Here is a 72089-nt window from a genome sequence, read left to right as displayed (position 1 = left end):
TTCTCCTAGCCGCAGACTTCCTTCGGGTAACCGAGTCATTCATGGATGCCCTGAGTAGTTGTGTTAATAAGGAAAACTGGGGAGCTATCTTGGCGATCGCAGTCACCTTTGAGTCGAAGAGACTAGAAGATGCTGTCTACAAGTTCGTGGAGACCAATCACAGTCAGATCCCGAAAACCAAAACTTACAAGCGGCTAAAAGGGAGACACAAAAAACTGCAACAGATCCTTCAGTCTTGCGGACACGGTAGGAGCGATCATGGGGCTGAAAGCGTAATCAAACATTACACAATGGAATTGTGCAGAAATCAACAAATAAGTGCGGAAGCGATATGCTTCCTCTGCTAGAATTCAGTTCCCATGAAATCACCAGCTCATTGCTGAACAAAGCCTGACTCATTATCTACCAGCTAACATGATTGTACCAATCAGGCTGCCTAGCGAACGCGTTAACGGTAATGCGTCAGATTCCCGGGGAAAATGCTCCTATTTATCGTACTCCCTGATTGCCGTCCATATAGAACAGGATTATGCTTAAAACATTTCAAGGTGAATATTGTTCACTACTTAGAAAATTATATTGATTCTTAACATAAAAACACACATCGACAGGCAATTATCGATATATGTTTTCCTTGAATAATAGAGCATATCATCAGGTTAACTGTTCCCCTACGACAAAACTTCATCACCTCGTTGAAATAACTGCTGATTTACAAGTTACGCGGTAGCTTACAAGTGCAGGTCACATTGCTGAACCGATCGACGACTCAACACTTCTGCGAAAAGGAGTTGTAAAATGTTGAGAACTGTAAAACCATCTACACCGTAAACGACTATTAAAGCTTGCCATTATGGCGGCAAGGCCAAGCGCAAAGAGCTAGCAGTGTATGGTTTCTGTCACTGTACTCGATAGGTTTACTGTCTGAGGTCACACGGCTATAGATGCAATAACCTTGACCGTTATAATTCACAAACATAGAATTCAGGACAAGAACGTGAAACGTACATAAATGAATTACATACATACATACATACATACATACATACATACATACATACATACATACATACATACATATATGCGTCAACAGCTTCGCGGGTCTTTTATGAAAGGGAAAATTCATGCTGTTTTACTAACAATTAAAGTCTTTAGCATCTGTACGCACAGTGGCCGTGAAATGCACACTCCCAAAGTTCAAGTCCAGGTCATCAGTCGACGTTGAAGTGCTATCTAAGGCAACATGGGAAGGCACTGACATATAACAGGCACTAGTCGCCGGGCAGTGATTATTTATTACAGGAATCAAGTGGCAATAGTTGTCCTCGGTCAAAATACATTTAGCTTATAGACAGAGAGAAATCAATACAATGAATCAGATATCGAACTATTGTTGGTGTCGATCATCAATAGATCCCTACACGTCCACGATAGAAATAGAATATTTAGTTGTTGCGGCTTGCACAATTTACGAGGTCATACTGTCGTACCAACATAATAGTATTTGACCTTGCAGCCCTTCGCTTTGACGTACATCTTGTCTATCGGAATAAATATCCAATAAATATCCACTGCATACAGACGCAAGGCAACAAAAAGAAGACTCTAGAAAGTGGGTATGAATATGTAAGGCTTTTATAGAAATGAATAAATAAATAAATAAATATGTGAGTCTATTCATATGAAATATAACTGTCATGGTTACACTATACTTGATAGCGTGAAAACTAATGAAAAAAGACATTTTCTACTCCACTCCTGAAAAATATGCTTTTGACCGTGACTGTGTAATTCAAATGACTGTGACGTTTACGAAAATCAAATGGCCCTCTGTTCTAAGTGAGTAAGGACCCTATCGACCAAAGAGCCATCCTAAGAAGTGGATTTCCTCCTCACCTACCGTCAATAGATATAACTACAGTATAAGTTTTAAAACAATGTAAAAAACTCTCATGTATATTTAGGTGCGGCCACTGAAATTCTCCGTCGATATATAGATATCACTGTGCTAAATTAAAGTATGAGATGTTTAAGCAATAAAGCACACCCAGCGATGGTATACCACGAGATTTTGACCAGTTCACGACATATATTCACGAGCGATAACGAGTGCACATATGAAGTGAATTGGTCAAAATCGAGTGGTATACAGTCGCTGGGTGTGATTTATTGCTATTATATCATAACAGTGTATTGAAATTCTGGCGTGGAATGTCATAAACGGATTTTTGCTTAAGCTGAGAACTTGCGCGTATGCTAGCCGTGGTATATCGCTTATATACCATGGTTCTTTTCGCGTCTCGAACAATCAGATCGCTGTATTTGCGTCATCAATATACTGGTATGATATAATTTGATATCTAAGACTCGTTATGATTGCGACACACGTTGCTGTTGTATTACCCCTATTTGTAACAATCAACCCTATTTGTAACAAAATTTAATTTTCAAAAAAACTTTGCCGTATATGTTGAAATATTAATAAAATATGCATATTTGTATGTTTGAGGGCAATTTTCTTTTTTTTCCTTGTCAAAACTCATTTTTCCGAAACTGCTTTTGTTACAAATTGGGTTGATTGTTACAAATAGGGGTGACATGTGTCAACCCTATTTGTAACAATCAACCCTATTTGTAACAAAACCTAAATTTCAAAGAAACTTGGCCGTATTTGATGAAATCTTGATGACATATACATATTAGTATGTTCGGGGACAATTTTCTTTGTTTTCCTTGTTGAAACTCATTTTTCCGAAAATGCTCGTGAGATTAAATTTCGTTGTGCAGGTTCCTAGGGATAAGAGCCCTACTCGTAAGATGTAATCAAGTCGTGCAGATACATGCCAAAGGTTTGTTTTGGGGCAATTTTCACCATTTTCGGTCAAAAATGTTAAAAATCTTGTTTTCTGACCGAAATCATACTAAACCTATATGGGGTTAACTTTTGTTACAAATTGGGTTGATTGTTACAAATAGGGTTGACGTGTCAACCCTATTTGTAACAATCAACCCTATTTGTAACAAAATTTAACCAACTTCAAACTAAACCTAATTTTCTACAAAACTTGGCCGTATTTGATGAAATCTTGATGAAATGTACATATTAGTATGTTTTGGGGCAATTTTTATTTTTTCCTTGTCGAAACTCATTTTTTCCGAAAATGCTCGTTAGATTAACTTTCGTTGTGCAGGTTGCCTAGTATAAGAGGCCTACTCGTAAGATATAATCGAGTTGTGCAGATAGATTTGTTTCGGGGCAATTTTCCCCAATTTCGGTCGAAAATGTTAATAATCTTATTTTCTGACCGAAATCATACTAAACTTATATGGGTTAACTTTTGTTACAAATTGGGTTGATTGTTACAAATAGGGTTGACGTGTCAACCCTATTTGTAACAATCAACCCTATTTGTAACAAAATTTAACCAACTTGAAACAAAACCTAATTTTCAAAAAAACTTGGCCGTATTTGATGAAATCTTGATGACATATACATATTAGTATGTTTTGGGGCAATTTTTATTTTTTCCTTGTCGAAACTCATTTTTTCCGAAAATGCTCGTTAGATTAACTTTCGTTGTGCAGGTTGCCTAGTATAAGAGGCCTACTCGTAAGATATAATCGAGTTGTGCAGATAGGTTTGTTTCGGGGCAATTTTCCCCAATTTCGGTCGAAAATGTTAAAAATCTTGTTTTCTGACCGAAATCATACTAAACCTATATGGGGTTAACTTTTGTTACAAATTGGGTTGATTGTTACAAATAGGGTTGACGTGTCAACCCTATTTGTAACAACCAACCCTATTTGTAACAATCAACCCTATTTGTAACAAAATTTAACCAACTTGAAACAAAACCTAATTTTCAAAAAAACTTGGCCGTATTTGATGAAATCTTGATGAAATATACATATTAGTATGTTCTGGGGCAATTTCCTTGATTTTTTCCTTGTCAAAACTCATTTTTTCTTAAACTACTCATTAGATAAAATTTCGGCGTGCAGGTTTCTAGGGATAAAAGGCCTCCATCTAAGAGGTAATCATGTTTTTCAGATACATGCCAAAATTTGGTGGGGGCATCAGTCACTAATTTTGGTCTAAAATGCAAAACAAATCTTCTTTTCTGACAGAAGTCATACTAACCCTATTTGTATCAAAAGTTAACGCTATTTGTAACACTTAAACATAAATTTTGCTCTTCCAATAACATGGTTTCAAAATAGGGCAGTTAGGTCGGCTGGTTTTCTTTTCCCCATATTTTTTTTTAAATATGCACTTTTCAGGGGTTCAGGGCGATCTAACACTTACCACAACATTTCCAGAAAAAGCGTATCATACATATCAAAGGACTAATTACATAAAAGACGTCGACGTCCCAAGCAAAAATCAAATATCAGGTGACGAACACGTGATTTTACGGGGGTTTTCTGTCTTTTTGTTTCTTCCGTGTTTACGTTGCTAAAAAGTTTAGGGTCGCAGTCTAAAAAATAGGGTAGGTCGGGTTATCGGAACAGGACAACTTATTTCTTTTGCCTATCCTATCCTATCCATCTGCAGGCCACCGAGACTTTGGTCGGCCTCTGTAAAGGATGCGTCATAGTAACTTAAATCATCATCAAACTTTAAATTTTAAAAACTTTCAATAACGTCGCCCTCGAGTTCTATATTTTTTTCCTCCTTCAGTCGTATTTTTCTCTGTATTACTCCACTAATAATGCCGTACAGCAATGACAATGCCGTAAAATCGATAATTTTTTCAAGCTTCAGCAGCCGAAAACCATATGGAATTAAGGCAGAAAGGACCCATCATGTAGTTACTCATAACCCAAGCCAGGCACAGATAGGTGAGACACTACACATACGGTGTCCAAAGTTAGAGAGTGGAGTCGTTTATGTTCCAGATACCTTCGATCTGGTATTTGACCTTATAGTATCGGTCACCCAAATAACCGAGTAGTTCAGAATATCATAAAAATATAATCAAGTGCATTGTTTTAGAATTCGAGGGACAGATACTTCTCGATCTTAGTAATCATAATGTTATTGAATGTTATCGTGATCCCTATGAACATAAAAAGTAGAGATGAAACGTGATTCTGAAGAGTATTCAGAATGAAAATCTCCGAATCTAAGAAGTGGTGCGGCCGATGCAGATAATAACATCGTTTATGATAGTCTACCTTTTGAGGTTTATGATACGAAATATGCCATGCACTTGACTCATCCCTTCATCAAAGGTCATAGGGTTACTTATCCATCAGCGCTCGGCAGCAACATCGAGTGGGAAATTACCCTTGTGTCTCTGTCTCCTAGTTAATTGTCAGTGAAAATCTCCCTTCAGCAGGTTATACAAAGTGACGAATATTCAATTTGAATATTAAAATGGTTGTAGACTTCATGACACTACTGACACTGGAAATGCATTCAACATTTGAATTTACAGTTGAGAAATACCTAAAAAAACAACATTTTCCGACGTTGAAATACTTCAGGGCTAAAAGCAAAACTAAGAAATCATTCTTGATATTAAAACAAATGCAAAACCAACTGGAACGTTCCAATGCCTGCTCAGAGGATCAACCAAAACCACCCTTTAAGGGACCCATCGAAGGCAAAATTCTTAGATACTCGCCTACATGCAATACCCAATCGATTTCAAGAAAAAATGTAGCATTCTTCACAAGCAAATTAATAGACAGAGAATGCACGGCAACATAAACCAAACAGAAACCATACTCAAAACTGTAAATAGAAAAAACAAACAAACAAACATTCACAACATAAAATGACTTGATCTTCACAACAACATTTAGGCTCAACACATATCAAAACAAAGGATAAAAAGAAAGCCCGTCAAAATATTTGGAAGAACTTGATAAGTGGGAAGCAATAAAAACCCTTTTGCCGAAACAACCAACAAGAGCCTACAATAAACAACAAGTGTATAAATTAAAGCAGCGGCATTGAGGGTTCAAATGAATCCAAACAAATGCCAAGGCCGTATCTGTGATGAATTATCTGAAAATTAGGTAAAACGTCACCACAAGGAACCTTCATACAAAATGTCAAAGCAATAGGACGAGTAGAATCTAAGAAGAAGATTTTTGACCTGTTTTTTTTAGCAAAAATGGCGAAATTGCCAAAAAAGAGTCGTGCATAGATCAGCACAATTCAATACGTCTTGAAGGAATTATCTCCAGAAACCTGTATACCAAATTTCAAAACAAACCACCTCGCAATTTTAGAAAACATATTTTTTTGAAAAACGACATGTTTCCCCAAAAAATAGACCTAAATACGCATATTTCATCAAGATTTCATCAAATACGGCCAAGTTTTTTGAAAATTAGGTTTTTTGTCTCAAGCTGTCAGAAAAGAAGATTTGTTTTGCATTTTAGACCAAAATTAGTGACTGATGCCCCCACCAAATTTTGGCATGTATCTGAAAAACATGATTACCTCTTAGATGGAGGCCTTTTATCCCTAGAAACCTGCACGCCGAAATTTTATCTAATGAGTAGTTTAAGAAAAAATGAGTTTTGACAAGGAAAAAACAAGGAAAATTGCCCCGAACATACTAATATGTATATTTCATCAAGATTTCATCAAATACGGCCAAGTTTTTTTGAAAATTAGGTTTTGTTTCAAGTTGGTTAAATTTTGTTACAAATAGGGTTGATTGTTACAAATAGGGTTGATTGTTACAAATAGGGTTGACACGTCAACCCTATTTGTAATAATCAACCCAATTTGTAACAAAAGTTAACCCCATATAGGTTTAGTATGATTTCGGTCAGAAAACAAGATTTTTAACATTTTCGACCGAAAATGGTGAAAATTGCCCCGAAAAAGCCTTTGGCATGTATCTGCACAACTCGATTATATCTTACGAGTAGGCCTCTTATACTAGGCAACCTGCACAACGAAAGTTAATCAAACGAGCATTTTCGGAAAAAATAAGTTTCGACAAGTAAAAAATAAAAATTGCCCCAAAACATACTTATATGTATATTTCATCAAGATTTCATCAAATACGGCCAAGTTTTGTAGAAAATTAGGTTTTTTGTCTCAAGTTGGTTAAATTTTGTTACAAATAGGCTTGATTGTTACAAATGGGGTTGATTGTTACAAATAGGGTTGACAGGGCAACCCTAATTGTAACAATCAACCCAATTTGTAACAAAAGTTATCCCCATATAGGTTTAGTATGATTTCGGTCAGAAAATAAGATTTTTAACATTTTCGACCGAAATTGGGGAAAATTGCCCCGAAACAAACCTATCTGCACAACTCGATTATATCTTACGAGTAGGCCTCTTATACTAGGCAACCTGCACAACGAAAGTTAATTTAACGAGCATTTTCGGAAAAAATGAGTTTCGACAAGGAAAAAATAAAAATTGCCCAAAACATACTAATATGTACATTTCATCAAGATTTCATCAAATACGGCCAAGTTTTGTAGAAAATTAGGTTTAGTTTCAAGTTGGTTAAATTTTGTTACAAATAGGGTTGATTGTTACAAATAGGGTTGACACGTCAACCCTATTTGTAACAATCAACCCAATTTGTAACAAAAGTTAACCCATATAGGTTTAGTATGATTTCGGTCAGAAAACAAGATTTTTAACATTTTTGACCGAAAATGGTGAAAATTGCCCCAAAACAAACCTTTGGCATGTATCTGCACGACTTGATTATATCTTACGAGTAGGGCTCTTATCCCTAGGAACCTGCACAACGAAATTTAATCTCACGAGCATTTTCGGAAAAATGAGTTTCAACAAGGAAAACAAAGAAAATTGCCCCCGAACATACTAATATGTATATTTCATCAAGATTTCATCAAATACGGCCAAGTTTCTTTGAAATTTAGGTTTTGTTACAAATAGGGTTGATTGTTACAAATAGGGTTGACATATGTCACCCCTATTTGTAACAATCAACCCAATTTGTAACAAAAGCAGTTTCGGAAAAATGAGTTTTGACAAGGAAAAAAAAAGAAAATTGCCCTCAAACATACAAATATGCATATTTTATTAATATTTCAACATATACGGCAAAGTTTTTTTGAAAATTAAATTTTGTTACAAATAGGGTTGATTGTTACAAATAGGGGTAATACAGCTGTTACCATCGGCCTTGAAGGTCGCCCCCTTAAGGCATTTGTAAAGAAGAGTACAAGGTCTTCTAGACTTGCTCGAAGTCTATGGGAGAATAAATATCAAACAAACAACTGTGGGAGTGTAAATATCAAAACAATAAGTCGAAGAACATACACTGGCATGTAGATCGGGGTGAACGCGATGGCTTACAGTAACTGCTGCGCCCAAGAAAAGCAAAGCGACTGAGTCCAGTATAAATCTCTCCTTCTTTCTGATTCCTTTTAATATTTTTGTCATTTCTTTATCCTTTGCATTTGTTTTCATGTTTTTTTTTTTTCCTTGGCAGATCGATGAAGAACGCCAGAATATACACATTACGTTTCTTTTAATTAAATACTACGTGTATATGCTATTTAATGATTGTGGACGAAATTTGAATTTTGATGGGAAATAAATGGCTGTTTATCACTGCTCTCCTGCCTGGAATCGATAATATACCACCCTCTATGTTTCCCCTCTCTTAAAGTGTATGTATTTTCCTCTCATGGGAATCTCCCCGCTTCTCCTGTCACTGCAAAACAAAAACCTTTGATGCCTTCTATCAACGAATAGTCCATCTCTTTACCTTATTTTCCACCCTTCGCGATCAGCAAACTTACTAAATTAAATAAAGGTTCCAAGACAAGAAATTGGCCATTTTAATCTAACAATTCTCTGCTGGTTAATAAGCTTATAACCCCCGTAAATTATATATTTTCTGAAAGCCTAGATATAGGGGAAAGTTTTGGTACCCACTGTGTTACCTTTGTATGCACAACTATCACGTGACAGGTAATTTGCATAACCTTTCAAAAATCGGGTTGCTATGTTTTTTCTCCATTCTTCGAAATATCTAACTCAAACTTTCTTGAATGCAAGCTGTCACAACGCTCTAACAAAGTGTGTCTCAGATTTTTTATATCTTGCTTAGTTTTTATTTGAGTACAATTTTAAAGAAATCAACTAGGGTTAAATTCACCGCTGTGGAAGTTTTTCTGGCATAAAAATTGTTTATGAAGATTTAAAAGGATTCTGAGACACCTCTTGGAAGATCCTTAGGACAGCTTGCACTCACACAAATTTCAGCCACATATGTCAAAGCATTGAAACAAAACATAGGGAATCCCGATTTTTGAAAGGTTACGCAAATTACCTGTCACATTATATTTATGTAAATGATGGTGACACTCCGGTAACCAAAATGTTCCCCTATATCTAGGCTTTCCGAAAATATATAATTTACGGGGGTTCTGAGCCTATTGACTGCTAGAAAATTGTTATCTTAGAAAGGTCAATTTCTTGTCTTGGAACCTTAAGAACCGAATCAGAAATCTATGTCCGTTTTTCGTTTAAAGATGATGGTTTATATTTTTTTTTAAATTTTGGAGGATTCAGTTACAGTTTTTATCAGAGGCTTAACTCACAAACATGACCATACATTGAGATGTATATTATCTCTGATATACATTGGGTCTGGGATTCCTTCAAATACCCGTCATAATATTTAATATGTGTATTAAGCTTGGGTTTTTTCTGCAAGCAATGTAATTAATTTTAGTTTTCGACTTAGCGTAAAAATCTTTTATAAGCTGTAAACTCTATCTGGCCTGTTATTAGAGATGGGTCATGGCTGTCGCGCGAATCTGCTGAAGTTCCACTTTACCATAAACATATTACGATGCAAGAAGTGTAAGTTTTCTTATCACTGACCATTGAGTGTACATATAAATTTTATAATTTTTCAGTAAAACGACCTCAATTTTTTTTTTCAAGATGCTTTGGTACTGGAATTCCCTTGGACAACTTTTGAAACCAGATGATGATGGTTCATGCTTAATTTTCAATTTTTTTTGTAATAGCTTTCCCCCTAGCGGTAGTCAAATATTCTTATCAGGATCTTTAAATTCAGGTAAGGACTTGTTTTAAATTCATTCCTTGTGTAAAACATAGGACCATCCCGTAAACTAATACTAGAGTGTTAATATTTAGGTCATCTCCGAAGTTGATCACCTTTTTTGAATTTCTTTTTAAAGTTAAGAACAGTCTAAAAGTATACACGCATTCAGTGCTCGAAATTCAATACACGAAAGCATTGACAAAATTTACGACCTTCATATAATCAGTTCAATATTTGATTAAACAACCAACTAATCATTAATAATGAGAAATCTATATTTACGTTCCTGTTTTTTTTTTTGGGTTCACAAAAAATGTTTTATTTATACACATCACATTTTTTTCAAAAAGACATGGGCAAGAAGCAAACTACCTTTTCCTGTCCTCTATAAAATGTGGCATTCTAGATATTGCTCATTTAGCACGGCTCTTTGGTCATAGATCAGGGTTGAAGTGGGTCATATCAGGTCGAGGCGTTATCTCCCTCAGATGTGTGTTAACCCTTTGAGCGCCAAAGTCTATTTTTGTCCCTACATAAAATAACCCCCTGTCATTTTTTCTCAGATTCTTACCAAAATTTTGAGAAAAAACTGTAGCAAATGAAATTTGATGTCCATTTGGTCCAAAACAATAAAAAAAATACGGGAAAAAAAATCATAAAAATTGGTAAATATCTGCACTTAAATTTTTGCTGAAGAAAATTACAGCTCTCAATAGGTTAAGACCTGTAAGGTGTTCCGGATTTCAAAGGTGTCCGTCGGCTGAATGTTCAGTAAGATAGAGGGTTAAACTCAAGTATCAGACAGACAATACCTAACGTAAAATGGACGCTTTTGTAGTCACATAGACATTATCGAAGTAATTTTAGCTGCAATTATGAAATATATACAAGATTAGGGCTGAGGACAGAATTAACAATTGAGAGAGGTTGTGTATGTAAAAAAAAATAGCTAGTCTATAGAATCGTCATTTTGAAGTCATGCTAATCGCTGCTGTATACACGGATGGATATGATAAACAGGAATAGTGTTCGAGGTAGAATTATCAGACGGGGGGGGGGGATTTCGTATTTAAAAATATACCTACCATATAACGAGATGTATCGAAGTCATGCACAGTATTGGAGTCATAGTATTTGCTGATATTTGACACTTCAAAAAGCACAAAATCATAGCTTGGAAAATAACTAACTAGGTTACTGGATTTAGTTTTTTTCAAAACATAAATTGCCTATAGATGAATGTTTGTCAGTTGATAAGTACAACATCGGCGTTATAAATATTAAGGTTCTACAATAAAGCAGTTTGCTTCAATTAGACAAAAGTAGTTAGAGCAATGAAGGATACCAGTGTAATCATCAGAATTATACTGTGACACTTTTGAGGTCATAGGGTCACTTTTTGAGTCAAAGATATTTTTCAATTCAATATATGTAATATAAAGTCGTAGACGTGTACAATAATGCTATTCATAACTTACACTTTACAGATCATCTGGCACATATTTTAAGTTAAATACATTCAATCAATTATGCATTAGCAGTTTAATATAGCAGAGGGCGCATATAATCATCAGAATTTTCCTGGGAATATTTTCAAGCCATTTGAACACTTTTACGTGTACTTTGAAATACGATACCAAAACAGTGGAAGTGTACCATAATCTTACAAGTAACTAACATTTGTCAGGTCGCCTAGCACATTTTCGAAGACAAACAAATCTCTCCAATTAAGTATTGGTAGTTGGATATAGCAGTGGAATCATATTAAAAGCAACATTATCTGGGGAAACTTTTTAGGTCGGGAGGGACACTTTTGAGTCAAAGATATTTGTCTTTATTCAAAAGTAAATGTTGGACATAGCCAAGGAAGTGTAATACAGTCCCATTACTGACTTATACAGGTCACCTGGCACATTTTTGAAGTCAAACACATTCCTTCAATTATGTATAAGTAGTTTAAAATAGCATAGGGAGCGTATAATCATCAGAATTTTCCGGGGACACCTTTTAGGTCAGGTGACACTTTTGGAGTAAATATTTATTGTACACTTCCACAATAAATATTTACTTAATTCAATACTAAATGTTTGACAACGCGAACGGACAAAGTGTCCAATAGTCACATTAGTAACTGATTCTTCAAGGGTCACTTGGCACATCTTTGAAGTCAAGCAAATGCTTACAAATACGTATACGTATACGTATAACCATGGAAATAATCCAGGAACACTTTTAATATCATTCAGACACTTTTGAAGTCATACTTATTAACTTCAAATAAATACTGAATACTGCACAAAGCCATGGAAGTGTACCATAATTATATCTGTAGCTGACACTTTGCAGATCACTTGACATATTTTTGTATGTCAAACACATTTATTTCACTATGTTAAAGTAGGTATATAGCAGAAGCATATTATCGTCTAAACTATTTGGGCTCTCCATCAATCATTCAAACATCCATCAATGTTGCATTTGTTTAAATTCACAGTATCCAGCTTTGAAATGTACCTCAAAAATATGATAAAATCCGCTGATATGTCATGCCTACAAACTTCTGGTATGACTTAATTTCAGTTAAACATTTCTACCTTAGACGTCTGATCAAGTTTACTCGATTCACTTTCGACATATAGATTTGGTATATAACCTTATAACATATATTCATTTACTATGTAATTGTGATAAATATGAAATATCACACAAATCAAACTTAGAGCACAAACAAATCTAAGTATAACCAATGTATACCAGAATTTTAACCAAACGCAGCCATTGAATTTTGACATAAGCCTTAAAGGTATGATTAATAAATAGCAGAGATCTGTTGCAATTTGTACACTAATCATTAACATATCCTAATTCCAGAAGTCCATTTAATATGCAAATAAGCCAATAATTAGAATGTCGTACTGATTATAACTTACAAAATTTGTAGACCTACTAATATTTATGGAATGGCAGAGTCTGGTCATAATCGATGAACTCAGTAGTGATGTAGAGCCAAATTACAGAAATTCATGCTAGTATGCAAATGAGATATTGATAAGAATTTATGTTCATAAACTTTAAAACAGAAGTAGACCTATGTATGGTCAATACGTGGCAGAGGTCCATTGGAAACCGATGGTCTCAGTATTGATATATAGTCTAATTACAAAAATATATTCAATATGCAAATTAGGTGACAATTTGAATGTCTTGCTTATAATACTTACATTATAAGTCGACCTTATCATGATCAATATTTCCCTCGTCATATTCGTTGCACTTAGTATTGTGTACAGCCGAATCTTAGAAATTCATTAAATATGAAAAAAGGCTAATGTAGGACACATCACATATTCAGCCACGGTCTGTCCATCCAGCTAAGTACGACCACAGAACAGTTTGAGTGCCTGCATAGTTACATTCAGTTTGGGGGAGTAATTCTTCAGATGACGACATAGCCTATACACAAATAAATTAATTATGCAAGTGACTATTAATTATGCAGACCACATCAACAAAAAATTATATCAAATCTAGATCTTCCAATGATGATGCCATGTATCAAATTGCATAACCTCTGTTTTTAAGCAGTGACTTCAACAAAATATTTCTATAGACGGACGCGTACGGGTGGGCACACATACAAGGACAGATCTAGGCATTGTGGCGACTTTGGACAATGTTTAGGTCTCCAGCCCAAGCTGTCCAAAAACAGGGGCGTACACAACGATTTCGGATTTTAGAGGTCATTCCTCCGACCCTCAGGCCGTAAATAATGAAAGCTACCTTGCTACAATGTTGCCTCCGTGTGTACACTCCTGCAGCTTGGCGTGGTCGGATATTTGCCGAAATTAGTACTGTTTTTATTGTCATCTAAAATCCTTCTAGACTGTGTTTAATCCTCTGCTTCGAAGATGGTAAACCATATCAATCCAAGTTTGCTAAAACGGGTACAACACGGTATACACCGCGCTCACGGCTGCATTGACGCCGATCCCATCATCGGCAAGATCTTGTACTGCGCATGCGTACGATCCCGTGGTGATTTCATTAAGCCCTCTTAGCCAGTGAAAAAATGACGCGCAGTTTGGCCTGTTTTCGCAAGATAAAATGCATTGGCAATTAAAAATACTTGAAAGGCACATAAATACAGATACATAGAGTATAACAGTGACTGCCCTCACTCTTTTTCAGTGTCATAAACCTAGATAAGTTTAAAATTGATGGGTCGACGTAAGAATTGATTGGACGACGTGTTCGACACAGATTTTTTTTTGTCAATTTGATAGACATCAAATAAAAATATACATCAAGTTGAAAAATACTTCTTTGTCAGTTACAGAGATAAATTGATTTGTCACATGAAATAAAAAGCAGCAACCCATGTCTTTGGCTGATATACGTTCCTTCCATGAAATCAACATGAACCGCAAGGTTGTACTCTGAAGGTGCAATCTAGCAGCGGCACTCAGGTTGCACCTCTTCAGCTGCGATGTTGAAAACTAAGCAAAGTGGCAAAGATCAATCCTTTGTAAAGAAAGGTGCGCCTTTGAAGCTAATGTGGCGATGGACGAGACACCATGTCTGATGGATCATCCTACAGACAGCCCCGCCTAACAGATTGTATACAAGTCTACTTTAATTTACCATCTGAGTGCGTTCTTTTACGATCGCTAATGTATGTCTCTAAACGTATTTTATGAGCCTGTTTCAAAAGGAAGAGTAAAAGTGTAAAAATTCCTTTGCTTGCCAAAACTTCACTAGTCTTTGATCAAATTAATGTAAATCGTACTTGTCGACTAGACAATTGTTATTTCATGAATAGAGGCTATTTGAACAGACGAGGAAAGTCATGAGTCCAATACATACATACATACATACATACATACATACATACATACATACATACATACATACATACATACACACACATGTATATATGTATGTATGTATGTATGTATATATATATATATATATATATATATATATATATATATATATATATATATATATATATATATATATATATATATATATCAGTATATAGATGTACCCGTGAGACGTGCTCGATGCGAAAAGCAGAACGTTATATATAATAATATAAATTACATCACGTACAAAGTAATGATATATGTTACCTTGGTTTCACATCCTGATATCTTCAGGCAGAACAAGAAGCATTTATAGCTCTTCCATCTCATTCATTTATATAGTTTCGAAGTACCTTTCTATTTCTAGGTGGTGTTAAAATTTGATAAATAATACTTGTTTTGGTTGTGATATTTTGGAAACCAACCCCGAGCATTTGTTTAACAGTGTAGATTTGTCAGCATTGATAATATGTAGTTTTTTCTGATATACAAAGACAACATCGCTTGTTTATTTTAGAGTAACTTGATGCTTTGTCAAACTTGTGGTATTTATAAAGCTCTGCTTTTCGAATTGGGCACTGTAATTTTCAAAGAGGAAAACTTCGATATTACGGACTCCGAATTTGAATTGTTGATTGACGTCTCATGGTCCTTTATTGACAAAGCATCGAGTAATATGTTACAAAGAATCGAGTTAGGCAAGCGATATTATCTTGTTTATCAAAAAGGCTGCACAATATCAATGCTGACAAGTCTGTGCTGTTAAAAAAAAAACGCTCCGAGTTGATTTCAAAATGTCACCACCCTAACAATATCATTTATCAAATTCTAACACAACCTAATACTGTACTAGTACTGACAATTAATTTTGTATATTCCATGAATTAACTAAACATATTTTAAATTTATCTTACATGCCAGAATTAATATTATGTAGCATGGAATTAATTTTATCTGCTATCAAGAATTAAGTTACTATTGTCTTGTATGTAATTTAATCTGTTACAATTAATTTTATATATTGGAATTAATTATGTGTAGTCTCAAACTTATGATCATCGAAATAATTTTCCATTTACTATTTGATTTAACGTGCTGAAATAATTTTATGTGGTCTACAATAAATTTTACTAGTACCTCGAATTAATTTTACATGGTGGCAGAAAATATTTTTGCATGGTCGTAGAATTTGAAGGCTGTTCTCACAGTCCTTTGCGCACACTTCTTATTCAATATGGCGGCGGATACGAACGCTTTCTCTCATAGAGAGAGAAAAGTGAGCTTTGCGTAAGTTTACAAGCGCAGCTGAGCACATCGTGAACCTCATTGCCAGTACCATTAAAGTTAATTTGAGAATACATTAACACATTAACATTAATGTAAGATAATTTTGAGCAGAACGGACCTGCATATGGGTCAATATTTATGGTTTACCGACTCTTAATGTTTAACGACCCTGCAAAACAGGCCCATGAAAACTACTCTTTCTGCTTAAGGTAGACCGCGCCTCTCGGACAGATATTCTGACTGACTGTCAAACTTTTAAAATTCTTTTCTGATCTACCACATGTTGGGGTTCAATTTGAATCCCCTTTGCGTGAAAGAAAAACTTTCATCGTCTAAATTTTTTAAAAATCAAAAATTTTATTTTTCTCCATAGAGTTAACACACGAATGAGGGCCATTTAGAATTTCAAATTTTCGGTAAATTTTCTTGGGTATTTTGTTTCTGTAGTTCAAAACTTTGCACGGTAACCACCCCGATTTTTATTCTTGAATTTGAAAGTGAGTTGTTAAAAGATTGCTTGGGGAAAATGTGAGCAAAATATTAAGTCTTTAACTTTCAAGGCGCATGCTACCTTAACGTTTATTTAACGTCAAGCTTATTTTGACGTTCTCATGTAAAACACTGGCGGTAAGCCTTAACCGGTCTATGCCATAGGTAACATAAATTAACATAACAATGCCTTGCTGTGTGGGGATTATCTCAGGCGACAAGATATAGTAGCTGGCTGGAGAATGGTGATAATAGGACCTGTCTGCATAATTACACGCTAAATATATTAAGCCCAACATCAATTTTATTCCAGTAGCCTAGACCAGTTAAAGGCTAAAGCTTCGCCATGGACGTCAGACACTTTATTATATGTTGTCCAATATCATGACTTCCTCGCTGCATTTCATTTGCATGAGAAGTGTTGCATGACTGAACAAAGCAACTCGTTTATAATAATTATCGAATAAAAATAAATTCCTAAATTATTTTTTGTCAGATGAAAATGTGAAATTTCAAGAAAGAGAATACCCCTGAAATGTGAATTTATCTATACAAAATCATTGGTAACGGAAAACTACTAACACTTCGATAGTCCCATTGTGATTGGAGAAAACATTAATTGTATTAAAATATTGAAAAAGATGAAAACCAGTGCAGAGTAAAGTACATTTTCATCATGACCACTTACATATATTTGCCAGTATTAGAATTTGGTGTGACGCGTTAACGGGTAAAAAATTATGGAAGAGACACGACTATGAAAACCCCTCAAGACATTCTTTGCTTACTGAAAGAAACGAAAGACGCACAAGAGCGTCCAAATCGAGATATCGGATCGTACACGAGGGGGAAACATTAATTTTGGCGTCTACTTTTCCATTTTTTTATATAATGGAAGAGAAATCATATATGAAGAGCTATATATCATTTAAAGCTAGGTTTTACGGTCTTCTCATGCGTCTATTGTTCTGCGCAATTTATTTATGCGTTCGCGGTTTGTTAGTTGTTAGTTTGTTTGCTTGTATATTTGATTTTCATTTGTTTCGCCTTCTTTATGTGTTTAAATAAACAATTTAGGTTTTACGGTCTTCTCATGCGTCTATTGTTCTGCGCAATTTATTTATGCGTTCGCTGTTTGTTGGTTGTTAGTTTGTTTGCTTGTATATTTGATTTTCGTTTGTTTCGCTTTCTGCATATCATTAATTTAACAATTTAATTCATAAGCGGTCTAAGCCAACTTGGCTTTGGCCCATGTTATTTTTCCTTGCGTTCAGCCTATCTTTCTGTTCATTCTCTTCTTCTTCTGGGCGTATTTATACTTTATTGATTGCGATGCAATAACTATACGTGTAATTATGGAAATGAATGAATGAACGGATGAAAAAATAGGAATAGAGATTCTTACCCAATTATAAGTAAACATACAGAGTGTGTCCTCCGTCCAACTTATTTTATTTCCCAATCTCACTTTGTTGCATTCGGTTAAGCAAAGCTTGTTATTTCTTTCTTAAATGAACAGAAAATATAATTTAAATTAAATTACAGGCCAATTGTCCTTCTGGTGTGGTTCCCCGTCTCTCTGGACCAGAGAAAAAAGATCACACGCCCTTCCCAAATTTTCACAAAATTGAAGTACACATTTAAAGGATGCCACTAGCGCCTAAGTCGTATCCCTCCGAACAAAGTACTTATTTCATTCATCGCTACATCCGTCAATTGAAGAATTATAACATTAGCGAGCATAGTATGTATTTACGCTAAAATCTGTCAGAGATTATTATATTCTCCGATGTGCAGCCAAGAAACATAATGTGATTTATTTGCATGCGTGTTCAAAATTTATATTATCGAGAAGCTATAGTATTTTGACTGATAAATAAAACAACTAATCGCAATGTTGCATACAAGACACTATACGCAAAAACGTCCCACGTTCAAAAACGCTGCGCACTGATTAAGTTTCGCTGTAATTTCTCTTCCTTGCCTCGCCTTCTCTACACTCTCTACACGTCAATACGTAACGAGAAATGAGTCTGTAAAAGTTTGAACCACGGATCTTGCAATGTATTAACATGTACGCATGGACATGATCATGGTTCATAGCGCATTGTGCCCTAGGCTTGAAAAGTGTAATTTTATTTCACGTCAGGACAATGCGTAAAACTAATAGATGGAAATAAAAATACGGAAGATCACCCTCCCTTCCTATCTCCATGGTTTCTATGAAAGGGTGTGGCTAACTCGTTTCAAGTGCGAGGGGTTGCTTATTCTGACCCTAAGTGTAAAAGTGAAAAAATTCTTTCACCGCACTCGCTTCGATAAAGTCAACGTTTACATCACCAATACCTCTAAAAGGATAGTAAAAACCCAGGCCTTGGCAGTGTCTATAGTGTGCAACCTTAAACACACCTATACACTTCCGCGCTAGCCAGCATTGGGCTCATGAGTGTAGCCTTGATCATGACCAGGTTTTGTCGTTAAAAGGAAAAAACACGTTGGCCTTCTGTGAAGAAAATTACTGAAGGTGTGAAGTTTGGCAATACTTTTGGCATGCCATGGCAGTTTTTCCAAATAAAATGGCCATTGAATCCAAAATTATATACAAGGTCGACATGGAGGTTTGTTCGACCACCATATACATTCATGAAAACACGTTAAAGGGAGGCAACATTCCCAAGTCAAAGGCGACAGTGTGAGTCGGGGTGTGCGTGAGTATTACACACAAAGTCTGTTACTCTTGAAACAATATTTGTTTTACAATTTTCACCAAAGTCTTTAAAATGTCAAGTGTCACAAACATTTTATTTGTGCCGGATAATGCCAAGATTGCTAAAACTTCAAGATTACATTCTCAGGTTGGTAGGAAACTCAACTAATGTCACAGTTTGACCCCTCACCCTAGTTAAATATCCGTCGATGACCCGAGCAGTGAATCTAGACCCGTCCAGTGTTTAATGCAATCTAAGTAGGAGGTAAAAAGACGGATAGTCAATTTGAAAGTTGACACGTGACCATTAGTCTACAAAAAAGTTTTATTCTCTTAACGTAGAATATGGAATAGAATTCTTGCGCCAAGCTCGTCTTTAAGATGCTTCTTTAGTCATTAAATTTATTCTGCCTTGCATTCTCAAAATTCAAACATTTACTTTTCCACGGTTCAGCTAACTCTTAGTATCATTGATTTCTTTCATTACGCTGAGTTGTGACCGGGACCTTGAAAAAGCTTTTATAACCTCACACAAAAGCCCACACGCTGGGTGCGGGCTTGTTATAGGATTAGGGCAGCTATTCATGGGGAGATTGGGTTTCCTGTCTAATCAATGTTTCGTACCGTTAGGGTGTTGTAATTGCAGCTCTCAGAATCTAAAGTGACGGAACATTTCGGAGACATAAGGGTTTTTTTCTGGATAGTGTTCAAGAGTATTTTATTCTCTTTAGCCAGCTTTCTTTCTATCTTTTTGGGGGGACGATAATGCAAAAAATGGCTAGCTGTACAATATTGTGTTGTGATTGGACAATTTATGAAAACTGCAGAAAGAGGATTTGCATCAGGGACAGTCTCGTATTATCGCCGATATAAGCATTAACATTTGATTCAAGCATTCGTTCTAGTATTTGATATAATCGATAGCCTTTACTTTCATTCTTACTTTGACGATTGTGAGACTGAGAAAAACTGTAAACTCTGACCAGGCCAGAGTTGTTCCATTCCTTAAATCTGCATGTCACTCTAGAACCCTGGGTACTTAAAATGTAAACTTTTCGTACTCTCTTAATCAGTGTAACGCACACAAAACGTTGCAATTTTGTGATATCGTAGAGCCTGTTTGGGACCCACGAACCAACCTGTGATCATTCCTACCGTACCGGCAATTTCATTCGTGTCTCTTTCACCGTGCGGGTATTTGGCCAAATTGATGAACGACTCAATTCAGCTTGTACGGCGTTTCGAGTAGCTATTATATCATGTACAAAGGCTACCAAAAAGCACCCTGGTTCTATTCAGTTATTTCGACTTGTTTGTCAAAATTTATCCAACCAATTGTATAGCCCGCATCATTTGTTTGCGATTCATTTGAGTCGACATCTTCTTCAGCTTGCAAAATTTATGACAGATTTAACACACTGTGTCAATATTTGTAGCACATCCATAGCGATTTAAAACTGTATGAGTTGAATTCTCAATATTTTAGATAAATGCGCCATATTACTGACATGACGTAAGTTAAGCAGACCAAAATCTCATCAAACCAGTCGTCAAAAATCATAATCATTATCATAGTCTTTATTTCTTATAATACGCATGACATATTTAAATATCTCAATGCACTTTACATTAAAAAGCGAAAAAATAACAGCCCCCCCCCCCATTTTAATAAAAGTATTAGATCTTTCGATTTTCCATACAGACACCAAGAGCGCAGGGATTAAACTAGAGGACGTTGCGGTCAAGGGACTTTGTTGAAAAGGTTGATCGGTAAAAATGACTTCTTTTTTCATTGTGTAATGCTATAAAAGAAATGGGTCAAAGCTTTTTTATGGTGATCAATCATCCTCTTTCGTATGTAAATAAGAATCTAATAACCAACATCTCTTCTCTGCATCGGGTGTGGCCAGTAGTACCGGCAACTTTGTTAGTCAGTGGTGTTTACTCAGCCTTAAGGACACTGCACATGCTTCGTAGACCAAACGAAGTCGAGCGGACCTAACGATGTATAGAGGCTACTTTCTCCCGAATCGTTGACTTTGATGACGCGTACATACAGAGCATTGCGTTCGCCATTGGAAAAGTGTCTTAGAAATGTTAAACCCATCCCGTCGTCAAAAGAAGTTAATAGTGGTAAGTGGGATTTATATAGTGCAGTAAACCAAAGTGCAGGGCAGAAACGCCACCAGGAGGAACAAGGTCGTATAGTCCTGATATGAGACAGAAATGATTGTGAAATGTATCTCGTTTTTTAAAGATGGACATTCTCCACGTCTTTCATTTACTGTCAGTCTACGTAAGTAACATTTATAGAGAGAAAGCAAGTGATAGTTTTTTTACTTCGAATATACTCGAATCAGGCTTCAATCAGCCATTGTCGTTTTCTACGCCCCCTGCATACCTCAGGTGAGATTTGTGTAAGGGTTTGTGACACGCGCGCTAGGTAAACTGTACCTCACTTAGAGTGCAACGAAAGCTCTCTTTCCGAAGTTGAAAATACTGTTGAGACGTCTATATTTTTATCTTGTAAGGAAACATACAAGGTAGCATCGATCTTTGTCCACAAGCGCTGAAGTATACAAAGTACGGCAAGGTGTAAAATTTAGAAAACATTCCCTCGCGACTATAGATGTGTTCTCATCGTAACATACCCATATGTTGCCTAATAGATTTTGACAGCGTGCCTAGACTCATGACCCAGAGAAGGATACTGTGTTCAACACTCGTATGCCACGTTCGAAGGTTTAATATCGACAAATTACTGTAATAATTGTTCATATATCTCAGAAACTTGTTGTCGTTTATAATGCGAGACCATACTAAAATTCGGCCCACTTTCAAGTAATGATCTAAAATATATAAGTTTTAGAATACGTCCCTCGCACAATGTATGTTAAGCAAAATAATGTGTCTCCGTAAATCCGATCAATCCGCCGACCCTAGACATTTTCTTGCGCACTGTCAAAATTTCTTGAGTAAATTATTTAACATTTACCGTATTTTATGGGTCTCAGCTAACAAGAGAATAAAAATGAAATCATTCCCCGACCTACACACCCTAATTTTCAGAGGCATGCTACAAAAACACATTTTTTTAGCCTCGGGAGTACTTGACTCTGGTCAAGGTAAATGTCTTTAAGAAACCTCGAATGCCATTAACTGTGTTTTTGTTCTTTTTGTTGTCAATCGCCTTGAATTACTCTGTGTGTCGAAAAAACCTTGTATTTACTTCAACGTCATGAACCGGCCTCTGGGAAAAGTCTCTTTTTGTAGAAGTTGCGAAATAATTAAGAATGCGGATATCACGAAATATCCATTAGCTTAATGACTCGGAGACAACCTAGGCGTTTTCACGCCCTAACGATTCGGAAAAAAGTAACGTATGTGGAATTTGATACTCAAAGTATGACCTGCTCTTGTGATGAATCGTTAGAATTAAGGTACGATGAGCCGCAGTTTCGATACCGTTTCTTGTTCTACTCCCTCAATGTTCGTGCCGAAATGCCCTGTGTTCAGCTCGTAAAAACAGGCTCATCGATGTCCAATGCCATGGTTGTCTGTTTCTATTTCTATTTATCGATGATATTTAATTGCAATATGTATCGATAAAGTCGTGCTTGAACGTTCAATAATTAGTTTCAATATACTATTACAGTAGGAAAAGCTAATAAGGAGTGTTATTTTTATACGTCAATGCATAAAAATTATCAAACGTTAAGCCTATTTGACTTCTATAAAGTTGGTCACTGAGTCAAAGGGACTGTTCTATTGAGATTTTTATTTCAATTGTAATGTCTCATGCAATGTATGCAATTCTGTCTGTCCAGTTGGTTCTGAGGGAATTAATTTGTCAGTTCATAGAACTTGAATGGTTATCGTATCCGAATCATCTGTCTGTCATCAATATTGGTGTAAAATGTTTACAAAGTATTGCACAGCATGTGTAATGCGGTCGCACGCACGAGGCATTTTGAACTGTCTGAAATTCTCGATCAGTGCGGTGGGATTTCGGGAAGCAAATTTAAAGTAGCTAAGCTTACATAAGTCTATTGACTTGGTCGGTATTACACTTTCCCGTTTGATGTTGACAGTCTTTCCCACTTAGTGCGAGACCCGAAGAACATGGCTACTCCCAACAGTGACTGGTGATTATCTACCGTCTTGCATACGGTTGCTAGTACAACGTTCATAACTATGGATATTGACGATGTTGTGCATCGAGACTCAGATTTGAGAAAGACAACACATACATTAAGACCATAACTTAACGAATATATTATTGATTATCGCGAAAATTGTATTGACGTCTTTTCAGGAAAGTATATTTAAATCTGAGATAAGCTATTTTGACTTTCATGAAGTTACTTGATTTTATTTCTCCATCGAGACAGTGTTTTCTCAGATGATTCCCAGAAAGGTCCTGTCCTTCCAAAGTTTATATTTTGTTAATGCTAACTTTACGCTTAATATACTTTATATATTTTTGTATCTCATAAAAAGACGTACGTATACTAGAATTGGTTTACATGTGACAGAATTTGAACTTATAATGCCTGCATCATTACCTTTATTTCATGACTGTGTATACAGCTAGACTGCCGACAGCCGCGTGTGTTGTGCTTGGTCAGTGTAGTTATAGCGGAGAAGCAACAGATAGAACCGTTCGGCGAAATCCCTACTCATTAGTGTATCCAAGAATACAGGAGAATATAAGAAGAATGAGGAGAATACCCGATTGCAAATTCACTCTAATAGCGACAGCTTTGGCGCAGGCGTGCAAATACTGCTCTGAAATGCCACCGAAATCAATAGCCCTGTGACAGAAGCTTTTACGGATACATACTTAGAATACATCAATCAATAGGCCTATGGTTTTCTGGCCTTCCATACAGCTACATAGTTGCCAGGCTAGGAGCTTTTGCATTATCTGACCCAAACTCTGTGTGGGACAGTATTAAACGTCACAGAGGCGCCGCCATGGCACAACTCACCACTTCACCCAACGTAAGACATGTCTCAAGCCTCGTTGCACTTATTATGGTAATGGGAGAGGGGAGAGAAATGCGGGTATGTTTGCAGCAAACCTGAGCTACCTCGCTTTATCTCACCCATTTGTATCAGGTCGCTGTATGTGTTCTGTTTGCATTTACTATTGTTTTGGAGGTCACTTGATGAGGCGTGTCGTCCACGCATTGAATGCTTTCAAGGAATAATCTTCATTTTGGGCGAGTGGAAGAAGTGATTTCAACACGTTGAAAAGGAAACTGTCAGTCACGCGACTTGTAAACAAATACCAATTAAAGTTGTATTCTTGTCGCCAGCAATATTCCATAATTTAATGAAGATCTTCAAACTCGAGTCGACAAAATTAATGAAAACAAACAGTTGACCGCCCTATCGGACACTGTACTAAACTGTTTCGATAAATTTTTCACATATCAAAGGATATGTGAATATTGTTTTGAGGTCAACAGAAAATTTCAGACATGAGATATACCACAGAATTCACAGAAAGTGCCTTCGGGGCATCACGAAAAAAAACCAAAATTGCACGTATCTAATCGACCAAAACTAAATTTCTGCCGTTGTATTTTAGCCCCTTGCATAACTTCACGATGTTTCATATGAGGAGAGGGACTTTTTAAATCTTCACCACTTATCTGAGCAAAGAGTCTAAACTCAAATACCGTACTTTGATGTACATTAGGGGACATTTCCATCTTAAAAAATAATGCATATTCAATGCACATTCACCCCTTGAAATAGGGGTTTCAAGGGGTATGGTGCTCCTAATTAAAAGTGTTTGCCATCTCGTAAGCTGTTTGCAATATGTGATTAGAGATAGCGATTAAGTGGGTGTACAGGGAAGACATCTCTGCCTTACACACTTCTCTCATACAGATAATCGTTTGCCTTGAATTTCTTTGAACATTGTACCCTAATTTTCACAGAATAGGACCTATAAATATACTACAGGCCATATGTTAGTTCAAATTAATAAAAGTAGGAACAAATTCCGATGTCCTGAAATGATAATACTGTTGTCAAGGTTTACACGAGGCGGAGTTTGTGCCACTTCACTGTACAATACCTTGGCATAAAGTAGCACCGGCCAAGCTTTTGGTATCTGAAGTTGTTGACTAAGCGTTATGTAATGTCTGATTATATCTGATATAACTACTTTAGATTGCATATTATCAGTGCAGAAAGAGCCCAAAAAGTGCATTGTTTTTAGATGCAAGCGTCCCGTCATGATTCTTTACGTCCCCACAAAGCAGAGAATGTGGCACTCACAATTACAGCAATAAAGAAGGAGGTACATATTTTGGGTAAAATCTCAATTGTGGTCTTGCGTAACAGAGATTGATTTAAAGTAAAACATATATCATTTAAAACTAAAGTTTATGTGCGGTAAAAGCGTCATTTATTTTTTCATTTTAAACTCATTCTTAAAAAGGAGAAATCTAAAAACAGACATTGAACGAATTATTAAAAGCAAATCAAAATACATGTAACTCTAATTTTAGTACTGGTGCAGCAAATTATCGTTGCATGGTACACGTATTTCTAAAGCTTTAAGGTTAAACTTTCACACAAATTTTCATAATTTGAGCTCAGAAGAAGACAATTGTGTCTTGAATATACGTTTAATGAAAATTGATTGATCTGATGTGTGACAATGCATATCTCATGTCTGAAAATGCACCACTAATTTAGTTTGGTCATACGACACGCTAATTTGTGTATGTAACTCAAAAGGATTATATGCTGAATCATAGTCGGGCTACTGTATAGCCGACAGGGACGAATACATGAACGTCCACAACCGTCCTACCTTGAGAGTATTTGGGCTTCTTTTGATTAAAGATCTTCAGATGAGGTTAAAAACACCAAATGTGCGTTAAATCGCTGCGCCTACATCAAATTATTTTGTACATTTGTCTATTGCTCTATCTGTCCCGAGCATGATTGCCGACGATGGTACTGCTTTGCCATAGCCCCTCAGTCGATGACTGATTCTTTTAGTATGGAATCAATTGTGCACACCTAAATAACGACTGTCCGCTTGTATTAACCCCTATTGCTATTGTATTGCTTGGGCTAACTTAACATATTATAATGAGGTTACCAGATGTGAACTGAATGTGCTCACGTGATTTACAACATGTTCATTAATAGTACTACGCTTCACAGAACAATCAAATATCTGTTATATCACTATATGTAGCAGGTTTCATCCATTTTTGCACAGTAATCTCATAGTTAAATCACTAATTACAAAACTTTATTTATTATGCAAATCAGCTGTTTATTAAATTGACACTGCTCAATGCTTCATGGGGCAATTAGATATCTATCAGGTCAACAATGTCGCACGTTTCATCAATCTAATGCCGTTATTTTTGAGTAATATTATAATTACAAAGTTCATTAAATATGCAAATGAACCCTTAATTAACTTGATAATGCTCCATGTTTCAAAACACAATTAGATGTTTATCAGATGAATATCGGTAGCAGGTTCCATCAAATTTTGTGCCGTTTATTAACTTGACACTGCCCAATGTTTTTCAGTACAATTAGATATTTATAAGATTAATATCCGTACCAAGTTTCACCAAATTTAGTGTCGTAATTTCAGTTTTATACCAAATTACAAAGTCCATTTAATTATAACTGAACCCTTAATTAACTTCACATTACTACATGCATTTTTACAACACAGTCAGATATCTGCCGGATCAGTATCTGCAGCTGATTTTGTGAAATTTGGTGACTTTTTATGGAGTTATATTACTCAATACAAAACTTCATAAACTATGCAAATGAGCTATTTATTAACTTGACACTGCCCAATGCTTCTAAGTACAATTAGATATGTATATATATGATCAATATTTGTTGCATGTATCATCAATTTTGGCGAAGGAATTTCAGAGTTATGTTACTAATTACAAACTCCATTAAATATGCAAATGATTAGATAATTGACATGACACTTGTAGTATCATCATGATGTTCTGAGATTGTCATCTGTGAAAGGCTTCATGAAATTTTGTGCAGTATTTATTGATATATGTCGACACTGTCATTACTGTCCCATAGGGAAACCATTTATATGTAAAAGATGATGTATCATTACTTCATTGATATGTTAGCCAAACTAACCAAAATCTAATCAGTTCTTGCACATAGCGTATGTTACCTATCTACCAAATCTGACTTGAATCTGTTCAGGTGTTTTTGAGTTATCATGTAAACAGACAGACAGACCGACAGACCGACTGACAGACAGACAGACAAATAGACACACACACACACACGGACAGACAGACAGACATCGCTATGACATTAGCTCATGTGTGTGAACACATGAGCTAATAAACGGTGCACTCGAGCATTGTATTGTGGATATAAGACCTCCGGGGGAAAATTAGCATGTGCTGAATAATGCGTCACGCTATTGTGCAGCCACTCCAACAGGGGCGAACATATATACGCCCATAATTGTTCTACCGTGAGAATGTTTGGGGCTCTTGTGAGACAAAGCATCTCCAACACGTGTGAGAAATCTGATCCAAGGTCCTTTGGGTGTGTGAGATATTATTATTCTCACGTCCCTAGCAGTAGTATACAGGGAGTGTGAGAACACCGATGAGATCGATTTGATCTAACACAGTGGCGCGCGAGCGATATGTTTTCGTTCGACGAATGCTTATCGGTCCTTTTCTGTCCTTGCATCCGAGCCGCGCGTATTGTTTGAATAATTGCATACAATATAAAATTAAATAATCGCATACGATTACCAGGCGCCAAATGTAAAAAAAATTAATTTACACAATCAAGCTTTTTAGAGCTAGAAAAGATGGAAAATGTATATATAGAGAGAAATTATATATATATATATATATATATATATATATATATATATATATATATATATATATATATATATATACGCATATAGGGTATGCATTTATACATGTAGAATACATACATACATACATGCATAAATACGTACATACATACATACATACATACATACATACATACATACATACGTATGTGCACACATACATTCGCAAAAACATGCATAAACACACACACTATACATACATATATAAAACAAACACAGATACATACATGCATACATACATACATACATACATTACATAAATACATAGAGCCTGGACTTGGATAAATTTACAATCAGCCTCGCTTTCGACATACAGTTGAAAACGAGGTTGAATGTAATTTTTTTCAACTGTGAGCTTGTCTCGAAAATATTTACATTCAGCCTCGCTTTCGACATACAGTTGAAAACGAGGTTGAATGTACATTTTTTCAACTGTGAGCTTGTCTCGAAAATATTTACATTCAGCCTCGCTTTCGACATACAGTTGAAAACGAGGTTGAATGTACATTTTTTCAACTGTAAGCGTATGTCTCGAAAATATTTACATTCAACCTCGTTTTCACTTTGCATACATACAGCTGTAAAATTTTATATACACGTAATACCAACTGCAAAACTTTATATACAGTCTCGTTAACGTTTTCACATAGATGGGACTCGGAAATTTATTTTCACATAGATGGGACTCGGAAATTTACACGCTGGGAAGTTTTATACATAGACTCGGTGGGAAAATTTTTACATACAGCTAGCTGGGAAGTTTTATACACAGACTCGGTGCGAAAATTTTACATACAGCTAGCTGGGAAGTTTATACACAGACTCGGTGGGAAAATTTTACATACAGCCAGCTGGGAAGTTTTATACACAGACTCGGTGCGAAAATTTTACATACAGCTAGCTGGGAAGTTTTATACACAGACTCGGTTGGAAATTTTACATACAGCCAGCTAGGAAGTTTTATACACAGACTTGGCGGAAAATTTTACATACAGCTAGCTGGGAAGTTTTATACACAGACTCCGTGGGAAACTTTTACATACAGACTCGTCTTGGATTGAGTGTAATACCTGGTGATCATAAAGCGTGATTGAACTCTGCCCGGTATCGTACGCGGCTAGACCCTGGCAAGACGAAAGCCAATACACGCATAGTGCTGGCGCTTGTGCTATTCACGTGCATTTGAACTTTCCGGTTTATTTTGATCTAGTAAGGTAGCCACAACAATGATCGTGGTATTGCTATCAGGTGAGATCACCACTGATCTGGGCTGCTCGCAGCCTAGCCCTGTGTACATGTCTGTGAGTTCCCGGCGTTATACGGCCTGGAACACACAGAGACCTGTACGCAGGGCTACTCGTCAACCATACAACGGCGTCAACCATACAAAGATCGTTCACTGAGACCGCTGAAGTCCGTCAGCTGTGCAACGAACTTTCGCGGTCTACACAGTTACGAGAATAAAGACAAAAATTTAACACTGAAATCTTGGTGCAATAAACCCATGCACAATGATGGATGAAGATAATTTGAGTAAAAAGACAGCAATGCTTGGTCTTGGACTTTCTTCGGGCTCGGGGCATTTGACACTGACAGAAGGAGCATGGGGCATGGAGCTAAGGGACTAGTCATTGCTTCAGCCAGAGGGGCGGTGGATTCATTGGGTCACCCTGTTTTTGACTTTGGTGATGGGGGGCACCATATTTTTGAAATGCCCAATAGGGGGTCAGTGTGTTTTTCAAGTTCAACGAGGGCTCATAATTGCATAAAATGCATTGTGCCAGCCTCAATTTCAGCATTGAGTTGCATTTTAGGGCGCCCTTCGGGCACGTTACTTTAACAATAATAAGACATATTTTTAGACCCCTGTCCTAGTGCAAACTTTATATATTTGACATATATATATTTGAGATATCTGTATGTTAAAATTTTTAGGCGCGCCCTTGGGCGCATTTCTGTAAAATATCAAACATATTTTTCAGCATGCCCTTCATATGAAAAGCATGGCAAGTTCCTGATACTTTCTGTTTTCTCTATAAGAAGCAAGATGCACTATAATTTCAATCACATTTTCCTTACAATAGTTTCTGGACATCTGCTTATGCATAAAGAGAGTTGGAATACATACAACGCATTCAAATACTGTACTCAAACTTTAGAATTGACACTTTTAAGTTCATATCTTACAACTGACATGACACCAATTTCATTAAAACACAGAATGACTGATTGTTGAAAATATACTCCCGAAATTACATATATATATATATATATATATATATATATATATATATATATATATATATATATATATATATACTGAATTATTCAATTTATATTCCACCTTTTGTTAACCTTTGTTTCACACTGGGGGGGTCACCCTGTTTTCGAAAGTTGGAAGGGGGGTTCAGCCACTTTTTGACGTCGGCAAAAAATAATCCACCGCCCCCTAGGCCAAAGACACTGACCAGTCCCTAATACAACGGTTGTGTATACGAGAATTAGAAATGATCAGACACTCAAAACACCAGTATAAAATCAGCGACGCTCAACCGACAGAGTATATGAGATTCATTGAAGACGGCATGGAGGTCGCAAGAGATCTCTTTCTACCTTCATGCCATGTTCAATGAATCTCATATACTCTATCGGCTGAGTGTCGCTGATTGACTGGTGAATTGGAATGTCTGATCGTTTCTAATTCTCGTAAACACAACCAAGCACCATGCTCTGTGTACTGCCATTCTCCTTGCGTCGAATGCCCCGAGGAAAGTCCAAGAATTGCTGTCTTGTTGCACAAATTTGCCTTCATCCGTCATAGTGCATGGGTTTATTGCACCAAAATTTCCGAATTAAATTTTTGTCTTTATTCTCTTAACTCTGTAGACCGCGAAAGTAGGTTGCACAGCCGACTGCAGTGACCTGCAGTGAACGAGCACTGTGTGTTCGACGTCTTGCTGCGAATCCGTAGCCTCTACCACTCGGGTAGCTTGGCCAGCAGAACACGTCAAGGAGTGGCAGGGCTCGTTTTCGCAGCAAGTCGACGTCTAGCGCATGTCCTTTCTTCTACCACGGTCCCGTGGAGGGACTGTGCTTCTACGAACAGCCAAGATCAGTGGTGATCTCTCGTGATAGCAAAACCACGGTCATTGTTGTCGCTAGCACAAAATAAACCGGAAAGTTCAAATGCACTTGAATAGCATAAGCGCTAGCACTATGCTAGCTCTTCATGGCAGGGCTGTGTGTTACCGGCGTTATATACGGCCTCCCATGGTGGCTCTTGTGGTGGGAGGCCGTATAACGCCGGTAACACACAGCCCTGCCATGCAGAGCTAGCACTATGTATGTATCAGCTTTAGTCTTGCCAGGATCTAGCTGCAAAAAAGGCAGCCCACAGCCGGCCGGGCTAATGTGTTGCTGTGAAGCAGCAGCCGCTACAGACCAGCGCTGCAAAGGAAACAGGTCAGAAAAGCCAGCCCACGCGCACGGCATATGGGCTACAATAATTGCACCTAGCCTGGATCATTCTTAGCTCCATGGCCCTGCGTACGATACTGTGTTTTCCCAGCGCGGCGCGAGAGGCCTACCGCCTCCCGTCCAGCACCTTCAACGCCGGGAACGCACAGCATCGTTTTGCGGTTGTATTAGTCAGCCAGAACAAGTTCATATATATAATTTTGCGGCTGTATCAGTAAGTTAGAGCGAGGTCCTATGTGTATAAAATTTTGCAGCTCTATCAGTAAGTCAGGACGAGGTTCTATGTGTATAAAATTTTGCAGCTCTATCAGTAAGTCAGGACGAGGTTCTATGTATATAAAATTTTGCAGCTCTATCAGTAAGTCAGGACGAGGTTCTATGTATATAAAATTTTGCAGCTCTATCAGTAAGTCAGGACGAGGTTCTATGTATATAAAATTTTGCAGCTATCAGTAAGTCAGGACGAGGTCCTATGTGTATAAAATTTTGCAGCTCTATCAGTAAGTCAGGACGAGGTTCTATGTATATAAAATTTTGCAGCTCTATCAGTAAGTCAGGACGAGGTTCTATGTATATAAAATTTTGCAGCTCTATCAGTAAGTCAGGACGAGGTTCTATGTATATAAAATTTTGCAGCTCTATTAGTAAGTCAGGACGAGGTTCTATGTATATAAAATTTTGCAGCTTTATCAGTAAGTCAGGACGAGGTTCTATGTATGTAAAATTTTGCAGCTCTATCAGTAAGTCAGAACGAGGTTCTACGTATATAAAATTTTGCAGCTTTATCAGTAAGTCAGAACGAGGTTCTATGTATATAAAATTTTGCAGCTCTATCAGTAAGTCAGAACGAGGTTCTATGTATGTAAAATTTTGCAGCTGTATCAGTAAGTCAGAACGAGGTCCAGCTGTATCAGTAAGTCAGAACGAGGTTCTATGTATATAAATGTTTTCGCGTCGAGGCTCGACCCCTGTCCAGGCTCTATAGTCTGTGTATGTATGTATGTATGTATGTATGTATGTATGTATGTATGTATGTATGTATGTATGTATGTATGTATGTATGTATGTATGTATGTATGTATGTATGTATGTATGTATGTATGTATGTATGTATGTATGTATGTATGTATGTATGTATATGTATGTATGTATGTATGTATTCTACATGTATGAATGAATACGCTATATGCGTGCGCGTATTTTTTACTATGTATATGTATGCATACGCAAACGTGTGGGGCAATGTATCTGTATGTACGTATGTGTATACACACGCACACATATATATATATATATATATATATATATATATATATATATATATATATATATATATATATAATTCCTCTCTATATATACATTTTCCTTCTTTTCTATCTCTAAAAAAAGCTTGATTGTGTAAATTAATTTTTTTACATTTGGCGCCTGGTATACGATAAAACCAGAGCTATTTAGTGGACTGACGACACACAACGCAGTGAATTGAATAGTGCATTCCATGTTGGTGACAAATATAGATAAAGATTGACATATAAGCACTATGCAATTTGGTTATTATGACTATTACATCGCCACGTTATCAATCCCAAGTGCTGCCAGAGCAGTGAGAAGAAACGTTTCAATAGTATAAACATGTTTCTTATGCATTATATGTGACTGGATGTGGACTATGTTTCTCGATATGGGGAATGATATTAATCAAGGAAAGCTGTTGATCACAACTTTGTTTTCAACATTAAAGTACGATAACTGCAATTTTCTCAATTATTGAAGTCAGGAAAAAAATTCCACATGCCAATGGGCTTGGACAGAATAATTCACACAAGTTGCGGAATTTCTGAAATTCCTCAACTCTTGCGACACATTTTTTTATTTCAGTCCATTACAGTGTTGGATTCTATCAATCCCCTGCCTACATATATTACAGATGTTTTCCTCCAGTTTACCTTTGAGAAAACAAGACAACGTATTTAGCGAAGCAATCTGAAACATTACTAGTCTTTCGTTTTAAGAGGCACTCAAGTAGGTCTTGGAACCGTGACGATTCATATGAATAAAGATAAAAAAAAGTTTAAGAATGACTGGCTTCTTTCTTTGTCGGTATCATGAACCTAAATAAGTTTAGGATCTATCGGTCGACGTGTTCGACACAGATTTCTTCTATAAATTTGTTAGACATCAAATTAAGCTAGACATCAAATTAAAATATACTTCTTTGTCAATAACAGAGATAAATTATAATGTAAGAAATATATAAGGTAGCAACCCTGTTCCCTTGGGAGATATTCATTCTTTTTATGATATCAACACTATCCGCAAAATTCTAGTATTGAATTAGTGGCGAACCCCCAACGGTTGAACTAATTGGATTACCTTACTGTACTTACGCCGAACGACGGCAAAGAAACATACACTTAGAAGAAACAATGCACTTCCTCTGCCATGATGTTCTGAAGTTGGCAAAGTGGCAAAGATTCAATACTCTCTCTTTTGTGAAGAAGGGATTTAACGCTAATGTGGCGATGGAAGGGCCATCATGGTTAATGGGTCGTGATATGGGTAGCCCCGCCTAACAGATTGTTTATGAGTCTACTTTACCATCTGAGTGCGTTCTTTTACAATAATTGCAAATGTATCTCTCTAAACATATTTTATGAGCCTGTTTCAAATGGAAGAGAAGGAGTGTATAAATGTCTTTGCTTGCTGAAATGACCTTTAGTCTTTCATTAAAATAAAGTAAATCGTACTTGTCGACTAGACATTTGTTACTTTATGAATGGAGGCTACTGACACAGATAAATATATATAAACAATAATTCAAATTACTTCAAGTACAAAGTAATAATATCTGCTACTTAAGGTCCATGCATCCTGCAATGTTTAGACAGAAGTGAAAGGATTCTTAGCTCTACAATCTAATATGTTTGGGACGTACCATTCTATTTGTAGGCGATGTTAAAATTTGATAAATCAGATTTATTTTGGTGGCTACATTTTGAAACCAACTCAGAGCATGTGTTTGACAGCGTAGGTTTGTCAGGCTGAAAACTCAAGCTGATAAGGTGGAGCTTGTTTGTAATATATAAAGATTACATCGCTTGCTTATGTTAGAGATACTCTATTCTTTGTCAAACTTGTATTATTATTTATAACGCTCTTCTTTTCGCATCGAGCAATGTAATTTTCCTCAAGGGCATTGCATTCTTCTATACCGCATTCGCTACACTCGCTACACTTCGATACCTAATGAAAAATGAGTTTGTAAAACGTTCACACCTCAGGTCTTGAAGTGTATGGTTCATAGCGCATTTTTCCCTTGTACTGTGTAGTTTACAGTTAACATCAGAACAATGAGTAAACTTTCGAAACAAGCAGGCGGAACATTATCTTTCGTTCCTATTCCATGGTTTCTATAAAAGTGTGTGGCTAACTCGTTCAAAGGGCGATGAGAGGAGTTTCCTTTGCCGGCCCTTAGTGTAAAACTGAAAGACAATTCCGGCACAGCACGCTGAGATCTGACTAGGAAAGATTGACACAGTGTTGGAATACTCGCTCTGATAAAATTAATATTTACATCACTGATACCTCCGAAAAGGGTGGTAAAAACCTAGGCTTTGCCACAGTGCCTATAGTGTACAATCGTCACCACACCTGTACACTTCCACGATAGCCAGCAGTTGGCATAAATGAATGTACCCTTGACCGTGACCAGGTTTTGTCGATTAAAAGGAAAAAAAAGGACGTTGACCTCCAGTAAAGAAATTCAATGATGGCGTGACGTTTCGCAATACTTTTGACATGTCACGGCAGTTTTTACTGGTAAACAGGCCATGAAATCTCAAACACAGAGATATGGAAGTTTGTTCGACCACTTTTTTGAACACACACCAGTAGAGGCAACATTCCTAAGTCCAATGCGACTTTGTGATTCGGGCGTTTGCATGAGTCGTCACGTCTTAAACCGAGTGTCTGTAAAACGTTGCACGTACGCAAAACGTTAGACTCTGAGTCTGTGGGCATATACATATCAAAAAGAAGACATTGAAGAAATTGACTTCTGCAGACTATGGCGTAAGTGGGTAGCATAGATAGTGGTGTGAACACGATGCTTTGGCCAGCCAGTAACGACTGCCGAGAAAAGCCAAGCGACTAGGTGCAGTCTAGCAACACGAAAGCCACTCTACGATGCGTTTTCGTTACGGACAATCTTACTAGCATCTCTAGTAGACGCGGCGAAAACGACAGATTTGAGAGGACCTGTGTGGGTTAAAAGAGTCAGGATGATCGTTGCTTGTCTATAGCCTTTCGTTATGAATAAATATAAACCTCTTCGAATTCCCTTAAACAACTTTGACTTACGTTGGATCATACGAAAGTATTGATCATCAACCTTGATATGTCATTATCTGCTCTAAGATTTCACGAGATGTTATTTTAATATCTTTTCTGAAATCATAGATCACACATTAAATAGTAGAGTAAGTCATCTCCCTTCAATGACTGTCATTGTTACAGTCTTGGCCAGGATAAGCCAAGTCTGTGACACTCTGATCTAAACATTTATATCCCTCATAGCAACGGATACCAAGTATTTCGATTGCAAAATATTAACATCTTATTTGCAAAGAACAACCTTTAGAAGACATCCAGTACTGATATATCGCACATGGACAATGGAAAAAAAGGCCAGTGGTAAAATAGTAAGGGAAGATTTATACAAGTACACGTAAATCATACTGTGAAGACATGAAGATATTTAAAATTGTGTCAGAAGTTAATGTGTTTCATCACTGCAACTTCTTTTCAATGTAAACTTCCATTGACTATAAAATTTAGACGGTGGTGTTTTTCATTTCAACATGATTTGGCATTGTGGCATGTATTCAAAATAAATACATAAAAATGTTTGTGACTCGAGAAACGATATTTGTTTTACAATTTTCACCAAAGACTTTAAAATTTCAAGTGTCACAGGCTTGTAATTGGTGCGGGTAATGCCAAAATTGCTAAAACTTCAAGATGTAGGTCTCAGATAGGTCGTAAACTCAACGAATGATAATGTTTGACTCCTAATCCTAGTTTAATAACAGTCGATAACCTGAGCATTGTATCTATTTCGGTGTTTCACGCACTCTACGTAGTAGTTCAAAAGACAGAAAGTCAATTTGAAAATCGACACATATGACCATTAGTCTACAAAAAGTTCCATTTTCTGAACTTAGAATATAAAATAGCCTTCTTGCGCTAAGTTTGTCTGTAAGATATTTCTATATATTTGTTCTGCTTTGCGTTCTCATTGTACCCCTTTGCAACATTTACTTTTCAATGGTTCAGCTAACTCTTACTGACAGTGAAGCATTTCATATCGCTTCCAGTAATTACCAGGACCTTGAAAAAGCTTTTACAAACTCGACACAAAAGCCCACACGCTGGGTGCAAATAAGATAACGGTTGCCCTGAAACAAACAAACAAACGAACGAACGAGCTCATTTCTCGTAGAATACTAAATTTGTTTTTGTGGATTCTCATCACATTTCATCAATCCACCTTTTACTCTAAGACTTATTTTTCTTCCCCTACAAAAAGAGCCCGCATCAACCACCTTGTCTCTTCGAAAAGGCGCATTGTGCCAAAGATATAATAGGATCATTCGTATCATAATTGAACGTATTGTTATTAGGGACCCCATGTTTTACGCCAACACCACACCTAACAGCGACAAAACGCACAAGAAGAGAAATATTTTGTTCTCCTGGCAGTCTTAATTTTGGATAAGATCAATGATAGCCTCGATAAATACACTTTGTACAAGAAGAGAGAGCTATTTAGTAGGTGTCAATACAGCTGCAGTCAGTTCGAAAGGGATCACCCATTGTAAAGGACCGCTCAGTACTGACAATTTGTGATTGAATTGGTGCCAAGTGTACATTTTTTTGTCTGCTGTCGTATACCTGTCTGTGTAAAGCGTCTTCTCTGCGCTCGACAAAGAGAAGGCAGATTGCCAACTTCTTACAGATAGCATCTTTAGGCAGATTTTTTCTTGAGTTTATCTTTGAAAAAACAAAACACTTTGAGAGCAATATTTTATTTTTCGTTTCGAGGGACACTAGAGTGCGCTTGCAATGATTCACATAAATACATAGATTTAATGAATGACTGGCTTCACTCTTTGTCAGTGACATGAACCTAAATAATTTAAGGATTGAAGGGTCGACGCGTTGGACACAGATAAATTCCTTTCTTTAAATTTGATAGACATCAAATTACATGAAAGAGGTACTTCTTTCTTAGATGTTTAGGTAAATTATTTCTTTAAATACAACAAAAGGAAGTAATCTTGGTCCCACGGCAGACATAAATTCCTTTCGTGATGTCAACAAAAACTGCAAGGTTAGGTTGTTCTGTGAAGGAGGTAGCGGACCCCCGCTTCCATGATTGTACTGTTGCCGGATTTGCCTTGCTATATTTATACCTAACGACGGAAAAGAAATCACACAGAGATAAACATTGCACTTGTTCTGCCTCGATGTTGAAAACTATGCAAAGTGGCAAAGATCTGCCTTTGAAACTGACGTTGCGATGGAAGGACATCACGGTCTGACGGGCCGTCTTATGAACAGCCCCGCCAAACATTGTGTATATACAAGCATGCCTGCTCTGCTATCTGAGTGCACCTTTTTTACTATCATAAATGTATTACTCTGCATAAAAGTCTTCTTTTAGTGTGTTTCGAAAGGAAGTGTATACATTTCTTTGCGTGCCAAAAAGACAAAAGACATTTGTCTGAATCTTACTAGGAATCGAAAAAAATTTTGGCCGTGGAATTAGAAAAGTGCCATCTCGGCAAACTTACATAATAATAGAAAGCGCCTTTAAAGTTCCCTCATGAAAACAACTAATTTCCACTCATGCACTGCGGTGTGTCGTGGAATTTATCCTGTGTTTCGGCCATTCAAATGATTTATGGGTAATCATATGAACTCTGCGATAAGGGCAAATTTATCAAAGCTGTAGTTTATCCGACATTGTGAACGTTATTTATATGTATGCGGAGCGTGGTACAGTCGATGTTGTTGACGGAAGCGTTGCCATTGTCACATAAATTGTAGTATGCTAGTATTTCTGGATAACATCTTGGCCTGGATTATTTCGTGGACATGGCATATTAAAGTATTTTCTGTCCATGAAGTTTTGACGGCTTTGTTGAACTTTGTAGACGATTCCCATTAAATCTGTGAGTACTGCAAGCAACGGAAGTGCAAGTGTAAGCTATGACAATGAAGACACGGAAGAAATTAAAATTAACATATTGTCGCATAGACAGACATCACGAACAATGAAATGGCCGACGAATTTTTCAGTATTAAAGCTTACAGTTTTGTATTACTGTCTGTGGTGTGGTGACTTTTTAAGATTTCAAGCATCACACATAAGCAGACTGCAGTAAGCATTCAATATGTGTATCTGTCGTCAACGCAGCCTTTAATTCATTTGTTTTACCAAACTACAGCTTAACAAGTGTATTATTTTTAGAATCTTTCAAAATTCTGATTAGACAAGAGCTCATTCCAACGATGCTAAAATACTCTTTTAGCACTGATAGCGGTGGTAAAACGGGCCCCTAAACCAGAATTTTCTAAAATTTCCCACTCGGTGCATTTGAACGTACCGATCAAAACCATGGACCCTCGAGAAAAACCGAAACAGTCAACTTTGTTTCAAAGACCGAAGATCGAATTTTGATACACAGAAAAAATTCGGGTCTGTAACTCACCTCTTGGTGTAAATAAGTTGGAATACATGATGAAAGACATCTCTGAAGCAGCACTTTTCTGCATTTAGGGCTTAGAGTGATGAAAATAACCATTTAAGACAACAAAGACACGCAAGTTTGTATAATATAATATTGCTTAAATATATTGGAAAGCTGTCAAAATACTCAGCTATTGCCTCTTTCAGGGAGACTTGGTGTAACCTTTCTCTGTTTCTCCGTTTCACTTTGAAATATTGCAGTTGCAGGAATTGTTCCATCTTTATTCAATATTATTTGTTTCTCCGAATAGTAATTATAACCAGATATGAACTGAATGTGCTCACGTGTTTTATAACAGGTTAATTAATAGAAGTACGCTTCACAGAACAATGAGATATATGTTATCACTGTATGTAGCAGGCTTTTTTTAAACTTCGCACAGTACTCTCAGAGTTAAATCACTAATTACAAAACTTTATTTAATATGCAAATGAGCTGTCAATTAACTTGACACTGCTCAATGCTTTATGCGACAATTAGATATCCATCAGATTAACATTTGTAGCACATTTTATTTAATTTAATGCTGTTATTTTAGAGTAATGTCACTAATTACAAAGTTCATTAAATATACAAATAAACCCTACATTAACTTGACACACGGTCCCTCCACAAAAGTGCTTGACACTGTTCAATGATTCATAGCACAATTAAATATTTATCAAATCAATATCTGTGGCACGTTTCACCAAATTTTAGAGCCGAAATTTCAGAGTTATATACCTAATTACAAAGTTCATTAAATATGCAAATGAACCCTTAATAAACTTTACACTACTAAATGCTTTACAACACAGTAAGATATCTGTCGTATCAGTATGTGCAGCAGTTTTCATCACATTTGATGCAGTTATTTCGGAGTTATATGACTAATTATAAGACTTCATGGAATATGCAAATGAGCTAATTATTAACTTGACAGTGGTCAATGCTTCTCAGTACAATTGGATATTTATCAGATCAACATCTGTAGCAAGTTTCATCGAATTTAACGCTGTAATGTTTGAGTAATATCACTAATTAAAAAGTTCATTAAATATGCAAATGAATCCTTAATTAACTTCACACAAATAAATGCTCTGCACCACAATTAGATATCTGTCGGATCAGTATCTGCAGCAGATTTCATCACATTTGGTGCAGTTATATTGCAGTTATATCACTAATTACAAAACTTCATAAATTATGCAAATGAGCTATTTGTTAACTTGACACTGCCAAACACTTCTCAGTACAATTAGATATTTATCAAAACAATATCTGTACCCAATTTCACTGACTTGGGTGCCATAATTTCAGAGTTATATACCTAATTACAAAGTTCATTAAATATGCAAATGAACCGTTAATTAATTTCACACTACTTAATGCTTTACACTACAGTTAGATATCAGTCGGATCAGTATCTGCAGCAGATTGCATCACATTTGGTGAAGTTATATCGGAGTTATATGACTAATTACAAACCTTCATAAAATATGCAAATGAGCTATTTATTAACTTGACACTGCCTAATGCTTCTAAGTATAATTAGATATATATCAGATCAATATTTGTTGCAAGTATCATCACGTTCGGTACAGGAATTTCTGAGTTATCTCACTAATAACAAAAGTTCATTATATATGCAAATGAGCAGATAATTGACATGACACTCACAGTATCATCATAATGTTCTTAGATTGTCATCTGTGAAAAGTTTCATGAAATTTTGTGCAGTATTTCTTGATATATGTATATACTGTCATTACCGTCTCCATAGGGAAACCATTGTCCGGAAAAAAACGATATTGCATAACTTCATTAATATGCAAGCCACACTAACCAAAATCTAATCAGTTCTTGCAAGTAGCACATGGTACCTGTGTACCACATCTGACTTGAATCCGTTACAGCGTTTTTGAGTTATCGTGTAAACAGACAGACAGACAGACACACACACACACACACACACTAACACACACACACACACACACACACACGGACAGACAGACAGACATCGCTATGACAATAGCAAACGTGTTTACACACGTGAGCTAAAAACGAAGAGCCCTGGAACATGACAGAAATACGATATGCTATATTCAATCGTGAGGAATAAATTTGTAATTACATGGAAACCTTAAGATGAAGTACTGCGAATTACGTCAAAATTAAGTTGTGGTGTCATTTTCTTGAAACTTTACACAAGTATTCTTGGAAGTTGTGCAAGGGTCACCTAACTCGTTTCCATGGAAACGGACGTTAAAATGGCGTCGTTTGAAATAAAAGAAAATGATATAATTCACCCAACTAAAGAAATCAATTATAAAACCCTTAGCAAATGAGTTAATTTTAATAAATACCAAGACTTAAGATCCACATCTATCGAATGTATAGTTTTCATGATGTTTGTGAAGAAATTTAACATAAGTATCGATTATAAAATGACGATATCGAAATTATATCATTACATAATTTTCGAACTTTCTTCCTGCCGCTTTGAATGGTGTCATTTTGACCAAACTTGGCGAAAAAACTCCTGACATAATACCATTTAGTTTACACTTTTAATAAAAGGGTGTCACCACTTTACCTTTTACAATATCTCCAGTTGAATGGGTAATTTGCGCCATATAAATGGGAGAGAAATGTTAATTTTTCGGTCATATTGAATAAAAACAAGCTTCCTAGGGGGTCAAAATATGACAAGGTTATAGGTCCCATGTATTTCTAAGACACTGGGTCAAAAAATTAGGTAAACGCGCAATTACAACAATGACAGGTGATGTTAAATACATGCGCTACAAAATAACCCATTTGCGGCAGGCTGGAGTTAAATCTGCGCAGAAACGTTATAAAGCGTGTGCGCGTCCGAATTCGTCGCCCTTTACCTTAATCAATAGCTATACATAACTGAAGTCAAGCACGCTAATTACATATATTCAAATTATGCATAAATATGCGATATCGGGCTAATCTGACCCTCAAAGCTTACTCAAATGGAAATGTTAGGGTCATGGTGTAATATTATGATAAAATCTCCAACAGTGAATTTTTAGCCCAAAGTGCCCTTTTCTCATTTCGTCCACAGAGACAGAGAATATGTCTGGAGATTGCAGGCTGCATGAAACTTAGTGTCGATGACATGCCTCAAAGAACATTTTTAAAAACTTTTAGTCACATAATGCATTATATTGATGTGAAATGTTAAAAATTAGCGAAACTTTCTACTTCTGCAGGACGCCTGCAGCCACTTGACTAGGCTGGGCCGGTTAAGCCTCTGAATCCAGCTGAGGTATTTGCATACTGTTGGAAAGGGACAAATGGCGTCATCCGTTCGAATTGATATGCATGATGTGTAAATCACCAAACATGGTGTTATCGTTTAATTCCGATTCACAAATAAAGTTGAAGGGAGGAAATTTCATGGGGCTGGTTGATAATTTATCGGCGAAATTAACAGATATCGGGCCCGATACTCGAAAACCCTCAGAGGAGAATACTTACTGGTTTTTCGTCCCAAACACGGTATACAGTTTAAGTTGACAAGATAGATGCCGATGGTAGTTTCCAGAGAGTACACGATCTAGTTTAAATCGTGCTAGCGTAGCCGTACGAGGCGCCACATGTAAAAAATATTTTTACACAATCACGCTTATATAAGAGATAATGCAGATGGAAAATGTATACAGAGAGGAATACACACACATACATACACATACATACATACATACATACATACATACATACATACATACATATATACATACATACATACATACATACATACATACATACATACATACATACATACATACATACATACATACATACATACATACATACATACATACATACATACATACATACATACATACATACATACTTACATACTTACATACATACATACATACATACATACATACATACATACATACATACATACATACATACATAGTCTATTCCTGTATTCAATCAACCATTTATTTTATTTAATTTTGTCATTCTGGTTAGTCCCGCATCTCGTTTTCTTTTACCTCACACAACGATAATATATATTTCATTAAATAAATTTCATTGCAGATCCAGGGGTCAAGGATGCGTATTAAGAGGAGCTCCGTTTCACGTCCAAGGATTGTATTCCTGATGGGATTTACAATGTTTACCAGTTGTATGACACTTGTGTTGATGTCATATGTCACTCTTCCAATGACAAAAAATTATTCAGTATCGCGGATGGATGTCTACAGTGTATTATCCCTATCCGAAGATGAAACCGTAAATACACGGACGTTTGCTGAAAATGGATTGAATTTCCAGAATTTTTATATTTCAGAGATAAATTCAACAAATGATTTTCCCAACGGTTCCCACTTCGACACGCTCTCAGAAATGAAATCACGAATGACGGAACATGATAGAAACAAGAACACATCGATGCACCTCCAACTGTTTATAAATGACACTGCTAAATTTATTTCAATCGATAGAAGTAATAAATTGATATCAGTCAATGAAACCTTAACGTTTAATAAGAGTGGAAAAGAATTGCCAATCAATGAAACAATAAAATCAATGTCAGTCAATGAGGCTGCAAATCCGATTTCACTTAATGAAACAAGTAAACTAGAATTAGTCAAAAAGACTGGAAAGACAGTGTCATTCAATAAAACAATAGCATTAGTAAATAAGATTGCCAATCCGCGATCAGTCAATGAAAAGAAAACATTTGTACAAGCCAAGGTGACTAATAAGCAGTCAATATCTCCAATGTCTATATTCAAGTCAATTAAAACGAAATGGAAATTCAACGCTAAGGAGGCAAAAAAATTGAGGTAAGTATTACTCTTTCGCCATATACTCCTTATTGTTATTTACCTTAAGCAATACTAAGTTGCAATTAGTTTAGGAAACCTCTTAATGCATTTGATCACCATAGAGAACCAAATTTGCAAAATGAGACATATAATTACCGCAACTGTTGAAGTATACACATCGCAGGGCCACTTGTTTATTTTACTTAAATAGTTTACCCTTAAACATTGTGCGAGTTCAGTACGTCAAATTCACTTCAGTTTATAATCAAATGGAAGGTCTCTTTAACTAAAGACATTAACAGAGCAATTGACGATCATATTTATTTAGGATTACCACGGGACAAAAATACGTCCAATCGCCAACATGGTAATAGAAAACGATTGTAAAGTACTGCTTGTTTTGCAGGCCTTTCATTAATTCCGATTAACTGATAGACGCCATTTTATTCAAGCAAACTTTTTGACAGATATCTGGAGTATTAGACTAGCTAATGCAAGTTTTGCAGCATTCGTCACTAAAACTTTGGTATATTTACAGGGACATGCTGGGAAAAGACTGTAAAACGAGCGAAATGTTCACAGTCACACAGAAGAACGTTGAACTGAATGGCACAATAAAGTTTGATGCTGAAAGAAGGTCACAGCTAAATGTAATACAGGAAGTGTACAATAGATTTCCCAAGGTATATATGTTACAATGTCAAATTACAACCTGGGTAAAATACTACAATGATCACCATAGGTGTAATTATTATATCCATATCATATGCATCATGTCTAATCGCAGAACATTTAACCTCTAGCTGTTGGACAACATCGCACGGACACTTGGTTTATCACCTATCCTCTCCATTGATAAATTACACAATGGACACATTTTACAATTGTTTATTATCAGGAAATGCCTTTCAAGAAAAGTTCATTCAAGAAATGCAGTTTGGTTGGAAATAGTGGTATTCTGCTTGGCAGTCAATGTGGAAAATCAATAGACTCGTCGGATTTTGTTATCAGGTCAGTCTTGCATACTTATTTTTCACAGGGACGCATATTATTTGACTCGGAGACGTAATTATGCTGTACTTTTTGTATCTTAGGGTAAATTTCAAAATAGCTTGGAATTACAACGTGCTTGGGAGATAATGCAAGCGTGTTTGCGATACAAAATGACATCATCTATATTCATTACAAACGTTCTCCTTCGATAAATTTTGCAACAATTTAACCCAATACGACGTTCACTGTGCCACAGACAACTTCGCCAGTTTTGCCGCGCTTCCATTAAAAAACTCACCTGTTGACTGACTGCTTGAACATTCTTACATTGTTTTATCACACTTCTCGGCTATGAAATTTTCACAGAACGCTAATGATAGGTTTTTTCTCGATGCAGTGTGTACCGCTCGATTGCAATACCCTACACTGAACGTGTTCTGTGAGTGAGAACTATGGATGTCGTATTGGGTTAAATTGTTGCAAAATCTATCAGAAGAGAAGCTTTGTAATGAATGCATTTGGCGTCATATTATTTATCGCCATAATTTTTTTTTTCTAATCACCTAAGTATGCTGTAATTTAAAGCTATCTGTTATAAATTTTTGATTTTATCTTCCAGATTCAACTTGGCAAGGTTGCGGAATTATTCAAAGGATACTGGCACAAAAACAAATCTTGTTACGTGTAATCCTTCAATCTTAACAGCAAAGTAAGTAAATGATTTATAACTCCTTATGACCCTGCCATTACGTCGCTCATCTGTAAGACAGAAAACTATGGACGTTGTCAACACGCGGCCGATTTCTTTATTCATTTTAGCATGGTTCGGGGTAAGGTTTTGGGATAGATGAGGAATAACCAAACAGCGAGGTTGTTGATTATGGTATTTTAATGTATTCCCTTAGTAGAAATCATGTTCCAGATAACGGTGATGGCAGTTTACTTTGGTGGAAGGCCTGCAGCCAGCCCGGCCAGACCGGGTCTGAGACTCCCTGAAACTATTTACAGATAACCTGACTCTCTAAAATTATTCACAATAAATCTGGACGTCCTTCAATTCTTAAAGTACAGTTTAAGGATAAAGCTTATCGCTGAAACGCTCCATTAATATCTTATCATACATTGGAGTATGGTGATTGGATTCCCATATACGGGGTTTTCTTAATTATTTCCTACCGTAAATGCACAGCATTTTAATTCAACTCGAGAAAGACAGATTATTATTACACTGCAACGATAAATATTTTAATAAAAGTAACCGAATCTTAATTTTTTTAGTTGTCATAATCTAAATTGTGTCCATAAAAAGCAATAATTAAAATATATTTGACCTCTCGATAAAAATGAACAATTTTGTAATGTTCGTTCGTAGAGAAATTGGTGACGACAAAGAGCTATCAGGAATGTAAAGGTTCATCAGTACAAACACATTTGATATGTTTCATTTCTAATTACTAATTTATACAGGGTTAATATTGTCTTAGGATTGCCACCTTATCTAAAGTCGAAAACCTGAAATATTCTCAAAGGCTGTTAAAGTTGCAATATGGATCAAAATTGCTGATTTTTTTTTTCGTAAAACTAAAGCAAATAGACCATACTACGTTAAAGTACTCTTCTTAGCCAAGCCTCTTACCGATCCCGACACACAAATACATTCATTTTGATATGTTGCGGCCGCCTAGAAAAGCTGTTTTGTAAACAAACTTTCAAAACAACAACATTGGCGTTTTCTGCTGTGCACGTGACAAGTACAACCAAGAGTAATGACGTCTCACTGGAGTACACGTTGGAGGGGCGATGTTATTGTCATGCTGACAGAACTTGACTTATATAATGATAATTCATTGTAAATTTTGCGTTTGCCTAAGTTTGGTAGCATCACAATGTTTCAGAAATATAAGTATATCGATATGTTAAAGTACAGCTCTACAAAAGATCGTGTAATTGATTTTTCTCACCCATATACATGTACGTCAGTGCCGTGCCGTATGCACGTGCTGTGTACGTTCGATCGATCGAGCGTCCAGACCACGTACACCGATCTGGTTGTGTTCACCGCGTGCCTGACAGCGTTTCCGCAATCCTCTCCCCGTTGTATGTTGTTACATTTTTCATGTTAAAAGGCAAGGTATCTGCACACTATATTTATTTGAAAGCTTTGCCCACTTCAGTATCGTCCTGCACTGCAGAAGTTCGGCAACTGTCCTGCCCCTCTATCTGGTCTTGCATGGCCATGTCAGCGCGTCGATCGACGCGTCGTAAATGACACCATGCCATTACATGTAATGATGGAGACTGCAGTGTTTCTTTATTTCCGAAAAATGCATATTTGACCTGAAGGATATTGATTATCAATGAATGCTTACAGATCTAAGTTATTTCCTTGCGGGGGGACTATGGCCTGGTTCACATTACAAATCTTGGGGTCCGCACGGCCACGGTGTTGGTAGGTCAGTTTTGCCCGAGGTAGCTCTGCATGGCAGGGCTGTGTGGTGGGAGGCCGTATAACGCCGGTAACACACAGCCCTGCCATGCAGAGCTATGCCCGAAGAAAGACCGCTGGCTAGCGAAGTTGATCATCACACAGTGGTGACGTTGGTGTTTTCGTGAGAAACTGTAGACACAGTCTGCCTCCTCGACGTGGTGCAGTAGTCGCGTGTCACTCTCTTTTTCTGGTTCCATCTTTCGATCTGACCTAACAATGTTTATTTTGCTGACATTTTTGGCTAATTTCTTCCATTTTTACAAGGCTAGATCAGTCAGCAGAGACCCAAGGCGCGGGCAGAGACCTGACCGCTTGCCCGTGGGAAGGGGCTAGGCATGTTGACACGATGTTGCAATTTCATAAACCATTACCATGCATCAAATACGCATGCGTACATATTCAAATAGTAAAAATGACGTTTCAAATTCTGTGCTTTACTCTCGCAAACAGAACGTACAAAACAGCAATTTATTCGGTAATTAAATCAGTTTACTCGCATTAGAGATATCCCCATGTTCCTGTTAATGGTCGAATTTGCGAATGAAATTGTTATGGATTTTTCTATAAAGTTAAATCTTCGAAAAATGAAGGTCAATTCTGATCCATATTGCAACTTTAAGTGTCTGCTTGGATTTATAGCTTACTAACGAACGAGAGCGATGATATTTTTCTGTGTACTTTCATATTTTACCTAATACATTTACGTGATATAAGCACTCAAAGGAAAATACTAATGCACATTTTGGTAATACAGTTATTCCAGTGTTGGGAAGGCTGGATCTGCAGTAAAATTTACTAACTACGTGAAGCAAGAGTATGGTAATACAACAGTCTACTCGGCCGCCTTCTCCTACCGTCGATATGCAAAACCAGCATTTAGAGCCCAGGACGCCCTTGAAGACGCAAACATCAAATTATATTACACCCACGCCAATTACATCACATTGGTGAAACGGTTTTTCAACAGAAGAAAGAAAATCAAGGAAGCGAGAATATCGTCAGGTGAGATTATACAACGTACAAAGAAATTATGTGCTCGCAATATTTCTTTTTATCTCAAAAAAGTCGAATTCTTAGTTTCCACCTCTAAATTATTTGAAATTTACAGCATAGCCTTTCAAACACAGCGCGTCTTGCACAATTTCGTTATTTTTGAAGTTTCTTCTTCGTGCAGGAAAAATAATAGTTAAAAAGCTACACTATACATTACGGTAGAATACTGCTAAGGGACGGATTTTCGGGGTGTTACATTTATACTTTCCTGGTCCATCAGTTGTCGGGGCTCATGCATTTCAAACCTGTGAAAGGAAAAAAATCACTGTCTTAGTATTTCGAAAATCGAAATTCCGACATAGAGTTCAGGCAGGCAGGGATGTTGGCCATTTTGAATTTCAGATATCAGTAAATTATAGTTTGTTTGTTTCTCTACAACTCAAAATTGCACGATTTGAAGGATTTATTTCGGAGCTGTTCGAGGAAAAAACTTGTCTTGGTTATTCTTGAGGTAACAAAAATAGCACAATGATGCCAAGCATACTGTGGTGTTTTGAGTATCATAGGGAGGGGCAGGACAGCTGGGGAAGAAGACCCTGATTAAGGCATTGATACGTTTAAATAGGTTTACATAATAGGTTTTCACAATGAACGTGTATGGATTTTTCAATAAATATTGTTTTTATATACGCAAGGACAAAGTCTTCCGGCCAAACTTTGGCATGTTACTATCTTACAAACTCAATAACATCCAAGAGTAACCTGAATTCTGTACTTTTGCACAATGTATTTCAGGATTGCTTCTTTTGGCTGGCGCATTAAGTTTCTGTCGAGAGATACATCTCTATGGATACTGGCCATTCTCAACTGATCCGCAAGGAAAGCCATTGAACTACCATTACTATGACAAGTACGCATGGGTGACCAAAAAACACGACATGCCAGTGGAATTCCAGATGCTTATAGATTGGCATAACAAAGGCATACTCCGGCTGCATGTAGGAAAATGCTAGTAATAAATGTTCACGAGTATTGGTGCTAAACGACGATCAACTGATTCTCGCATGTCTGTTCCCTCAAAAGTTATATAAAAGAAATAAAGGCTATTTCACACACCGTAACTACCTTTGTTGGTGATATACGATATAGTGATAAGGTCAACGAGACTTCATGATAACGGGAAACATTGCAAGACACTATTCATTGAACTTGGTCCCCGGTAAGACCGGTGTTATATCCGTGATTCGTCTTAATGGTGTTCGGAACCGACAGTGAGGTTTCTCCATCAGTTTCTCTGTTGTTTTGTATACCCCCCGTTTATTTGTGTGATAGCCATCTTCGTCCTCGAAGAGGAGAAGACAGATACGTCATTAAGAGAGTTAGTCACTGTTGACTGACTCTATAGTGTGCGGTGTCATAATTAAAATGACCGAGCATCAACCGGAGTTCTGGACGCTATGATGTTTGGTTTTAGGGCATGTACTTAGCGTATTTAGTGCTCGTAACGTTAACAGTAACATGGTCAAAGCACTATAGATTCATCGGTCTCTCGCCATGTTTCTCGTTATCATGAAACCTCGTTGATCGAATCACTATATTGTATATCACCAACAAAGGTAGGAACGATGTGTAAAATAGCCTTTATTTCTTTTATACTCAAAACGATGATGCACTTTTTTCAAGTTCAGAAGAAATATGACTAATTGTAAGAGAAATATAACGTATATTTATCATTCATTAATATATGTATTATTAGAGCCTAGAGTATATGAATACTTTGAATATGAATCACCTATTGGTCTGAAAATATTAATATATTGAGGGAATTTTGATAAATGTAAGGTGCGATGTAGAAAATTATAGAGTAGGCTATTTATCATAATCGTTTAAATACAGTACGACTATATTAAATAAACTCGATGATGACAAATGGCGTCATGTATGTATGTATGTATGTATGTATGTATGTATGTATGTATGTATGTATGTATGTATGTATGTATGTATGTATGTATGTATGTATGTATGTATGTGTGTGTGTGTCTGTATGTGTATGAGTGTGTGCGTGATATCTAGTATAAAAGTTACATTTAGCTTTTTACGAAAAACGATGAGCAAGTTTTGTTTCAAAAAGATCGTCTGCAATTGTGATACGAACCTTACTTCTGTGAAATGACATTGGTTGTATTGCATTATTGAAATTATTAGTATTATCAACTGATGCTCGTATATATTATCATTGTCTCACAATCTTTTTAATTCTTGAAACCAGCATCTGTGATATTATGCTTGTGGTGCTGTCACACAGGATTTATAAATAAAAAATGAAAGGGCCATTTATATCACTTGTCGTACACTCTTGAGGTACACTGCAACATCCATGTACGGATTGGCAGTGACATTTCGAAATTGACAGTACATTGAATGCTGAGATGACAAGTATTCAAGTTGTAAAATGTGAGTGTTAAGCGTTCGAATATTCCGGATAAATTTGAATTTACAGAGAAATAATATTAAACATCATTGTGCCATTATTTATTTATTGATGGATTTATTGATTATTGATTCATTTATTTTCCCGCCTCAACCGAATAAATATTCTGATCATTAAATCCTTCCTTCCTGTAATTGTAACAAATCACTGATTTTTTTGTCGATTAGTTTACCATGTTCGTTCGTATCTTTATCCTCTACTCGACTACTTTTTTGCTCGAAGCATGTGTAAAATATCGATGAACAAAAGAGTGACAATGACAAATGTATCAAAGACCGTATGTTGACCCTCCATTAAGAGGGTGAATCGCAACAAAGCAAAAAGGTGCAAATATCAACAAATTCATCTTCGACTACTTAAAAGAGAGAGAACTCTGTTGTACATTTCATTTGCTTAAATAGAATACATTTTTTCAAGTGAAGATATTATTCGACGTACTTACAGTGACTAGGTAATTTACCGAAAGTTTTGGTTCGCAAAAATACATTATCCGTTGATTACTCTTAAGGTGTCTATAGAAGGCTTATGGCCAAAGTAAGTTTAGATATTTGTTAATGAACGTTTTGCTATTATATGCTAAAAGCGCAATCACTCATTTCGGCGTCCTTAAAGATGTGGATGAAATCTGCCTACTATTACTTTAAGTAATAAAGTATTCTCTTTTAGTATTATACGTCATTACGTCTCCGAACTGAGTTCTCAGACCTGGTGTATTCCACACAAAATGTGCCATGTAGCTGCAGGAAAGAAGAGGTATACGGTATCTGGCCATCCCTTCTGAAGGCGTCAGCCAAAACACTACGTGGACTTTCGCTTCGTAATTTTTTGAACGAGCGATTTGACAAGCGCGCCCTCAATCCGCTGACATGAAAAGACTAGACGTTACACTTAATACGACACAGTTTTTGGATATTACAATTTCAATGTACTCGAATGTACGACTCACAAGCCTATACACACCATCATGATACGGGGGTGGAAAAGGAGTGCTTATACCAAGCATATGCTTATCAATGCGAAGGAAGTGATTTCTTGGCTATAAAGAGGACAATATTGATCTCCCTTGGTAATGGTATTTTAAGGTTCTGTCGAAATAAAGGAGCAAAATAATATTTTCTTTGGATATCATTTTTTGTATATCTGTCCATTCTAGTATATAAGTGTATTAGATAATCTTATTTCCCGAGTATGTTTAGAGTGTTTCGTAATTTAGAAGTTTCATTCAGAATATGTTTTTTTAATGTGAAACCGTTGTTAGCATCTTATGTCAGCGTGAGCACAGCACAAAGTGTGGCGGATTATTTTCACATTCCTAGCAATTGGGAGTGTGGGATCGTCGGTGTGGGAAAAATCATTCCCACACTCTCAGAAATCCCCTCACACTCTGCAGTATATATTACACGAGCTCTGATTGGGTGATAAAAAGCCTGTCGTTCCAAGCGCAAAATATCATCCAACGGTACGGTGAGTAATACACTGACTGGAACTACAAAGTAAGCAGGTCAAGGTAGCAGACGACAGCTTTGTCACGATTTTGAATAATATTGCACGCCGTTGGATAATGTTGCACATCGTTGATGTGAGACTCGCAAAAGACGGTCGAATTTTAAATAACTGCTAAACATAGGCCACTTGAAACATATAGTCATTTTTTTCTGTAGGACATCTCGTCCGTAGGAGTTACTGTAGTATAGTTTAAGTATCGGCAGTGGAACTCGCCACGGAGTTCGCGTTGGTGACATGGAAAACTACTAAAATGGCCAGGAAGAAGAATAGTCGCTGATACAGTTAAACATTCAATGTTTCCAATGTGAAATCACTGCATTTTGTGGTCATGTGAGAAAAAAATCTCACACACCAAGGACTGGGATCAGATTTCTCTCACTTGTTTGGGATATTTTGTCTCAAACTCGCCTGCGGCTCGTGTGCGAAATATCCCTAACTCGGTTGAGAAATCTGATCCCAGGTCATTTGGGGTATGAGATTCTATTATTACCAGCAAAAGAATAAAACTTTCTTTGTAATATGTTTCGATATAGACGCTAGGCTAGGCAACACAGATGTAGTTTGAAGGATCCTAATACAGCGCATAGCATCATATACAAGACTTGTATCTTCGGAATACTGATGAAGAACATGATAAGGATTTTATTATTCCAGCAATCTCGGACAGTTAGGAGAGGGGTTTGTGTGCTCCACAAATTGCTTTTCATGCCATTCTCAGAAAATCTCAAAACGAAAGTTCGGTAGTAAATTACACTGGGGAATGGTATTGTTGGTAATAAGACGCTAACCTCTTCTGCAACAAGCTCTGCGCACTAATTCGTGTCACGGTGTTGGTAGCTGGTAACAACACACAGTTCTGCATGTAGAGCTACATGTACTCTAGATTAAGCTGAACCATGGCAAGTCATTTTGCTTCATCTTGATGCCCTCATGTCGAATTGCAAATCACCATATGGTCACCGCATGTTATCATCTAATTATAACAATTCCTCAAGTCGCCATTACTTGTGTATTATGTTACAATTTCTTAGAGAAGTCGCATACTTTCAATTCTTCATCAAAAGTTTTCACATTTTTAATGCATTTAGTAGAAGTCCACGAAATAAAACAAAACTGTTTTTTTTTTTTCAATTTCATGATGGTAACTTATTACTACTGAAAATAAAAATAAAGTTTACGCCAACGAAATCAGTGCAACCTCTTTTGCGCCAATGAATATGTAATCAAAACATTTGATGTTACGAAGTTTGCAGCACGAGCAGTAAGAAACAATAAAAGCAGACGTTCGCTTCACACGGAGGGGAAACGCCGGATATTTCGGAGCATAAAGCCCAAATTTATAAGAGAACAGTCTATCTTCCGATGTTGTCATTTTGACGCAAAAGTTCAACGAAACCATTGTGACTTAGTGTTCTGCGTCCGCCGAGCACTACCAATAGTACATTTTTTCTCTGAATTAGCATCCGCGCTTAGTCTAGCGCCCAACCTATAGTGTCGATGAAAGTTTCAAATCAAAATAATATTCTGGCAAACGTTCATTCGGTATGATATTTAGAGGGAATAAGAAATAACGACCGAGGACATTTTATGTAATTCATCGAGGATATTGGTAAAGTATGATGAACAAAAGTGAAACAAAGTCAGCAACACATACAACTTGCAAAAAAATACAAAGTGATGGCCGATGTAAGGTCAAAAATGTACACTGTAACGCTGGTAGGTAAGTCAACTCTGTAATCCGTGACTTACACGTTGTTAACAGTCGAGCTTTCGAGAATTAGGTTTGGTTAAGTACTCTGGCAGTTATTTCTACACTTAGCATTGAGCTTGAAAAAACCTTAACAGTAATCATTCCGTTTAAATTTGATGTAATTTTAAATTTGGATAATGTATTTAACGAAGTTAAAATCAAAATAAAATATTTTTTTTTCCATGGGTAAGAGAAATTTATCGACGGACGAGCTGCAATTTCGAACATTCACAATGTTCACCATGTTAATAAGAGAAATGACTTCAACGTTAGCGTGTGCAGCTAGGCTGCTTGTGAAATATCGTAAATCGACTTATGGTCGATCAAGAATACTCGCAACCTAAGTGTGATTTGATGTGTTTCTAAATTTTGGCGATATATCTAACGAATTACAAGAAAATTATTTTCCGTTGATGCGGGGAGTTTATTTACCAGGAAAACTGCTATTTCGAGCGTGCAAAATATTCCCGAATGTCAATACGCCTAAATGGAAACATGACTGCGACATTACTTGCAATTGTACTCGACTTCAAGGTGGTTCATGTATTGCAGAACGACTGTGAAACGATAAATAAGCACTAGAGGTTTTGTCTGATCAGAAATGTTAACACATCTGTAAGAGGGTGTGAGGTAAACCTTTGCTCAAGCACATTTACTGCAACTGTTTTTGCTCGGCAAAACGTGTCCGCAGGCCGAATCACTGACTGATAATGGACGTTGTTATTAATATTCTTAGTATTCCTTCCAAAACGAATCCATTGTAAAGAGGCCTAAGTTGATCCACAAGCCTGAACAGAAGAGGAAATTAGTGATAACCAAGTCTTAAATCAACGAGTGGCATAGTACAGTACACAGTTGTGCACTTTACTCCTTTTAGAAGAGCAGTGCATTTCCTAATATTATAAATGTGCGTGGCAATGAGATCACCTATTAACGATATCCGTATACAATAATAGTTGTAAAATTGAAGGATACTGATAATTTACTAAGCCATATGTGTTTTAACTGATGACCATTTGGATGCATTATTTTCATTCGAACGATGCAATTTTCTATCCGAACCGAGCTTCCTGGGATAGTATTGCTGGTATAGTACTATTTGAACAAGGTAGAGTCATTTCAGGCACGGGCACTATACCTTAACTTGTTACATGACCTAATTCATCATGACACACTACTCTGAATGTCATACTTTCACAAGTAAAGCCTAACTATTAGAATTTGCTGTCATATATATTAATCTCCGTCCTTTGTCTCATGTGGCAAACATATCTGCTCAATATTTTGCAAGAAGGATTTTTGATTATTGTCAGGCAAACTAAAGCTAAGTATGCTGTACTATACAAAAAATTTGCTTATTTCATCTCTACCATAAAATTTTCTTGAACTTCTCAGAACCTTGTAAACTCCTAATCCTTTCTCAAATACATTACCTATTGTCATTGTAGTGATGTAAGGTCTTACGATGTTGCGATGAGTCAACACACTATTTCAATTTTCAGCAATTGTTACAGACAAGTACGAGTGAAGTGTGGTAAAGACGAGCTGAGTATTAATGCTAATCTGATGCCAAATTTGGGCCTTCGTTGTGCACTACGTACTATTGCCGTCGACGATGATAAAGATAGGCGGTATTGCAGTGTAAAATTTTGTGAACACAAAATTTTATGAAATCAGATGTGTTTTTTCTCTGACCTTAGTCAAATTACAGGGGAAAGTATCAAAATTAGAAGATACTTTTTTAGAAGAAGTGATATGTACTTGAGGCAATAAAAGCTGTTCATGTTGCACACCTGATACCTTTCCTTACTCGCTTTGTACATCTGTCAAAGTATCAAGTCACTTCTTGTAGAAAATCATATCTATTTTATCTGCAAGTTTTGGTTTGAAATGTTGCGTATACATCAGCCATTGTGACTACGTACTGCACTTTTTGGAGAAGTTTGTCATTTCTGTCGAACGGGACAAGGAAGGACGACTGCAAAGAAGATAGACTCCAAATCAAGGACGAATAACAAGCTTGATGTAAGTTTATGTCAATTTATGTAAATATATTGTGGCAAATATTTCAGTGGTAACCATCAACGAAGAAATCTCGAATGTTTAAAACAGTTGCTACACTACCAAAAACATGAGGATACTTAATCCAATAGAATTTTACTATTTCTTGCTCTGCTTACATATTTCGTCTCTCCGATTTGCCAACTAAGGTATCTTGTTCGTTTCAAAAATATGTTGTTCAATTTTTAATTATGCACTTTGTTTAAACGAAGAAATACAATATATTCAATTGTGACCGAAGTTCTTAAGACCATTATTTGTTTCCTGAATCAAAGCTATTGTAACATCCAAGAGTGCACAGGGACAGGTACATTTAAAATATGTTGTAAAGACATGTATGTTCATCTTCACAGACATGTTCGGTCGATGCTCTATTTGAGATATTTTAGCAACTTTATATATGCAAATCTCACGGTGTTTGAGAAACATCTTATGTTTTAATATTTATCGGACAACTTTAACATGTCTATTACCATGTTGGCGATTGGACGTATATCAAACATTTGTCCTGTGGTAATCCTAACATGTCCTTAACTCGATTTTTAATTTCTGAGAAAAGTTTTAACGTTTTACTACAAACTGCGCTGATCCAAAACCCCGTGTCATTTTTACACAGTTTAGAAACAAAAATTGAAACACTTTCTGTCTTACAAACAGGCGATAAGTTTTACCATTGATATTGAAGGCCTAATTTTATGGTTCGTTATATAGCTGCTCTAGTGTGCACTATGTTTTGGAGGTGGGGATGGGGTGCATTCAAAGTGTGTAATGTAGAAGGATAATGGTCTTTGATACTGCCGATTGATGTTCTGTTTATTACCATTGTTATTTGCGAGCCAAATTATCTTTTAACGATCTAGTTTTATACTCTACCAAAAAACATAAATAGATGAGGTCAAGTACAGCATATTTACTAAAGGACTGATTTACTGTTGAAGCATCGTCCTCATGTGAAAGGCTGTTTCGTCGAAGTAATCTTAAGCACAACTTAGCTTGCAATTGCCTAAACGTACATATCGACGACACATAAGTTGAAACAGATGTGAACTGAATGTGCTCACGTGTTTCACAACAGGTTCATTACGTAGTCGTAATGTTCAAAGAACAATCAGATATCTGTCATATCATTATATGTGCCAGGTTTCATCGACTTTCACTCAGGACTCTCAGAGTGAAATCACTAATTACAGAACTTTATTTTATATTTGAATGAGGTGTTTATAAGCTTGACACTGCTCGACACTTCATGGGACAAATAAATATCTCTCAGACAAACATATGTAGCACGCTTCATCAAATTTAATGCTGTAATTGTGGAGTAATATCACTAATAACAAAGTTAATTAAATATGCAAATGAACCCTTAATTAACTTGACACTACTCAATACTTCATTAGGGAATTATATATCTCTCAGATCAACATTTGTAGCATGTTTCATCAAATTTAATGCATTTATTTCGGAATTACGTTACTAATTACAAAACTTCATAAATATGCAAATGAGCTATTTATTAACCTGACACTGCCCAACGCTTAACACAGGACAAAATAATTGATATACGTTCAGTATATTTACGTATATTGACGTATATGGAACACAATATTAATTGCATTCGTAACGTATATCTTTGTATATGGAACATTCCAATACGTTGATATGCGTATATCTATGCAGATCATAAGTATACGTAAAGCAAATCTTTGCACACCAAGTGTACACTGTAGTTTTTTATTTTATTAGTATACGTACGTGTATACTTAACGTATTTGACACATGTACAGAATCACTATATGTGTACATATTGTTGTGTATCAAGCATTTTGCCCAGTGAAGCTTCTCACTACAATTAGATGTATATCAGATCAATATTTGTAGCTGGTTTCACCGAATTAGGTGCCGTTATTTCACAGTAATATACCTAATTACAAAATTCATCAAATATGGAAATGAACCCTTCATTAACGTCACACAAGTAACTGCTTTGAACCACAGTTAGATATCTGCCGGATCAGTATCTGAAGCAGATTTTGTGAAATTTGGTGACGTTATTTTGGAATGATATGATTAATTAGAAAACTTAATAAAATATATAAATGACATATTTATTTACTTGACACTGCCCAATGCTTCTAAGTACACTTAGGTTTTTATCAGATCAATATTTGTTGCATGCATCATCAAATTTGGTGCAGGATTTTCAGAGTTATGTCACGATTAAAAAAGTTAGTTAAGTATGCAAATGAGCAAATAATTGATATGACACTCACGGTATCATCATAATGTTTTGAGATTGTCATCTGTGAACGGTTTCATGAAATTTTGTGCAGTATTCCTTGATACATGTCGACACTGCCATTACCGTCTCCATAGGGAAACCATTGTATGAAAACAATTGATACGTCATGACTTTGTTAATATGCAAGCCACACTAACCAAAATCTATCAGTTCTTGCAAGTAGGGTATGGTACCAGTCTACCAAATCGGACTTGAATCTGTACAGGCGTTATTGAGTTTATGTCGTGTAAACAGACAGACAGACAGACACATATACACACACACGGACAGACACACACGCACAGATAGACTAACATCGCTATAATATTAGTTAACGTGTGTGAACACGTGAGCTAAAAATGGGCTAGATTATCTTTTTATGGTGTTTTTCGTATACCATGGAACAAAAGATAGGCCTATATGTACTTGAGATTCTCCTGCATATACTTTTCAAAAGAAAATTACGAGCAATTATAAACCAGCAGTAAAGATTCATGAGGCAACTTTTCCCTTAGATACGAACAGTTTGTTTGTTGGTTGGTTTACCTAGTGTCAAAGTCAATAAAATATTGCGAATATTGCATTTGTAATGATGACATCGTCTCCCTGGTATTTAATTTTGACATAAACACAGTCAAATTTTCATCTTGTTATGTAATCAAAAAGAGAAATGCATTCTGCGTTTAAAATCATTTTTTGCTTTGCAATGAAATGCTACTAAGTTGCTGTAGCGCTGTGTACTTTTTGCTGTATATTCGGTGTCAAAATCATGTGATATTTATTAGTTTTTTTTCCATATGAAACAATGTAACGGTTGTCAATGATACACTTAATTAAATAAATATTCTGACCAATACATAAAAACTGTGCCAATCGACGGCTTGGTCTTCATTGAGAGTGATGTTGTTGAGCGATTAAACTGAACACGACCCTATTCAACAGATTTAAAACTCAACAGAATCTGTGAGAACAAACACTTTCATTTATGAAACCATTGTTTGCTATAGATTTAAGTAGTCCTTTTTCAGTTTTTGTAATACTCACCATTAACCTTCATTATGGCATTATGCCTATGCGTAATTTATGCTGTGTTACCAAACGTTTGAACAACATGAAGAAGATTGATACAAGACATCAAAATACACAGTCATGAACTGTGAACTCAAACTCCTAAGCTGTGCAGCACATAGTTTGATGTGGAAACTCTAATCAGTTCTATTAATTAATTTGTCGAAAGTGACTGTCAATATTTTGTGTATCAAGAGAGAGATACTGGATGATTTGCTGTTTGTACACATTGGAAAATTGGACATCACAAAGCACAGTAAATATTTTATTTGATTGTTCTTTCTTAGTGCACAAAAAAGATATAACATGGACTTTGGCAAGATTACAGTGCTTACGAGTTTGTTTGTTGGTATCTTGGTGGTGACCAGAGCAAATCAAGAGCAGTCAAAAGGCAAAGACAAAATAAATGGTAATGTTCAACACTTTTATAATTATATCGCACCGGCATGTAAACCGCTGTGTAACAAACATTAAAACGTAAAGCTGTTGCTGTCATTTTCCTCACAAAATACTACTGCGGGTAAATGTATAATATTTCTATGTGACATTTTGTTTATCTGAGTACAATTTAAGGTAAATTTTAGATAAAAGATACAAGCAAAAATATACTTTTGCGTTAGTGCATTCCCAATTAATGTTTTTAATGAGTAACTCATATGTTTTGGATCTCTGATTTCTCGGAATATACCCATGCGCTGTGAAGTAGAAATTGAACGATTTAATAGAAACGAAATGGACAAGCCATACATTCTTGTACGAACTGGTACTAATTTCGATACTGGAAGTAAACGTTTTAAGCAAACAATAATGGTTTTAGCTGGCCCTGTTCGGTGTAAGGTAATAAATCCGTTAACACACAGCCGTGCATACATGGCAATTTATCCATTTTAAGTCAAGCTTTAATGAATGACGCTAGTTCCTTTCACTAGAGGCATCACTACTCATCTTGACGGTCCTTTCGCAACCATTGATGTTGACACTGGTAATGGTGTTTTACTAGGAGTAAGCCCGTCATTCGAACTGCAGACAAAAAATTCTATGGATACAATAGGGTGTATATCATACTGTTAATTTTATTTTAAACAGTTACAATATTCCCAGACTTGAACATGTTTTAAGTTCCGTTGGTAATACTGGGAATCATAACCTTCCTGTGACGTATTGAAATACACAGAAATGGTTGATACAACAACCCTCAACTTATCAGCTAGTGGGTTTGGCACATGTACACGTTGAACAATAGCTACGTCACGGACAAATAACATTTCATAAACGGTCTGTGTCAGACATGCGCTAAAAGTTAGAAACAGTCGCATGTCCTCCAATAATATATATATATATATATATATATATATATATATATATATATATATATATATATATATATATATATATATATATATATATATATATATATATGCGCTTAGTAAATGCAATATTGTTTTCAACGACACCGACCAATATATATATATATATATATATATATATATATATATATATATATATATATATATATATATATTATATATATATATATATATATATATATATATATATATATATATATATATATATATATATATATATATATATATATATATATATATATATATGCGCTAAGTAAATACAATATTGTTTTCAACGACTCCGACCAATTTCACTAAGAGAATACACAACTCTATTTTAAAACACAAAACGAGTGGACATCGTCTTAGTTTTAATGTCTGTATCCATCGTCACATGATATTCACAAAGACTCTCATATCTTGACATTCGTTAAACATTGTTGAATACAACGCTCTATAAATAGGGAGAATAACGATAGCTTCTTTGAGATGACTTCTCATGAGCAGCAGAATGAAAATCGAGATTTTCATTTGAACACCAAGAATGGTCAAGATCACTCACTAACATCAGAAGATAAACCCAACCCCGGTGAGTTTTCTGGACTCAGGTTCAACGGGAAAATCTATTTTGTTGCACATGATTTTCCTTCTTTTCCTTTCTGTATAGGTCCTTACGATAAAATAATCAGAACGTTCTTTTTTGGACATCTTTTCAAACGCCATGAACATGTCGCGCCAAAGTTAGATTGTAGTATTTTGTCAGTAAAATAATTTCAGTTCTGCAAATTTATCATAACAGTCAGAAGAATTTCACACTAGGTATAGTGAATATAGAGGCTGTTTGTGTTGCAGTCTTGCTGATGAAACCTGCTTTGCATTTTTAACGCGAGGATTGTCTATCTGATATAACAGGTACAATCCCATAGAATCGATTACAAAGTGAGTTTGATCTCTGTAAAGAAAAATGTCAGATAAACTTTGATGCTTTCACTTAACTTTGTAAAACATAACGCTGATCATTATTTTATTGTCTTCATAATACCAATAGTGGCTATAATTTCTGGTTCCATGGCAAATAATACAACTCATGCTGATGATATGATTCTCCTTCGTGTCTAGGGTTGAACGTTTCTTTGTTGTACAATTTAAAACTATAGTAAAGAATATGATAAATTTTACAATGCTCAAGAAACTTACTTTGATTAGTTCGATCCACAAGAATTTTCAGTTTCTGAGATGCCATCAAATATGCTTAAAAACTTTTATGTCTATTTGAACAAACTGACTGTAATCATTGAGTTCGACTAACGAGTAAATAGTTTTGACAGACGCCGTTATCATAAAGTGATTGTGGATGTAGTCGTTGAACGTTTAACCACTTAACCTCAAACAGACTCTTCACCGACCTTTCAACAGTCTGGTAATGTTTCATTTTCACTTAGTCACCAGGCCTTGTATGAACGTATCGACAATTTTATTCATAACAAAGTTTTTGTTTCTCACATATTAAGGTAACATTAGTCATATTTCCTTGCCTCGTTTAATAAATTTTTTGTTACAAGAACATTCAAGATTATTTAGTGCGTGGTGCGCTTCGTTCTGGTTAGATTTCTTCATGCAATGGTCGGGCTTACAATGCATAGCCATAAGTCTTACGTGTTTTATCTCGTCAATGCTATTCATGGCCCTTCCGAAAAAATTGATTTATGTAACTATTTTCTCTTGCATGTTTGTTACCGTCATTTTCCAACCTTGTCCACACACTGACAAAGTTTCTATCTGATGAATTACTCTTTTCTCCTTTTTTTCAATGTATTGTTTATTTGCTATAACTACGCAGATGGTTCTAGTCATTTAACAGGAGTAATTTAATGCATTTTAATATAATTTTCTAAATCTCCTATCATCACTCAGAAGGAAGAATATATTAGTAAGAAATATTCTAAATTCTCATTAATTCGAAATGGCATGTGGTAGTTGGAAATTAAACAATTAAACAAACTTTAAGCTTATTTGCTGCGTTTTCTATCTCCTGATTTTTTTCCTTATCATCCCAGCAAGTTATAATTCCAAGCTATTTTGAATTTACTAAATGTTGCAATAATGGTCACATAAGAACGTACATCGGCCAAGTTGAATCATGGTAGATCAAAGTTTTTGTACACTATATCTCTGGCGATACTTTTTACGGTATCCTGACCTGTATTTATCATACATGTACTTCTGTTTCCCACAGTAAATTTTTGCAAATACGTCGGGCACATGATCGAGTCAGGATGGTGCTTATATGGTGGTTTTTGGCTGCCACCGATGTTTTTAACCCAGTTCTTTTTCGCGATTGCTCTGGCGATATTGAGAATATCTATTCATATTCGGGGAACATTTTGGTGGCGTGACAATTTCAAAAACATGACTTCAGCGATGATTGGCAAATTGACGTTAAATAAAGTTTTGAATGCGCAACGATTTGAACTGGTAATGAAGTAGATACAATCACGCCTTTCTACTGAGATGTGAAGTGGAAATCGCTCTGACATTTTCAAAAGTTTTATCCGATGTTGCTTTTATTATGAAATGAATATTAACACTATTTTATAACAGCTAATGAGGCATTATTTTGCTCACTTCAATGCTTTAATATATGAGTGAGGTTACATTTACAATCCTTGACAAGAGTTCGAGTTCCTACCATTTAAAGTCACTGTTTCATTTTAACATAAAGGACCGGTTTCGCCACTCATAATTTATTACAAGGAAAACTGCCAAATTATGGCATTCTCGCATGCCAAAAACATTATTTATGATTCACGATGCTACGCAAAGTCGGGGGAACATATCAAAACTGCTGCAATAAGGAGTCGTTTGTTGTAGTACGACAATAAAGTACCGACAAATATTTTGTCGCTCCTCTGTTTTTATTTCAACAGAAAAGATTAATTTTGCAAGAACATGTTGGCCTGCCAAAAAAACTGTCTGTGGTAATACCAATGTATATTACGTATAGCTAGCATTCATACTTAGCCGTCATGCTGCATTCATGGAATCTTTGCCCGACATCATCGATCTATAGCTACAACGGTAGCTCCATGCTATCACCAACCGACCCCAACACAGTTAATCGAGGCAAAATTTGTACTAATAAGGAAAACATTTGTGTACAAAACGCCATCCTTAGACTGAATGTTGTTGAGCCCATATTTGATTTTAGCACTGTAATTAAACCATCTACCACTAATATTATTGTGGATCTTAACGCAACAATTCTAGGTCTACGCACGACAGGTAAGTACATAGTACAATTGTCCGTGGCGTAAGTCAATTAAAGAGACGTCCATACTGCACATACTAGGTTAGTTCAGTGTTGCAAAGGTCCCATTTGTTATGTGAGATAGGTACAACAAGATTGACCACGTTACACGTACAGTTTTATAAAGTCAGCATTATCATGCACCTTAAAGTGATTTTTATGTATCAACTATGTCACTGTTGCGATGTTGTAGGTATTCGTTGACATAGGGACAAAACGTATGTAACTCAAGCATGCAAAGGGAAGCTTTTCTTGACAGCCACTATTGTCTACTTCTCTATCTAGGTTCACGGTTCCGTTGTCACCTGAACTTGATTTGACCACCGTAAGAATTGATCGGGGTGTTGTGGAATAGCTGAGACAGATTACTTTTTTCCGTTTTATTTCAAATGTTTCCCCGTTCGTTCATCTGTCGATATCAGTGGGCACTATACTATACAAGAGCAAAACCGTATGGCGCCAATATAGCACTATGATGACAACCTTCAAATCGATAAAAAATTGTGATGAAATTATCATATATGAATTACATATTCCCTAGGACATCGCGGGTCGCTGTTTGCTGGTCTTTCCATGTCCATTGCATGGTATTCATAAAGCCTACCAAATTTTATCATTAACTTGGTACTGTTGATTACAAAGCTCAATAATAAAGTTCACTAACACTGATTGCTGACTTCAGATTAGTAAGTTCACTAACACTGATTTGACCTCAGCAATCATCTTTAAAAATGAGCTTTGCTCTGTGAAAACTGTTCATATTTATCCATATTTCATGTTTATCCATTTATCGATGACCTACAGACAAATAATCCGTATCTCGCATTGTGGACAATAATGATCATGCTTTGTCCATCTCTTTAACCTTATGGACAGCCATTGTACTTGGCTTTACCCTACAGTGTTCATTTATTTATCAGTTATCAATTCATTTTTTCGTTCATTTATGCAACCATTCCTTCATTCAGTCATTCACCAACTTGCTCTTTCCTTCATTTATTCGTTCAGTCATTCTTTCATTCATTCATCCATCAATTTAGGTCAAATCGAGGTGCCTTCTACTGGACAAAAGGAGCAAAAGCAAAAGTTAAATGTAACCAAAAACTTTCAAGTCAACATACACAAGTGGAGGCGAATACGTAAAGATAAACCTTGCACGGGTGAGTGTCGCGTTGTTTTTTGCTTTTCGTTTATTTGTTGTCTGATATGTTTAGACGGTAGTGTTGTAACTGATATTTACATTGGTCAAGCAAATTAAAACTGAATAATCGCACGAAATTCAACTAATTAGAAGACATGATGAGGTCATTAGTCATGACCTCCTGCCGATGTATGTAGACAGCGTACCCTGCTTTACGTTCATATGACTGAAGTTTATCGCTTGGATACAACTCACTGCATGGAAATCGTACAATACAGTATTTGTTTAGGTTTTTATTATAAATCATACATGTTTAGGTCATAAAGTTAAATTGTGACGAAAATGGTTCTAGACTTTGTTTAATTATAACTGATATTAAATACGTTGATGACATTAAATTGTTATCATTTTTCATTAATTTACCTGAGAAACCTTGGAATTTGAAAATGTAAAGGTATTTAGGAACTAAAAACTGTTCAGCCCCCCTGAAGGCAGTGCAAAAAATTCAGTCCCCCTCCGCTACCTCGAATCCCCCTGAATTTCTCCCGCACCTCCACCGGGTTTGTTTTTTTTTTGAACGCAGCCTAAATATACAAAGGAATCCGACAAGTCTGGACAAATTCAGAGTATTATAGTGAATTTCAAAATAGTTTTGAATTACAACGCGCTTGGGTGATTAGAAAAGCGTTTCTGGCTATAGAAAATTATGCCAACTGCATCCATTGCAAATGTTCTCCTTTGATAGATTTTGAAACGATTTATAAATTTGTTAGATAGATAGATAGATAGATAGATAACCAAATACAACGTCCACTGTTCTCGGTCACAGGACATGTTCATTGTAGGAAACACCAATCATTGTATCGACACATACACACTGCATCGAGAAAAAAATCTATCGTTAGCGTTCTGTGCAGTTTTATAGCCGGGAAATGTGATAAAGGCAATATAAAAATGTTCAAACGTCAACCTACACGTGTGCTTTTCAATGGGAGCGCGGTGACAGTTACGATGTTGTTTGGCTGCAGCACAGTGAACGTTGCAAAATTTATCGAAGGAGAACGTTTGTAATGAATTCAGGTGGTGCCATTTTCTATTGCAAGAAACGTTTTCCTCATCATCCAAGCACGTTGTAATTCCAAGCTATTTTGAAATTAACTGTGAGTTCTGATATGGAGAATAATTATAAGAGATCATTACATATGCAAATGAGTTAATTTTCATATATTGAACTCATCACAAGTGGTGTTATACGCAGTCTTCCCAAACTTGAGATCACACTGCACAGACACGCAGATTGCAACTGTGTTTCGCTATGGCTAATTAGTTCAATACACAAAAAAGCGAAATGTAAAATAAACTTTTTTACCACCAAATAAAAAGAACCAAGATAGGAACGATTTGTGGAGTTGTTTTCCCTTTATTGTATATGACTCTTACTTATTCCGTATAGTACTTACCGTATATATGGCATCGATTGTTGACTGTGTTTTAGCCGATAGTGTATATACAGATGTATACAGTCAACAGTCAATTGTTTGTATTCGGCGAGTTTGTATTTATGACGACTCATGTGAATTCATGTACATATTTATAATAAAGGAAACAGTTAGTGTCAGTTTGTTTATATTATTGACAACCATGTTAACACAATATGAACACTACCTTGAACACATGCAGTAGAACAGAATTGGACATCCGAGCTTTCCGAGTGAAAGAACAAACTTCAAGAGGAACAGTATACAATTGATCAATGATTCCACACAATTTATCCACTGAAGATGACGAGTGATGGAGAAAATATGGCAGACTTTCGGAAAAGAGCATTGAAGGATCGTAATGTTATGCGAAGTGTCTCCACTCTAGAGTATAGATTGCACTAACAATCAGACTACAGCTGTGTCTCGCCGTGGCTGATCAGTTCTATACACAAAACAGCGAAACATAAAATACACTTACAAAATACACCAACGCAAACAACAAAGATATGAATGATGTCTGGAGTTTCTTTACTTTTCTTGGCTCAGAAAAGTCACTGATATCATTCCGATACTGGTTAAAAATACAAATTAAAAGCTATCTTCGACTCTTATACAGGCCAGAATAAGACATGGCAATAGTTTAGCTGCAGATGTATAGGGTATGTCAGAGGTCATAGACAATTATGAAAAATAATATTTGAAAAATATTCCTCTCAAATCGACATTACCGGCGACTTTGAAATTTGGCAGGTAGGAACTTGGCCCTACGGTCTAATCGGTAAGCCTCGCCCCTTAATGTTTGGCTTTCCTCTCGCCCTTGCCTGTAAATAAATGTTAATGGTCAGGGCGTCGCCCTTTTAACAGATCACTTTATATATTCTCTGCCACAAAATTTGTAATCATCATTATCATCAGCATCATCCTCATCATCATCATCAGCAGCAGCAGCAGCAGCATCCTCATCCATGTTTTGTTTTCACAGTTACCAAGTTGGAACGGTCCATCGTCCTTGGAACATTTCTGTCAGTGATCAGTGGATTTTTTGTAGTGACCTTCTTTGTACAAAAATGTTGCATCACAAGAGTGAACAGAGGCATGGGAAAAAAAGGCAAGCAATGGAGATGGCCACTAAATTACGGTCGTCCTACCTATCAACAACCAAACATTTGGTTAAACCATGGTCTTGCCATCATGGTAATTTGGAAATGATTTCTTGCAGATGGTCTTGTTTATTTAATAACTGTGAAATGTAGTTTTCTTGGAGTGGGCTAAGGGCAGAATTGTCATATGTTTCTTAATTTTGATGTTTACACCTTACATTGATCTAAAATATGATTTTCTTATTGTCAATACTAAGAATATCCAATAATAAAGTAGATGATTTTTAAGGTTTCACCGATAAATATTGAGCAATCTTTTGATAGCACATATTCACTAACCTTCTTTTTTCAATAAAAAATGCCAAATTTTCTTTGGTTCCTTTGTTCAGAAAAGATTGTTATATTTTCATTGTTAAGAATATTAATGTTCACTATGTTCACTACTAAGCAAGCATCAACATTATTTACTTTATTTATATTGATATAGATATAACTTTTAAGTAACCGGCTTGCGCCCTTTGTCAACATTTTTAATCATTTATAAGTCTTTGCAGAGGACTTGATTGGAAATTTTTTGTTCCCTTATTGTCTAGTGATTTTTAAAATTTACAAAACTTTGCTCCTTTGTATTTCAATTTGGCATCAAGCCAACCATATTTCACATGGAAATCAAAGGAACAAATGTCAAAAGGGTGGTTTTTTTTCATTTTCTTACAGCTTTCATAGTTATAAACATGGTTTTTAGCGGTATTTGTAAATAAATCACTGTGATTTGTGAACACAATCGGACATTAAAATTACACGGAATCCGCAATAAATTTTGAGGTCAGTTTTTTTGTTTGGCAGGTAAAAGATCAGTGTACATCATTTTTAAATTGGTTTTGACGATGGTTGAACGTCAATATTGCAAATGCGGTATTGCCTTTTGTGAAACTTGTTCTGTATAATATACTCAACAAAATAAAATATGTATTAATGCGTGCATCCTTCATGTCCATATGCTATTTTAATTTTGTTTTCCGCGTCTCACATCTTTTGACAAAGGTTTCTATGTGGGTATGTGTACGCAAAATAAAACGTGCCAGGAAAAAGGAATCATTAATCAGTGCTTGCCTATAGCCTTTCGTTATAAATCATATAAACCTTTTCCCTTCAAAAACCCGTTGAATTATATTGGAACCTCTTATATATCGATCATCAATCTTGACATGTCATAATCTGCTGTGCGTAATATTTCACGTGGTGTGATTTTAATACAGCTTTTCTAGAATTATAGATCGCACATCAACTATTACAGAAAGCCACCCCATTGAACGTCTGTCATTTTTCCAGTCCCTGGCAAGGATAAATCCAGTCTGTGACACTCTAATTTATACAGCCTCTCAAAACTACATGCTATCTTTTCTGATCACCTAGTAATTATATTTGTACAAATTTACACAGTATTTTTAAAGAAAACAAATGCATAACACATCAAGTATTGATGTATGATCTCTACGTGCAAGCACATTGTAAAAGTGGCCAGTCGTAAAATAAGTAACACTGCATAAAAACCCTATAATACTTACTGTATTAACATGGATTATTGCCTGTATTTTAGCTGAAGAGTGCATATACAGACGAATACAGTCAAGAATACAGTTTTTGTATTCAGCAAGCCTGTATTCATGTGAATTCATGTGAATTCACGTGTATTACACTATAATACAGGCAACTCATTAATGTGAATTTATCTGAATTATTGGGTTTTCATGCAGTGTAATTGTGTCTGAAGTTCAAATTTTAGAACATCTTTGGAGACTGTTTTGGTTAATATGTTTCAAAACTGCAACTTTGTTTTAAGAGAAAGCTTTCATTATTATAAAATTGGGTCATTTGTATTTTTCACGCTAAATGTCAGTTCAGCATGATTTGGCATTGTGGTATATATTTAAATAAATACATGAACAAATCTGTGACTCTAGAAATGACTTTTGTTTTATATTTATAATTTTCACCAAAAACTTATAAATTTTAGGAGTCACTTTATATTGTACAGGTAATGCCAAGGTTGCCATAACTTTGAGATAACATCTCAGATTAGTAGTTAACTCAACAATGCCAGTTTGACCCCCCCCCCCTAGTTTAGTGTTATACGCATTCTATGTGGTAGGTAAAACGACGGAATGTCAGTTCGAATGTTGACACATGTGACCATTAGTCTACAAAAAGTTACATTTTCTGAGCGTAGAACGGAGTAGAATTCTTGAGCGAAGCTCGTGTTTAAGATGATTCCATGGTCATTGAATTTGTTCTGCTTTTCGTTCCCAACGTTGCACTATTTGCAATCCTATGATTTAGCTAACTCATTTGTAGGACCTCATAAATACTCTGTTTAAATAATAAACTTAATTTGGACCAAGATATTCTTGTAGAAGATGATCTTTCAGGTCTCTTATGAACTTCCACCCGTAAGGATTTGATACGATTCAGTAAAGTGTTCCGTAATTTCGCATCTTTGTAAGATATTTACGATTGACCTGCAGAAGTATACATTCGAGGGAGTACTAAAGTCACGGCTGACTGTTGACGTGTATCATAGCAGTGATCTAGGACTTGGAAGTGATCTGATAGTGAATGGGGTACATTTTCGACACTTCAGGGCCATGCTTGACGGGTGTAGCATTCTAGCAGGGTACGCTTACCCGTTCCGGACACCTGGTACTACCACTTATGATTGAATTCGTGGTTCAAGAGGGTCTTTCATTATCTCGTATTTTTTTTCCCTTTTGATATTTTATACTTAAGGATCTGGTAATTTAACCTTGTATGATTTGGATTATTGAGTTTGCTTTGATGACATATTTGTATCTCTGCTGCATGTAATAAGATGATCAAGGTTTTGGGTTTGACTGGTAATGTTATGTTTGATGGCATAAATTCTATTTGTTGTATGACTTAGACATTGTGTGCATTAATGGAGTAAATTCCAATTGTTACAGCCTTTATTAGAACCACATTTGTAGTAACTCCCTTGAAGAGTGGAATGTTGTGCGTCGCTGTGCACCAAAAGGACTCGTAGATAAAAACTACGTCGATTGGTGGGTGTGAGATGGCAATTTTGCAGCGAGTTGATTTGTGTAAAATAGCTAAGTGGTAACTGACGGCTTGTATGATGTTTGAGTGGTGTTGATTAAACGTTAATAACGGTATACATGGCTGGTCTTGTTTAGTTTTATATTGTAACAGCGTGACTCCGTGTATGTGTTTGGCGTGATACATTTTATCATCGACTGGATTTTCTAGTTAACCACGTTTGTTGAGTGACACTTTCAGTTCATTCAAGCAGCTGTCTCTCTAGCCGATTTTGGAGCAGATGCGGCAGATGCGTAACGCCGGGCCGTGTGAAATGCAAGTTTTCGTGTGCCTCGGGTGGGTAGAATTAAATAGCAAATATCGATTTGTGCCTTTTTGATTTTTAAAGATCTGTTTGTATGTAACCGTCTGGCTTTGTGTATGAGTCACCTCAATGTAAGAGACAGTGTTTTAGATGGTTATGGCTTAATTGGTATCCGGATGAATGTCGTAATTGAACTCATCAACGCGGTGATTACAGATTGGTAGCATGATAAGACGGAGTCGATTTCATAGATTAATCTTGCACAGGTTTGTGAGGTGTTTGCTCTAAGATTTTGGATTCTAGATGTCCA

The 72089-nt window shown here is 36.1% G+C and overlaps 1 protein-coding gene across 1 annotated transcript; it reads left to right on the top strand.

The window, feature by feature from the left end:
- Positions 1-21287: 21287 nt before the first annotated feature.
- On the top strand, positions 21288-52040 carry LOC139115833 (alpha-2,8-sialyltransferase 8E-like). The gene is made up of 7 exons (XM_070678213.1): positions 21288-21520; positions 43661-44412; positions 44933-45077; positions 45293-45405; positions 46007-46096; positions 48630-48877; positions 49664-52040. The coding sequence occupies exons 1-7, from the start codon at positions 21482-21484 to the stop codon at positions 49879-49881; spliced, it is 1605 nt and encodes a 534-aa protein (XP_070534314.1). The 5' UTR covers positions 21288-21481; the 3' UTR covers positions 49882-52040.
- Positions 52041-72089: the final 20049 nt, after the last annotated feature.

Source organism: Ptychodera flava, chromosome 17 (assembly GCF_041260155.1).
Source record: "Ptychodera flava strain L36383 chromosome 17, AS_Pfla_20210202, whole genome shotgun sequence".
Taxonomy (NCBI): Eukaryota; Metazoa; Hemichordata; class Enteropneusta; family Ptychoderidae; genus Ptychodera; species Ptychodera flava.
Note: the sequence above shows the minus strand (reverse complement) of the source record. Positions and strands in the feature narration are given on the sequence as shown.

Bases quoted from the DNA above. Each gene is read 5' to 3' on its own strand.
- LOC139115833 (XM_070678213.1), top strand. From the start codon at position 21,482: ATGTTAAACCCATCCCGTCGTCAAAAGAAGTTAATAGTG. The intron at 46,097-48,629 runs GTAAGTAAATGA...TTGGTAATACAG, and splicing joins CCTTCAATCTTAACAGCAAA to TTATTCCAGTGTTGGGAAGG. The intron at 48,878-49,663 runs GTGAGATTATAC...AATGTATTTCAG, and splicing joins GGAAGCGAGAATATCGTCAG to GATTGCTTCTTTTGGCTGGC.